Source organism: Trachypithecus francoisi, unplaced genomic scaffold (assembly GCF_009764315.1).
Source record: "Trachypithecus francoisi isolate TF-2019V2 unplaced genomic scaffold, Tfra_2.0 Lachesis_group4, whole genome shotgun sequence".
NCBI classification, from domain to species: domain Eukaryota; kingdom Metazoa; phylum Chordata; class Mammalia; order Primates; family Cercopithecidae; genus Trachypithecus; species Trachypithecus francoisi.
The window spans coordinates 39,573,130-39,645,218 of NW_022681469.1; positions in this window are offsets into that span (position 1 = coordinate 39,573,130).

Below are 72,089 nucleotides of genomic sequence, written 5' to 3' on the forward strand. Positions count from 1 at the left end.
AGGGCTTCAAAGCATTATTTGACTAAGTCTTGTTCAACTTCTCTTTCTTCAGTGCAATTTAGGAAATACTTGGTTTGGATATAAACGTGTCCGTAAAGAAATTATTTACTTACCCTGATTATCATTAACCTTCAATTGCCATTATGTTATTCAGTAGCATGAGCTTAAATTAACATAATATGTCAGTGAATATGGCATTTTATTCTAATTTTAAATTGTAATGCATCAGACTTTGGTATACAGCAGTTTTAAAGAATACCCCAAAATAGAGAATGAATGAAAGTGATTATTTGAGTTTACTTGAGAAAATGTTTGAGATCATCTGGAACCTAAAGAACACTCATGAAAACAAATGAGCTAGGTAATAAATGCTGAAAAATTTGGAAAACAAACAAAAATATTGTTCATTTTTTAAAACCAATGTAACCCTGATATCAGAAATTAACAAATTAAATTAAACACATTTATTAAAAACATATAAAAATGAGGGACAAAAAGAGTAAATTTACAGAAATACATGACATAAAAATATACACACAAAAATTCTTACTATAAAACAGTGATTCAAATTCAATCATATATTTCACATATAATTAACAAAAATGATGTAGATTTATTCTGAGATAAAAAGGACGCTTTATTAATAGGTAATGCCTATGAAATAAACAAAATCAGTCGTTCAAGCAAGAAGATAAATACATTTCAAGGAGAGACTCAGTAAAATTTAATATCAGCTTCCAATTTAAAAGAAACTTTAAAATGGAAATATAATGGTGATTCATAATAAATATATCTCAAGAGAATATTCAATAACGCTTTCTTCTTTAAATTATGAAGAGAAAGATTTTCAGTAACATTATTATAGTTTGGTATTATTGGAAATGGCCAGAATAATTTATAAACAGTAATAGAAGAGTCATAACTACTGAAACAAGAAAGGTTACCATGTTTTACAAGCCACATAATTGCAAATTTTGACTATACAAAACATAAAATGATGCACTTTTTTATTTTCTTAATTTTTACATTATATATTTTATATATATATATAGAGAGAGAGAGAGAGAGAGAGATGGAGTCTCGCTCTGTTGCCCAGGTTGGAGTGCACTAGCACTATCTAGGCTCACTGCAACTTCCACCTCCAGGCATCAAGCGATTCTCCTGACTCAGTCTCCCAAGTAGCTGGGATTACAGGCATATGCCACCATGCCAGGCAAATTTTTTGTATTTTTAGTAGAGACAGGTTTTCGCCACGTTGGCCAGGCTGGTCTTGAACTCCTCGCCTCAAATGATCTGCCCACCTCGGCCTCCCAAAGTGCTGGGATTACAGGCATGAGCCACTGTGCCTGGCTTTATTTTATTTTTAATTGATGAGGAATAATTGCATGTATCTACGGAGTACAATGTGGTGTTTCAATACTTATGTACACTGTGAAATGATAAAATCAGACTAGCATACTATCATCTCAAATATTTATCATTTATTTTGATGAGAACATTTAGAATACTATTCTTTAGCTGTTTTGAAATATATAACATATTGTTACTAATTGAAATCAAATAGCTTTGCAATAGATCATCAGAACTTACTAACTTATCTAACTGAATCTTTGTACTCTTTGACTTATGTCCCTTCTTTCTCCATCCACCCCTCACATCAGCCTCTGGTTACCACCATTTTACTCTCAGCTTCATGACTTCCACTTTTTTAGATTCCACAGATGAATGAGATCACATGGTATTATTATCTCTGTGCCTGGTATATTTCACTTAGCTTGTTTTTTGTTACAACCATTTTGCAAAACAATAAGGAGGTTCATCACAAACCTAAAAACTGAACTACCATATGTTCCAGCAATCCTGCTTCTGGGTATATATCCAAAGGAATTAAATCAGTATGTTGAAGAGTTATTTGTATTCCCATGTTCATTGCAGCCTGTCCACAATAGCCAAGACATGAAAACAATTGAAGTGCCCACCAATGTATTCAGGAATTTAAGAAAATGGTAACATTTTAAAATCTACTTTTTCTAATAATAACTAAGATAAATATATTCAAATAAACTCAAATAGCATATAAGGTAACTACACTAATTTGAGTTTGTCTGCACATATTACAAGTGTCATCATTCACAGTCTACATCTCACTGCTTCTAATAACAGTTCCTCATCCTATGGCTATAGGAATAGAGTAGTGATCTTAGCAGGGCCAACAAAAAATTCCTCCTTGCCTGCTGAAATATAGTTTATAGTCAAAAAGTAAATATCTCCTGATCCAAGGTAAACAAATAGGACTTTCTGTAATATTTTGAATATGGTAACATAAATAACAGTTATATGATGTCAACTTGAACCACCTATGTTCACATGCTCATTATTGGGAAAATGTCCTTCTGCAGTAGAAAAAGCAAGACAGACAGAAAAGTAGAGGGAAATAATGGAGCAGGAGTAGGATTGAAAAAGAAAAAGAGGAGAGAGTGAACAATCTAGCCAGTGGAGTTCAAAATCCCAATTATAAAAAACATGGACTTTGGATATGCTCTGGTGCCTAACGTTTATTTTATCCTGTAACTTAGTTCAAGATTTCCCATTAAATTCTCCTCTGTTTATTTATTTACTTATTTTTGTGTTAATAGCTGACTTGCTTTTATTCCAATTGTTACTGTCGAGTCCTGGAACATTCTACACACAGTGAAATGAGACAGAAAAATAAAGAGAAAGGGAGAGAGAAAGAGATCATAAACAATTATCTTTTTATCGTATACCTGTGTTTTATTGTTAAAAAATGAAAACAAGTTATAAAATACAATGTAGAAAAATGTATATGAATAAAATAGCCATGAGGATGATTCAAAACAATTAAGGTAGAGTTTACATCTAAAGTAGGAAGCAGGAAAATGGATTTGCAAGTTAATATGAACTTTCCGTTTTATATCTTCTTAAGTTATGTGGTGAAAACATGGATGTTTAATGTTATTCTCCAAAGTTATGAAGCTAAATAATTTTTTTGAAAAACCGGAAAAATATACAAAATATTAAAACAGTATTTTAATATACCTAAGAATACATTTGCTAAGAGAAACACCTAAGAAAAATAACCCTGTGAATGACTGGGGTAGGGATTCTGTGATTTGAGTAAACTGTGTGATAGTTCTCAACTTTCAGATATTCTGGACCTGAATGATACAACTTTTAAAGCTTTTTCTGCCCATATATGTGCACAATGCAGGGATTTGAGCTGCTTTTGAATAAAAGCCAAAAGATACCGGAGGGGAGTAAACCACAAAACACACCACAAGATTGTTGGTATTTCCAACTTTTCCTCTCACAAATTTCCTTCTACAATTTTCTTTTCACACCTCTCAGATAGCTCTCCATAAATTCTGCCCAGGAACTTTAGTTGAAGTTATTGACAGAGATAGAACTGGATTTTTTTCCCATTGTAGTGGTTTAAATACGCTATTCTCTGGTGACTGATAGTGATGAACAAAAACTTTGTTTCCTCATCTGTTCATTCACAGTTGAGACCAAACAAGGCATCCATGCTTTGCTTTCTTGTATCAAGTTGCATACACTTGCTATAGACTAGATTTTTAAAAACCATAATGAAGAAAATCCATTCCTTCACCTCCTTTTAGTGACAGTGTCCAAGTCTTATTATGCAGCTGTGTAACTCAATAGACCAACATTAATCTGCTTAAATAGATAAAATTCTTCAAACTCTTAATAAAAGAATGAATGCAAGTATAAAATAGGATTTTGAAAACTTCTACCTAACAGGGAGAGCACCTCTAATCATTATGTATCTGTAAATATCATCATTACATTAGTTAGCATTGATTTATTCATTAATTGTACATATATATGCTAAATGTTAGAAGAGGAAAATAAAGTATCTCATACTTTCTGCTCTGACCGATTTGGAGATATGATGTGAATAAGATTCAAGCAATATATATGTCAGTGTTATCAGAATATAATTATTCAAGTTATTCTTAGTTAATTTTAACTAATTTAGCTTAAAGTGATGATATTTTAAATGATTTTAAAATAAGATACTGCTAAACTTCTAGGACACAGTTATCTACCAATATCATTGATGATATAATAGGTGCACTAGGACTAAGAACATCCAAAGCAGCATTTGGATATTGTTAACAACTTAATTTAATCAAGTAACTAGTTTTTCTGATGCATAGTGGAAAATAATATTTTAGCTAAATTTGTGCCTTTCAACTAGTACTTTGTGTACCATATAGATATATTAAAAATAACATCTCAGAGATCATAACAGGATCTCAGCTAAACCCAATATTAAATTTGATTTACACAAGAAAGATTTATCTAATCCACTAGAAATTTTATGTTTACATGACAACCTTTTTTTTTTCCCCTCTTGGTTCCTGTTCTCATCTACAATGCTTTTCCAGGAGGCTTGAGGATTGTGGGCTATTTTGTGGCATGGCACACTCATTTTCAATGGTATCTTCATGTCAAGAATGGAAGGAAACACAGCTACACAGTGTAAAAACTGTACCTTCTCAGATCCCACTTCCTGAGCCTTTTACAATGTCATATTTGCCTTTCTGCCTCTCAGAAAGCAGAGCATTTTTATTTTCAACTCAACTGCTCATTTTTCAATTTCTACATCCAACTCAGCCAACCAACTTGTGACCCTGTCTGCTGCTGACAGCTGGGTTACACTGTTGAGAATTTATTTCAGGGAGTTTGAAACTTTTCCCTTATCTGATTTGCTGATTTTAGTTAAACATGAAAAGATGTCTTATGAAATCTGATGCCAAATTCTCAGATGCTAGTATTTAAGAATTCACTTTGAACTCCATTGTTATTGATAGCATTGATTTATCACTATGCAGACTTTTTGTGTGTAGAAATTGAAATAAATATGAAAGCATTTTATGTATTATGGTACCTGTAGTCTTTTGCTTTAGGCATAGAAGGATGGGGAACTCCCATGAAAACAGAACTAAAGTTTATACTTTGCACTTTCAAAAGAAGTCAAATGTGATTCAAAATAGTTTGCATATTATATAGTTATTAATAATCATTAAAGGTAAAACATGTTTATATAATACATTTTAGAAGATACAGGAGAATTTAATGTTCATAAATAGCCATTTTTACTCATGTTTTTAGTTTACACATTTTTCATTTCCTACTAGTCAACAATTAAAATCTGATGTAAAAAATAAAATAACATAAAAAATAACATAAAAAATAAAATTCCACATTTCCAGTATAGTTATTTGAGATAAAATAAGGAGGGATGAGGAGAAAGTACCATCACCATAGTAACATCAAAATTTATCAAATAAAGCCATTTTCCAAATTCCCTACTATTTCCTAAAGAGCAAAAACAGAACATGGTTCTTTGTGTACTATAGTCACTTATGCTGACTGTGTCTTATTTTATATTCTATCTTTTTTTTTTTTTTGAGACGGAGTCTCACCTTGTTGCCCAGGCTGGAGTGCAGTGGTGCAATCTCGGCTCACTGCAGCCTCCACCTCCCAGGGTCAAGTGATACTCCTGTCTCAACCTCCCGAGTAGCTGAGACTACAGGCATCTACCACCATATCTGGCTGATTTTTTGTATTTTTAGTAGAGATGGGGTTTCACCATATTGGACAGACTGGTCTTGATCTCCTGACCTCAGGTGATCAACCCGCCTCCATCTACAACTACGATTTCTGTCCATATTATGTTCCAAAAATCTCCTCTGCACAAATTTAATTATTCAATGTAATTTTTTGAATATTCACTGTGTCAGTTACTGATACTAAAACACAAACAATCTAATTCCAGTCCTCAAGGAGCTTATATAACAGAAGTGGATGAAGAAAAATACAATACCACATTTCTATCATTACTATTATTATATAAATGAAAATGAAAGGTGATTTCATAATAAATGGTTGTTTATAGAATAAAAATATTAGGCATACCTAGCAGAATTGGTATGGAAATGAATCTGGATGGAAGAGCAGGTTCAGATTGTGGGGGACTGGTATATCATGCTAAGGAGTTTAAAATATTACCTGTGATGAAGTGAACCCCGATATACTTTTTATAATAAGTAAATAGTATGAAAATAATTTTGAAATTGTTAAAAAGAGTCTACCTAATGACAGAGTGGAAGTCAGATACATGGCTTAAACTTCTGCACTACAAGCAGATATGGTGTTTAGAAGACTGGAATATCATTGCTAGAATCCAGAACATAATGGGTGAAGATGACTTGTGTTTCTTTGGCTTGAACACCGAACTAATGGTGATTTTCAATATGGTAATGGATTTTGAAGATGAGTTAGTATGCAATAAAATGTAATTCATTTGGATATGAGACACCCACAAATAGTTGTTAATGAATTTTGATATGTGGACATTAAATGTAGGGCAGAAGACAAGAATGGAGTTAAGATTAGATGTTATAATTGTAATGTAGCATTTGAGTTGACTGAAGTGAGTATACGTGTGTGTGCGTGTGTGTGTGTATATATAAAATGAGAAGAAAAGAGAAGAATCTAAGAAAGACACCAAGCTTTAAGCTAAAAATAAGAGATAAAGGTCTTTGCAAAAAAGTGAAAAAATAGTGTTCAAGAAAACAAACTAAGAACAAAGGCAAGGAGAATTCTAGAGAGAATGTTAAAGATATTTTAAAGAAAACTGTAGTCACTAATTGGAAATGTTGCAGGGGATATAATTAATGTGACCACTGAACATGTTAATTATTTTTAATAGGAGGCTGTTAATAACTTTTGCGTCTATGATTACAATGTTCTGAGGGCAGAAGCCAAATTCTAGTGCAACTGAAGGACTAATTTTGGGTAAGCGATTAAAAATGCAAATGTAGACTACCCTATATATTCACTTTTTTGAAAGGAAGAGGCTAAGGATGTTAGCTAAATGAAAATACAGTATAAGGAAAGGGTATTTTAGGTTAAAAAAAAACCTGAATGTGTTTGAAAGACGCAGCAAAAAGTCATTTGAAAGAACAAGTTCAGCATTAGTAAAAAAACATTTTTATGAAAAAACATTTTGAAATTTTTATGAGAGTATTGATGATAGGGGAAATAGCACAGTGGTAGGTATTACTGTTTTTGCTTGAAACCTAAAGAAAAAATGTACTTCTCTGAAATTGTAGGAGAGAGGTAAGGTGGAGTTGACCCAGGATCACGTAAGACATTTTGTGTGGGAATATGAAGACCCCAGGACTGGAATTAGATGGTGTTTGTCTTTTAGTATCAGTAACTGACACAGTAAATATTCAAAAAACTAAATTGAATAATTAAATTTTGTACAGAGGAGACTTTTGGAACATAATAAATCTAAATAGTGTATATAAACTATTTTCATATATGTGTGGCTTTCTCCCATATGTCTTAGTAGCCATAAGTGTTGAAGCAGACACAACACACAATAATGCAGTGATAGACTGGAGTGGAGAAAAAGATTATGGAATGATATTATTACTGATGCCTTTAAAAGAATAGTTGAAAATATGCTTTATGGGACTTAGTTTGGATTCATAAGAAAAATGTAGAGGAATAGTGGTTATATACTAGGATTAGAAAACATTTTAGAAACAGGGGTATCATTAAAACGAAAATGAAAAAATACTTTTTATCACTTAGAGGAAGAAGTACGCATGGTTCAGGGTGCACATAATAGATTGTTGGGAGTTTGCAATTGTGTATTTTTAAGCACTTCAAATATGGCCAAGGGTCAAAATGAAGTATTGAAATAGAGTAGCAGAATTAGATGAGAAATGAAAAACATTGGAAGGTAAAATTTCCAAGGACTCCTATCTTTTGTATTTTACTTTATAGTTAGCATGTTTTCTGAAGTTGCTTTGGATTACAATGGTGGTAGAGGTGTAAATATTATGAGGCACATGCAAACGTTTTCAATAACAGGTTGATAGCCTATGGGCAACATCAGATGGTAACAGTCAAACATCAAAAACAAAAATTAAAATACACAAAAAAAGTATTAATTATAAGATCAAAGATGTCATTAGAATTAAATTGGTTTGGCTGTAAACTCCACCTTCACCACTTGATGATTATGAAACCCTAAATGAATAATCCTCTCTGAATCAAAAATATATCTTAACCATCAAGAAAATTTCTACACAAACAAAATTGTGTCTTTTTCCTAAGGGTCATAAATAAAGTATAACAAAGACAAAGAAACTCTCAACTCAAACAATTTTGGATTATAATATCTACTTTAATATAATAGTATGAATATGTATAAAATCTAGGAAAACAATGTCCTTCCTTGTGGAGGTACATTAAATGGCATTCATATTTCTGGAATTACTTATAAAAATTATACATAACTAAAACATTTTGTATATTTTCATTCCTTTTAAGACATTTACAAACCATATAGAAGGAAGAAAATAGAAGAGCAGAAATCAAGAAAAAAATACAGTAATTGGACATTAGAGACAATATTAAAAAGCAGAAGTTTGTTGATTAAGCTGGTTTGTTACATGCAAACAATAATTACAATTCAATATATTTTAAGAGTTGAACAATTAAATGGGCATATAATATGATACAGAACAAACATGATAAAATTCAACATCTAATAATAGGAATAATAATTTGATAAATAATTATAGAAATAAACTTTCTTAAACTGATAAAGATTATCTACAAAAATTTTTGCAAGCATCACAGTTAATCTGAAATATTGCAATATTTACCCTTGAGATAGTGATCAATATAAATAACAATGATCACCATTTCTATTTATCAATATACTGGATATCCTAATAAGAATGATAATAAATGATAAATGGTAATGATTAGATAGAAAAAGGTACAACTGTTACTAATTTATAGACCACATAGTCATGAATCTAACGTATCAAAAATAATTCATATAAAGAACTATTATAGCTAATATGTTAACCTAAAAGGTTTACTGGATATAAGGAAATATCAAAGTAACTAAATTTCTACATATCCAGAACAGATTAATAGAATTTGCCTATACACACATTTCAGACATGCTATGTCAAGAGCATCATCTACCTTTGCCAGGATTGAGTGTAGTTTCACATTACTTAAATGCCTAATAAATCCTTAGAATTAGGTTCTTCCTAAAAACCTTTGCTTTAATTCCTATTTGCCTTTCTTGTTTGACTATAAAGGACTTCACCCAAACAGCATTTTCTTAGTGTGACCTTTTGTGATGATGTGTTACTAACTGTATATACAAAGAACAGAGAGAATTTCAGCTGATCATAAATCTTCCTGAGGACATTTAAGAAATAGGCAATTTGCCTTATACTACAAAGAATTTTCTGTGTCCTGTAGCTTAACATCCTCTGAGAGGCAAACCAGCATAATTAATCGGGGTCAATGAATAACACTTACAGCTGGCAGTTTTTTATACAGTAGCAAAAGAGTAAAGGAATTAATCATAATATTCTCACTACTTGATCGTGTTTTTTTTGATATCCAACTACAGTAGTGTTTTAAAAATTAAATTAAGAATAAAGTAAAATATAAAAGTTCATAGTGTCTTTGGGAGCGGGAATCTTTTCTGCACTTAAATTCCATTTCTGCTTCATTGTGTGATCTCACTTGTGTGGACTTCATTTTTCTCATCTGTAAAATGGTGGGGTGTGGTGATAACCAAGACACAGGGTAGCTGGCTTAAGTTTTCATGTGTGTAAGAAGTGACTTGTGTAGTCACTAATACGTAGTGTGGGATCAGTGCTGAAAAGACAGTCTTTGTGGTAATAGTAGGAGAAGGAGAAATGTTAGTAGTTACTGTGTAGCACATTCATTTCTGCTGGATGACACTGAGGTTTAAGGTCACTCTCCCTTTAATAAATTAAGGAGAAAAAAATCAGTATGCATGGAATCATGTTAATAAAATATCTATGTATTGCTTTTTAATTTTTCTATTTTTGTTTTTTTATTTCTTAGTTGTTTAGACATTATAAAGCAGAGACCAAATGATAATGAAACCATAAAATAAGGACCAATTCACTTCACTATAGATAAATTGGCTTTAAATCTCATTGGGTTTTCCATATGTTATTATAGGAAATGCTGGAAGCTATTACTCTGTAGTTTCACTTAATACTTTTCTCTCAAAGTCTATAGTGCTATTTGTTCATTTAAGATAAACAATTTAAAAGCTGTGATCTCCAATGTCCATTCTATTTCTAAAATTATGTCTGATATCTGTATGGGGGCAGACAATATTTAAGTAACCTCTAACAACTATTTAGAAACTAAGTAAAAATCTTACAGAAGAATATACAAAGAATGATGGAAAGAAATCTGGAATCAAGAATTAAAATGTGTATTTCAGATAAAGAATTTTGCTGGAGTGAGAGAAGACAATGTTTGTAGTGTTGACTTTTGAAAATCTGTTTCCTTTAAGTAACATAAACCTAAGTAGCAAATTAAGTTTTCAAATGAAAGAATTGTAACATAAGATTGCTCAATCAATTTGATTCATGGCTTTAGAGCTATCCATTCTTTTATAAGTCTCTCTATTTAACATTTCACATGGGACATAAAATATTTTACTTATTCTTTTACAGTTATGTAGTTTGTGCTCAGAAGTCTATTACTCAATTTCAGATATTCTTCTATTTGTTGCCACATATGCAAGCATAGACAATTCAACTACTTCACTTCATGTTATTTAATAAAGTAAATATATTTCCTCTGGTAGTAGGAATACACATTTTTAATGAAATGACATTTTTCTGTAGAAATTTTACTTGATCCCTTCACCATAAACTTTCTTTTTCTGAATGAGAACTGGCAAATAGAAAAAACGGAGCTTAACAAATTACTTGAGTCTAGGACTTGATGTAAGAAACTCATAAAACAGGTTTTGATAATTTCCTTTTCTGAAATAACTTCTATGTATTTATTCTCTATTCTTAGTTAATAGGCTGACGTCTTCCTCATTTGTGTCAGATGTAAAATCTTTGAAAAACGTTTCATGTCTTCTCTATACATCTGGTGTGGTATAGTAAGTTGTGAGAGGAAAAATAAACAAAGCTCATTATTTTCATTACTTTAGACTTTTAGATTTTAGTTTTGCATCAAAATACATCATTCATACTGATGTGTCTAGAGAAGCAAAACATGACAATTACATTGCACTATCCACTTAGAGGTACCTAAGTAATTTTGTTCGTTTGGTTTTGAGCAGTTACTAAAGCTGTTGTCTTTCATATAAGCAAGAAACACTAAGGAGATAAGCATATTTTGTTCAGTATTATGGTAAATGATTTTAGTTCAATATTATATGAATAAATGCTTTTTCAATGCCTACAGAACTTTTCTAGAAGTTAAATATACTGCACAAAACACTATATATTACAAATCAACAGTTCATATCTGTAAAATAAACATGATATCTGAGTTCTTATTCTTATCTACTCTTATCTAATCAATCTTTGGAGTGGGTTATAATTTCTCAGTTAAGAAAACTGCACTGCTTACTGTAGTAAACTGCAAATACGGCCACAAATTTCTCCCATCTCTGTATGCATGACCCCTTGCTACGTAGCAGGGTCTTCTTACCTCGACAGTCTCAATCTTCACTGCGATTGTGTTGGTCAGATAACTTGCTTTGAACAATAAAAATACTAAACATTTTACAGAAGGAGGCTTGAACAGAGGTTGTTCATTGGGGCTTGAATTCTTTTTCTGTGCTTCCTGAGACTACCTGTGGTTAGCCTGAGCCAGGTCACTGGAAAATTCAAAGTCACATAGAGGAGAATCATTGCACTATTTCTAACAGCCAAGTGACCACCAAATAGTAAGACCATCCAGACCATCAGCGAAGCACCTGCCTATCTTCCAGGTAACTGCAGACACAAGAGAAGGCCCCATATTAGTTACTCTAACCCAATTCAGAAACCGACTGAAAGGTTTATAGGACAAATACAATGATTATGTTGTTTAAAATCGTTCCATTGCACAGCAAACACTAAGTGATAAATTCACAAACGTAAGCTGGGTGAAAAAAGAGGATCTTATGAATAAGACTGAAACAAAATACTCTAAAAATATGAAACAATTTACAAGTTGGTACCTTTGCCTAACGTTTAAAACAACTAATTTTAAAAAAATGGCATCAGGAAACAATATTCACCTGGTAATACAGAAAATGTTCAAATAGTAGTGGTATACCCGGCTGCAGCATTAAATTTTGTGCAGGACATGATACCAATAGTATTTTACCTGTGATCAGATAGCTGAGATGACGCAATATCAATCAAACCAAACAACAAATTTCATGTTCTTGTGCCAAATAAGCTCATTATGTTGCATGACCAGAGAGTGTAACTTTAAACTAAGCTGGCCATCTGGCAAATTCATATTTTGGTCACAAGAGGAATCATAAAAAATAGTTCAGAATACTTGTCTTTACAAAATGTTCACATTTTAAATATATCTCAGGATAATTATACTTTGTACAATGAATTATACATAATATACCTTCTCCTCTTCTTTCTCCTCTAGCTTATTTCATTGCTTTTAAAAAAATCACTTTATTCCCAAGCTTAAACCAATAATTATAATTTAAGAACCAAAAAATATTTACAACAGTTATAAAATTGCAATTGAGTTGTTACACTAATTTTGTTTAAAATCTTGCTTCTCCCATAATGTTACCTAATTGTTTATTTAATTATCTTAGGCTTAGGGTCTCAACACGTTTGCTGGGAGAAAACACTATTTTTGTATAAACTTCTGTATACACTAAGGGGAAAAACTCCTATATTCAATTTAGAATATGTTAGAAAGATCAATTTTTTCTTTTTATTTTAATTTAACTTCTTGTCCTAGCACAAAATAGGTTAGGTAGAAATATAATGTTTCCTGACAACAACATGCAACTAATGATTTTTCCTATACCATGCTTTAATTAAATTCTACTTTAGTCTATTCTTGAGGCAAGAAAGCCATGCAGGGATTTTTACTTTTTTAAAATTTATATCCCATAGATAAGGGTCAATTTAATTCCATTTCCTGTGAAAATGGAGAAAACAATTGTCCTACTTGCAAACTCATGCAATTTGTAAACTAATTTGCCCACATTTATATTTCATGGGATTAAAATTATGGTTACTTTCAAATTCCCAGATATATAGATTCCATGATTTTGTTTTTCCTTATGTGGGTGGTTAAATATTATGGTTTGTGAGAATAACAGAAAAGCTTAAATAGTTCAAAACACTATTCTTCAGCAAAGTTGAAAATGAAATGAAACCAGATTTCTTTTTTTTTTTTTTACTTTCTGAGAAAATGTTATTTGAAAGTCAATTTTTGAGGGATTATTTACATTTAATTTCAAAGACCGCTAGTAGGGAAGAAAAATTTCCTTTGTCTTTTAATCTGCTAATACCTTTAATACACTTTCTTCTGCAAGCATTCTACCCCTTTTAACACTGTTAATGTCAAAGGGCAGAGAAAGAAAAAGGAAGTCAGTTGGAAAAATTAAAGTCTTAATAACAGGTAAAAGTATAGCTTATGTATAGTAACTGGTGATGTTAATACACAAGCATTGCTTTTCTTATCTTTATAGCCCTTTTTAGTGAGTTGTTCCAGCAACTCTGTCCCTACCCCAAGCCCAACATTCCAACCAGACAGACTTTCCTCTCTATACTATACCTTGATGCAAACATAAAACCCTTTAGCTGAACTGTTACAATTCTCACTCAGCTCTTGACCAAGTTCTATAACTCTAGGTTCTTTTATCCTGAATTAATTCTCTAAGAAAAAGGCAGGCAGCAGTTTCTAAGCTCCACAAATTCCAAGGACATATGCCAGTTTATATTAATAATTCTCTTGCACTTCACTCAAGAAGTTTGAAGTCTATATAAGAGTTTCAGAAGCTCAGAAAGCATTGAGCCAAGGACAATACATGAATTTTCCCTCTTAAAAATTACCTCTCTCACCTCTCAAAGAATTATTTTCATGACACCTCACTTGTTTGGTGGTAGAGGTGAGTGCAGGGAGGGGAAGAAGAGAAATGCTTAGCCTTTTCTATGCATGTAAATGAATAAGCACACCTCCAATTAGTTCTTTAGCCTTCTTTAAAATTAACTTATTAGTTTATGATGATTATTATAATGATCATGGCTTAACCACTTTGGATACATTTTTGCAATTCTTGCATAAATGTGAATAGTAAATCATTGTTAGATCACACACAGAAAGTCCTATTTGATATACTGTTGCCTAAGTAAAATGTCTAGCTCACAGTGTACGTTCAATAAATGTAAATGCAATAATCATATTACACCTGGAGCTAAAAAAATAAAATACTGTGTGAGATAAAAAATTAGAATTTAAATTAAGATACCTGACTTCTACTTTTGGGATCTATCATCAGTTAATATAAACCTTATATAGCCAGTGTATCAGTTTACAGATATAAATACACAAATATCCTAAATAAATTTTGTGGTAAACTTTGAGATCTCTTCAACTTAAAATGACATGTATATCTACCCAGCATATAATCAATAAAATGTAATTGTTGAATTTAATAAGCTATAACTCTATGCTTAAAAATGTTTTAAAGCTCAAATCAGATTTTCATCATCTCCAAGTAGAAGATAATCATCATAGAAAACGCAGATTCAGGGACAGGCTTGATGACTCAGGCCTGTAATCTCAGCACTTTCGGAGGCCGAGGCGGGAGGATTATGAGGTCAGGAATTCAAGACCAGCCTGGCCAATATGGTGAAACCCCGCCTCTACTAAAAATAGAGAAATTAGCCTGATGTAGTGGCACACGCCCGTAGTCCTAGCTACTTGAGAGGCTGAGGCAGAAGAATCACTTGAACCCGGGAGGCGGAGGTTGCAGTGAGCCGAGATAATGCCACTGCACTCCAATCTGGGTAATAAAGCGAGATTGTGTCTCAAAAAAAAAAAGAAAAAAGAAAAAGAAAATGCAGATTCAAATTTTATTAAGATGACAATATACTCTTAAGGGAATTTTACGTACATATATTTATCTCCTTTGGTTGTAGATTTTTTTTGGCATTGTTAACTACTTTAGTCAAACACAAAATAATAATTTACTTAACTTTGACTAGATACCAATTCTCGCAAGTTTTATTCTCCACCTTAATTCTGCTATTAGAGATAACACCACTATAGGGAAGAAGGGTCATGTTAGAAGCAGAGAAATAATAATAATAATAGTTATTATTATAATAATATATAGTAATAATAGAGATGAGATAAGCCATATTGATCCATTTTTGTTTTATTAAAAGAGTTTCATATATCCACTTCCAACATTTCTTACATATTGAACCTTGAGAATAGTTAGGGTTCTATATCCTTTGAAGTCAAATGTAAAGGGGAAAGAGGAAATCCGTAACTTAAACCCCTTGCATTTCTGAAAAGGAGCATAATTAATGTTCAAATAAGATGGGCGACCAAATGGAATCAATTATTGAATCAATTAAGCACTCAGGCCTAAACTATACATAGCTGCATGTTCACTCTCAAAAAGTTGTCAGATTTCATGTTTATAGATCTTGGCTTTCCATGCAACCTAAACTGAAACCCCACATGTCCTTTAAGTGATTCAACAAGTCTCAAAATGCTCATACAATGTCACCTCTGAAAGAATTATTGTCTTCTTACTGTGCATATAAATTTAGAACATTACCAGGAAGTATGATCAAATTCCCTTTAATGTAAAATGAAATACTTTCCAAAAGTAGGACAACATTTCAAATAAAGCCCTAGAAAGAATGCATCTGTGTCCACCTCTTGAAGATATGTATAGCGCTGCATACCATAAAAAAACCTCTGAACCATTTAAATGATCTGTTCAAAGACAAGTGTACCCAACTAAAATCTACAAGAGAGGAATAAAAAACAGGCATTTTATTCTGTTTAACAAAAATTCTCTCAAAACGAAAGTCAAAATACCTTGAGATACACTTCTTAAAACTCAATATAAAATCACAGACAAGCCATTTTTTATTTTTATCCCAAGTGTCATAATGTCATCATAAGAACTGACTTTGAGACACAGCTTGAACATTAAAAAAAAAAAAAAAGTCTCATTTTTCAACAGTCCTAGGAGAAAAGGAGGCCTCTGTGAGTGACCTCATTATTCAGTTGTAAATTTAGCAAAGAAGGAATTGACAAGGTGAGGACTATGGGCACAAGTAGCAGCCATGGAAGGCAAATCCTTTTGGAGAGAACTTACCCTGTCACTGCACTGAAGAGCTCTAAATTGGGGACACCCTCCAGAAACTCAGAGTATTCCAGGGGTTTTGTGTATATATATATATATATTTTTTTTTTTTTGAAATAAAAATGTCCTCAATATTCCTGTTGTTTTACTTAGAATGTCTGATTTTTAAAATTGTATCCAAGTTGAACCTACTGATTTCAATGAAAGGAGAAAAATTTGTTTAAGTAACTAAAAGACACCTTTTAAGACAAAATTGGCATCCAATTTATGTCACTGCTATACCTTTCCTTTTTCATTTGCATTGATGTATTTTTTGAAGAGCAGCATGCAATATATAAGCATGTAATTATATATCTAAATGATAACATAAAATTAATGTAAGACCTTGGTCTTTGTATAAAAATCTAAATTGATATACTGTTTTTATATTTAAGCCTGTCATTTTTTTGCCTTTTGTCTCCAAAAATATTTTAGAAGAGCATGATGCATACCATATCTATTTTATCAAGAAAAATCTAACACAGAGACTTTAAAAAAATTTATTCAAAAATTTATAGGAAAGACTTCAATTACAATCTTCTTGTAGACTGTGCTCACTTTAATAGACATTATAATCTTCTCATGGATATATTAATTATGAAATCAAAGTTAAACGTTTATAGTTACAGATCTGACACAACAGTATAGAATGCATAAAAATTTAGAATTTCTCCTTTCAGAACTTGCATTAAACTTGAAGTTGGTAACCAATTATACCTAATAATTTTAGGGACATAATGGATATTTATTTGAACTTCATAATATTCAATGTATTATGTATATTTAATGGAAAATGCTGCAAATTTATGGAAATTAGATGTTAATTTATCACATTTTGATTTTTGTACTATATTTATGTAGACAAATTAGTTACTTGTCAGTATATCTTCTGTCTGTACACAGCACCATTCTGGAAACATAGTATATGTCTAATAATATCTATGGAGGAAGTAAATATAAATACATAAATAACAAGGTTTTCAAATAAACATGCATTCTAAAGTTTTGTTTGTTTTTCCCTCATACTATTAGTTGAATAACGGGAGAAGAGATAAAAAAAATTCAAGAGATTCTAACCATCCAAATGAGTGGTGGCCAACATCTGAAACATTGTTTACATAAAGGTATCCATAAAAAGGTTAAATAAAAAAATTGTTAAGTCTAGTAGCCAATAAGAATCTTCCATAATGTGAAAAATACATAACATACAAATTTGAGATTCTGTTAAGTGAGAATGACTTTTCTGGGTCACAGGTAACCTTTAAGCTGATTTTTTTCCCAATTAATAAAATCACTGGACTACCCCAACACAAGTCAGACAGACAATATTGCGAAGCAGACTAGAGATAAAAATTAGAGAGCAGGTTGTATTGTAGCATCAATTCTTGTTAAGTAGATGCAGCTCTTGACATTTTGCAAAAGATTTTGAAAGTGAAGTTCTTTAAATTTAGCATTTCCTAGATCTGTAAAATTTGGAAGAACAACATGTATATGTAAAAGGAATTAAAATTACAGAACATTCTTCAGACATGGAAGCAGAATTCCTTGAAAATGGTACTACAAGTCCAAATACAGTGAGTTGACTATCACAACACAGATTTCTCACAATATTCTCAAGTAGAATCAATGAACACCAAAAAACATAAATTTATTTGGCAAGATTCATTCATTCCAAACTGAGGAAAGACTGTAAATTATTACCATATAATGACAGACACAGAAATTACAATGACTAAAAGGGCTTAGGTGACTTTTACAATGTCTGAGGAAGAGCTTAGCAAATCCTGTTTCAAAAGAAAAATGAAAAAAAACTGGACAGAATTATTCAAATATCTATTTAAAGATTGGAAATTGAAGAAATATATATGGTAAATATATATATTAAATATAAAAGCATGTATGCAAAAAAATGTATTGTGCCACAGTAAGAAAAATGGGAGTCTGCAGTGTTTTGTTCTGGAATGACTTCTGCAATTACTCTCCCTAGTACAGAAGTTCTACTAGGCTGGGACAGGCAGAGCAGAGTAGTAAAGCAAGAAGACTTTATTGGAAACAAAGCAAGAAAAATTAGTATATACCCAGAGTTGTCAAAGATTGTATCAGTACCAATGTCAATCAGGAAAGACCAGCATTATAACTAGCCATTATACCAGCTTGGTCAAAAAGTGCAATTGCAGAAAAATCAAACATTTAGAATGTAAATGGAAGGAAAGAGACAAAGTTTATCTTAACATTCTATTTATCTCAGCTTTCTATAAAATCTGTGGACACACAAAGCTAATACCTTAAGAGAGACCAGAAGGGACCTTTGTAAGTTACTCTTCCCTGAATAAACATGTAGCCTTTTGAATAATGAAAGTAATATCTGTGAAACACTTCTAAAGTTTGAATATTTAATAAATTTGCCCACCTAGCCATAATTAAATTGGCTGATGGTGAAAGCCATTGTTGATTAAGCAGTGTTTAACCTCCAAGTGTTAAAGCGCAACTTATAACTAATCATAGGCTAAAAAATAAATTATGCCAATCCAGAAGCATCCCTAAGAAGGCTGGCTAAAATTTAATAACATGACTAAAAAGATAAATAAGCAATAGAGGCAAATTGTGAAGTTCACAGATGTCACACAATTAGGCAAAGCAAGTCACAAACACAAAAATAGCAACAACAAACACCACCATGAAATGGAAAATTAGATTCCAGATGTTTTAGAACATATTACCTTAGATATCCAGTTTTTAACAATAACAATGGAAAAAATGTGCAAAAAATTTATAACCCATGCACAGTGGAAAAAATGAAGTCAAAATAAGTCCCATACATTAGACTTAGCAAGATGTTATAACTGTCTTCAAAACCCAAGGGAAACTATTATTAAATAATCAAAGACATGTCTAATTATGACTCATCAAGTAGAAAATATCAATACAGAGAGTAGAATTAAAAAAAAAAAAAAGAACCAAATGGAAATGCTGGATTTAAAAATGGAATAACTGAAATGTAAATTTACTAGACAGAGTCAATAGAAAATATGGGCTTTAAGAATAAGCAATCGACAAACTTGAAGATCAATAAGGAAAATAAAAGATAGAGCTCCCCAAATTTAATAAAAAATTATTTATCTGTACTTCTAGCAAGCTCAATAAACTTCAAGTGAGATAAACATAAAGATATCACCAACTGGCTGGGTGTGGTGGCTCACGTCTCTAATCCCAGCAGTTTGGGATGCCAAGGCAGACAGATAATGAGGTCAAGAGATTGAGACCATCGTGGCGAACATGGTGAAACCCCGTCTCTACTAAAAATACAAAAGTTCGTCGGGCGTAGTGGTGCATGCCTGTAGTCCCAGCTACTCAAGGGGCTGAGGCAGGAGAATCACTTGAACTCGGGAGGTAGACGTTGCAATAAGCCAAGATCGTGCCACTGCACTCCAGCCTGGTGATAGAGCGAGACTCTGTCTCAAAGAAAAAAAAAAAAAACACCAACTAAACATAAACACATCATAGTTGTGTTATAAGTCAAATAACTTAAAAAAAATTAGAAAAAAAAAATGAAATCAGGAGAAAAGTAAATCTTCACACGCAAGGGAAACATCATAAGATTATCTGCATCCTGGCGTGGTGGCTCACACCTGTAATCCCAGCACTTTGAGAGGCCAAGATGGGCAGATCACAAGGTCAGGAGTTCAAAACCAGTCTGGGCTACATAGTGAAACCCCCATCTCTTCTAAAATACTAAATAAATAAATAAATAAATAAATAAATATTAGCCAGTGTGTTGGTGTGTGCCTGTAATCCCAGCTTCTCAGTAGGCTGAGGCAGGAGAATTGAGTGAACCCAAACCCAGGAGGTGGAGGTGGCAGTGAGCCAAGATCGCACCATTGCATTCTAGGCTGGACAAAAGTGAGAGACTCCATTTCAAAAAAAAAAAAAAAAAGATTATTTGCTAAGCAGAAACAGAAGTAGATGCCAAAAGACAGTGAAATAGAATATTTTAAGTGCTTAAAGAAAAAAATGTTAGCCAAAAATCTATATTGAGCATACTATCCTTTCAAAAGATCAAAAGATCCACAAGGTAAAATAAAGACATCCCAGATAAACACTGATAGCAGCGTGTTTCACAAGAAATATTACAGAAAATCATTTAAAATGTGAGAAAGTGACACTAGATGACAAATCAAGTCCACCCAAAGATCATTGATAAAGGTAATTAATTATATACATAAATATAAAGCAGTGAAATTATTGTTCTCTCTTTTTTGCTATAACTAATTTTTAAAAATTGTATAAACAATAATTATAAAACATTTGTTTACATTCCAAAGGATTAGAATAAGAATTCAGGATCACACTCAACGCAATTTTCAAGAATCTGAAAAAGGGAGAGTGAAGAGCTCCCTCTGTCCTACATCAACACCCAGATTCATTTTATGAGGTTTCCTATAAATAACAGACCCCCCTTAACATGTCAGATAAATCTAGCTGTCACCATATCACTTAAGAATAAGAATTAATGCAAAGAGAAGCTATCAAGTTATTATTTTCTCTATGATACACTGAGAATATGCTCTACTATAAAAGTCTCATGTGCACATTCAAGAAAATATTTAAAATTTTTTTAACATGTTAGAAACATAATAATATATAAATGCCCAATAAGCACATGAAAAGATACTCAACAAATTTAATCAGTAGAAAAATAGAAGCCATAATCAGATATTATTTTACATCCACTAGAATGATTACAATCTAAAATTCCGAGAATGCCAGGTGTTAGTGAAATCAACCCAACCATCCCATAGAACTGATGTTTTGGGTTTCTTTTGAATAAATGTGGAAATTAACCCTTTTGGTCTTGATACTTCAGAAAGTTACATGTGTCTTACCTGACTTCCTTTCTCAGGAAACCAACCATCAGGCCTATCAGGTAGTATCAAGGAACTGAAACCAGATTACCACAACTGAACATTGAGACATCAGAGCCCTGATGTCTCCTTGTCCTGGGATTACAGGTGTGAGCCACTGCGCCAGGATGCAGATAATCTTATGATGTTTCCCTTGCATATGAAGATTTTACTTTTCTCCTGATTTCATTTATCTTTTCTTTTTCTAATTTTTGTTTTTTTAGTTATTTGACTTATAACACAACTATGATGTGTTTATGTTTAGTTGGTGGTATTTTTTTTTCTTTGAGACAGAGTCTTGCTCTATTGCCAGGCTGGAGTGCAGTGGCGCGATCTTGACTTATTGCAACCTCTACCTCCCGAGTTCAAATGATTCTCCTGCCTCCTTGCCCAAGTGACTACTTGCTTCCTGTTGATCAACTTGTCTTCTTTATCCCTCCCTAATTGCTGTTTTCCTGAATATGGTGACACTTCTTCCCTGCTACATAAACCCCTAATTTTAGTCAGTCGGGGAGATGGAGTTGAGACTGATCTCCCATCTCCTTGGCCTCAGAATATAATTAAAGTCATCTTCCCTGTCAATACTTATCTCACTGATTGGCTTTCTCTGCAACATATAACACCTATGGTTTCAGTCACAAGTTTTGATTGTCTTATGAGGAATACTTTGCTCCTGACTTGGCTGCTGTGGATTTAGATTCCTAGAAGTACCTGTAAGGAGTTTCCTTCCCATTTTTGACTTGAGCTGAGTTCCAGTCTTTGGCCCCACTGCTGCCAGTTCCAGCTGTACTCCTGATTACCTACAAACAACAGCCTTTAAAATTTGACATCTACATCTAGATAGGTGAGTGCAGATTTTGGACCCAGATAGCAGGATCTCTCCTCTCAATTTGGGCAATTTTTCCAGAAATTTCCATTTGTATGTTGAACAAGCCCAATTGACTGAGAAAGAGAAGCACCTTGACTATTTTAATTTGGACATTCTTGGTGGCTTGTTTGTAATTGTTGTAAGTGTGTCTGGGCAAGTGGGTATCTTCTGTGGGTTTTAGACAGAGGGATTGGTTCTTCTCAATTTGGGAAATGCCAAACGAATTTTTATTTTCAAGTCAATCAAGCACAACAGATGGAGAAAGGAAGCACTCCAACTGTTTCAGTTTGGACACTCGGGTTTTGTTGGTTGCTGCGGTAGTTGAATTATGTTTTGGGGATCGTTTGTATGTTTGTGTCAATATAGTAATGGGAAATCAGAATTTGATAAACTAGTAATCTATTGTAATGCTGTTTTGTCCCAATATTCTTTGAAGTCTGGAGAAGTTTTGCCTATCCATGGGTCTCATTTTGCTGTTAAATAGGAAGTTGGAATGGATTTCCATGTGTCCAGGATTTTATGCTACTATTCTAAGCAAGGGCTAATCTGGTTAGTATGTGATGTTCTGTGGTACTGTTTGGTCCCATTGTTCTTGGGGAGGTTTGACCTTTAAACATAAGAGCACCATAGAAACTACTATACCAAAAATTTTGGATCACAGCTTTCATTGAAGTACCTCTTGGGGCAAACAAAGTTTGGTCATGTGAACATGTTCACAAACTGGTGAGTTTGTGTTGCTATTTTATAGCTAGAATTCCAAGGTAAAATCCACTGGATCTTTGTATGTGTGTTTATGTGTCTGGATGGTAGGCATTGTGTTCACAGGGTGTACCAAATTGGCTGATAAATAGAAAAGCACTCATAAATAAGTTCAAGCAAGTTTTAAGTTCACATGACTTAAGTAAATATTTAATACACAAGCTGGCTTTAAAATTTTTGGTAAGATAAAAATAGAAAGGTCTTAGAAATGTTATAATACATTTTTGCCTGAGTTTATGTTTATCTCTGCTAGATATTTTGATGTGTCAGGGTTAGGCATAGAAGGTTACAAAACTATAAACCCAGTGAAAATAAAATGATCTTAGTTTGTGTACCTTCTTTGACGAATGAGACTAAATTAATGTTCTTAGGTTAATAAAAACAATGAATCTTCTGAGTTATCAGCAAAAACATCTATGCATTTAACTGTAATGTTTTGACTTAGTTGAGCACTTGGTTAAGAAGAAAATAATTATAAAGGATGACTTGCTGTGCCTAATATTTCTGTTTTCAGAAGTAAACATTTAAAGTCAAAGAATTGGGGGCGGAGCAAGATGGCCGAATAGGAACAGCTCCAGTCTCCAACTCCCAGCACGAGTAACACAGAAGACCGGTGATTTCTGCATTTTCAACTGAGGTACTGGGGTCATCTCTCTAGGGAGTGCCGGACAATCGGTGCTGGTCAGCTGCTGCAGCCTGACCAGCGTGAGCTGAAGCAGGGCGAGGCATCGCCTCACCTGGAAGCGCAAGGGGGAAGGAATCCGTTTTCCTAGCCAGGGGAACTGAGACACATAACACCTGGAAAATCGCGTAACTCCCACCCCAATACTGCGCTTTAAGGAAACAGGCACACCAGGAGAATATATCCCACACCTGGCCGGGAGGGTCCCACGCCCACGGAGCCTCCCTCACTGCTAACACAGCCGTCTGCGGCGATCTATCCGCAAGGCAGCAGCGAGGCTGGGGGAGGGGCGCCCGCCATTGCTGAGGCTTAAGTAGGTAAACAAAGCCGCTGGGAAGCTCGAACTGGGTGGAGCTCACAGCAGCTCAAGGAAACCTGCCTGTCTCTGTAGACTCCACCTCTGGGGACAGCCCACAGCTGAGGTCCAATAGGGAAAGCAGCGGGGGCGGTGCAGAGGCGAACGACTCTGTCTGACAGCTTTGGGGAGAGCCGTGGATCTCCCACGCGGAGGTTGAGATCCGAGAACGGACAGACTGCCTGCTCAGGTGGGTCCCTGACCCCTGAGTAGCCTAGCTGGGAGACATCCCCCACTAGGGGCAGTCTGACACCCCACACCTCACAGGGTGGAGTCATCCCTGAGAGGAAACTTCCAAAGGAAGAATCAGACAGGTACACTCGCTGCTCAGCAATATTCTATCTTTGGCAACCTCTGCTGCTGATACCCAGGCAAACAGGGTCTGGAGTGGACCTCAAGCAATCTCCAACAGACCAACAGACAGTCCTTCTGACTGTCAGACGGAAAACTATCAAACAGGAAGGACACCTATACCAAAACCCCATCAGTACGTCACCATCATCAAAGACCAGAGACAGATAAAACCACAAAGATGGGGAAAAAGCAGGGCAGAAAAGCTGGAAATTCAAAAAATAAGAGCGCATCTCCCCCTGCAAAGGAGCGCAGCCCATCGCCAGCAACGGATCAAAGCTGGTCAGAGAATGACTTTGACGAGATGAGAGAAGAAGGCTTCAGTCCATCAAACCTCTCAGAGCTAAAGGAGGAATTACGTACCCAGCGCAAAGAAACTAAAAATCTTGAAAAAAAAGTGGAAGAATTGACAGCTAGACTAATTAATGCAGAGAAGATCATAAACGAAATGACAGAGATGAAAACCATGACACGAGAAATACGTGACAAATGCACAAGCTTCAGTAACCGACTCGATCAACTGGAAGAAAGAGTATCAGCGATTGAGGATCAAATGAATGAAATGAAGCGAGAAGAGAAACCAAAAGAAAAAAGAAGAAAAAGAAATGAACAAAGCCTGCAAGAAGTATGGGATTATGTAAAAAGACCAAATCTACGTCTGATTGGGGTGCCTGAAAGTGAGGGGGAAAATGGAACCAAGTTGGAAAACACTCTTCAGGATATCATCCAGGAGAACTTCCCCAACCTAGTAGGGCAGGCCAACATTCAAATTCAGGAAATACAGAGAACGCCACAAAGATACTCCTCCAGAAGAGCAACTCCAAGACACATAATTGCCAGATTCACCAAAGTTGAAATGAAGGAAAAAATCTTAAGGGCAGCCAGAGAGAAAGGTCGGGTTACCCACAAAGGGAAGCCCATCAGACTAACAGCAGATCTCTCGGCAGAAACTCTACAAGCCAGAAGAGAGTGGGGGCCAATATTCAACGTTCTTAAAGAAAAGAATTTTCAACCCAGAATTTCATATCCAGCCAAACTAAGTTTCATCAGTGAAGGAGAAATAAAATCCTTTACAGATAAGCAAATGCTTAGAGATTTTGTCACCACCAGGCCTGCCTTACAAGAGACCCTGAAGGAAGCCCTAAACATGGAAAGGAACAACCGGTACCAGCCATTGCAAAAACATGCCAAAATGTAAAGACCATCGAGGCTAGGAAGAAACTGCATCAACTAATGAGCAAAATAACCAGTTAATATCATAATGACAGGATCAAGTTCACACATAACAATATTAACCTTAAATGTAAATGGACTAAATGCTCCAATTAAAAGACACAGACTGGCAAACTGGATAAAGAGTCAAGACCCATCAGTCTGCTGTATTCAGGAGACCCATCTCACATGCAGAGACATACATAGGCTCAAAATAAAGGGATGGAGGAAGATCTACCAAGCAAATGGAGAACAAAAAAAAGCAGGGGTTGCAATCCTAGTCTCTGATAAAACAGACTTTAAACCATCAAAGATCAAAAGAGACAAAGAAGGCCATTACATAATGGTAAAGGGATCAATTCAACAGGAAGAGCTAACTCTCCTAAATATATATGCACCCAATACAGGAGCACCCAGATTCATAAAGCAAGTCCTTAGAGACCTACAAAGAGACTTAGACTCCCATACAATAATAATGGGAGATTTCAACACTCCACTGTCAACATTAGACAGATCAACGAGACAGAAAGTTAACAAGGATATCCAGGAATTGAACTCATCTCTGCACCAAGCGGACCTAATAGACATCTATAGAACTCTCCACCCCAAATCAACAGAATATACATTCTTCTCAGCACCACATCGCACTTATTCCAAAATTGACCACATAATTGGAAGTAAAGCACTCCTCAGCAAATGTAAAAGAACAGAAATTATAACAAACTGTCTCTCAGACCACAGTGCAATCAAACTAGAACTCAGGACTAAGAAACTCAATCAAAACCGCTCAACTACATGGAAACTGAATAACCTGCTCCTGAATGACTACTGGGTACATAACGAAATGAAAGCAGAAATAAAGATGTTCTTTGAAACCAATGAGAACAAAGATACAACATACCAGAATCTCTGGGACACATTTAAAGCAGTGTGTAGAGGGAAATTTATAGCACTAAATGCCCACAAGAGAAAGCAGGAAAGATCTAAACTTGACACTTTAACATCACAATTAAAAGAACTAGAGAGGCAAGAGCAAACACATTCAAAAGCTAGCAGAAGGCAAGAAATAACTAAGATCAGAGCAGAACTGAAGGAGATAGAGTCACAAAAAACCCTCCAAAAAATCAATGAATCCAGGAGTTGGTTTTTTGAAAAGATCAACAAAATTGACAGACCGCTAGCAAGACTAATAAAGAAGAAAAGAGAGAGGAATCAAATAGACGCAATAAAAAATGATAAAGGGGATATCACCACCGACCCCACAGAAATACAAACAACCATCAGAGAATACTATAAATGCCTCTACGCAAATCGACTAGAAAATCTAGAAGAAATGGATAATTTCCTGGACACTTACACTCTCCCAAGACTGAACCAGGAAGAAGTTGAATCCCTGAATAGACCAATAACAGGCTCTGAATTGAGGCAACAATTAATAGCCTACCCACCAAAAAAAGTCCAGGACCAGATGGATTCACAGCTGAATTCTACCAGAGGTACAAGGAGGAGCTGGTACCATTCCTTCTGAAACTATTCCAATCAATAGAAAAAGAGGGAATCCTCCCTAACTCATTTTATGAGGCCAACATCATCCTGATACCAAAGCCTGGCAGAGACACAACAAAAAAAGAGAATTTTAGACCAATATCCCTGATGAACATCGATGCAAAAATTCTCAATAAAATACTGGCAAACCGGATTCAGCAGCACATCAAAAAGCTTATCCACCATGATCAAGTGGGCTTCATCCCTGGGATGCAAGGCTGGTTCAACATTCGCAAATCAATAAACGTAATCCAGCATATAAACAGAACCAAAGACAAGAACCACATGATTATCTCAATAGATGCAGAAAAGGCTTTTGACAAAATTCAACAGCCCTTTATGCTAAAAACGCTCAATAAATTCGGTATTGATGGAACGTACCTCAAAATAATAAGAGCTATTTACGACAAACCCACAGCTAATATCATACTGAATGGGCAAAAACTGGAAAAATTCCCTTTGAAAACTGGCACAAGACAGGGATGCCCTCTCTCACCACTCCTATTCAACATAGTGTTGGAAGTTCTGGCTAGGGCAATCAGGCAAGAGAAAGAAATCAAGGGTATCCAGTTAGGAAAAGAAGAAGTCAAATTGTCCCTGTTTGCAGATGACATGATTGTATATTTAGAAAAACCCATCGTCTCAGCCCAAAATCTCCTTAAGCTGATAAGCAACTTCAGCAAAGTCTCAGGATACAAAATTAATGTGCAAAAATCACAAGCATTCTTATACACCAGTAACAGACAAGCAGAGAGCCAAATCAGGAATGAACTTCCATTCACAATTGCTTCAAAGAGAATAAAATACCTAGGAATCCAACTTACAAGGGATGTAAAGGACCTCTTCAAGGAGAACTACAAACCACTGCTCAGTGAAATCAAAGAGGACACAAACAAATGGAAGAACATACCATGCTCATGGATAGGAAGAATCAATATTGTGAAAATGGCCATACTGCCCAAGGTTATTTATAGATTCAATGCCATCCCCATCAAGCTACCAATGAGTTTCTTCACAGAATTGGAAAAAACTGCTTTAAAGTTCATATGGAACCAAAAAAGAGCCCGCATTGCCAAGACAATCCTAGGTCAAAAGGACAAAGCTGGAGGCGTCACGCTACCTGACTTCAAACTATACTACAAGGCTACAGTAACCAAAACAGCATGGTACTGGTACCACAACAGAGAAATAGACCAATGGAACAGAACAGAGTCCTCAGAAATAATACCACACATCTACAGCCATCTGATCTTTGACAAACCTGAGAAAAACAAGAAATGGGGAAAGGATTCCCTATTTAATAAATGGTGCTGGGAAAATTGGCTAGCCATAAGTAGAAAGCTGAAACTGGATCCTTTCCTTACCCCTTATACGAAAATTAATTCAAGATGGATTAGAGACTTAAATGTTAGACCTAATACCATAAAAACCCTAGAAGAAAATCTAGGTAGTACCATTCAGGACATAGGCATGGGCAAGGACTTCATGTCTAAAACACCAAAAGCAACGGCAGCAAAAGCCAAAATTGACAAATGGGATCTCATTAAACTAAAGAGCTTTTGCACAGCAAAAGAAACTACCATCAGAGTGAACAGGCAACCTACAGAATGGGAGAAAATTTTTGCAACCTACTCATCTGACAAAGGGCTAATATCCAGAATCTACAAAGAACTCAAACAAATATACAAGAAAAAAACAAACAACCCCATCAAAAAGTGGGCAAAGGATATGAACAGACATTTCTCAAAAGAAGACATCCATACAGCCAACAGACACATGAAAAAATGCTCGTCATCACTCGCCATCAGAGAAATGCAAATCAAAACCACAATGAGATACCATCTCACACCAGTTAGAATGGCAATCATTAAGAAGTCAGGAAACAATAGATGTTGGAGAGGATGTGGAGAAATAGGAACACTTTTACACTGTTGGTGGGATTGTAAACTAGTTCAACCATTATGGAAAACAGTATGGCGATTCCTCAAGGATCTAGAACTAGATGTACCATATGACCCAGCCATCCCACTACTGGGTATATACCCAAAGGATTATAAATTACTCTACTACAAAGACACATGCACACGTATGTTTATTGCGGCACTATTCACAATAGCAAAGACTTGGAATCAACCCAAATGTCCATCTGTGACAGACTGGATTAAGAAAATGTGGCACATATACACCATGGAATACTATGCAGCCATCAAAAAGGATGAGTTTGCGTCCTTTGTAGGGACATGGATGCAGCTGGAAACCATCATTCTTAGCAAACTATCACAAGAAGAGAAAACCAAACACCGCATGTTCTCACTCATAGGTGGGAACTGAACAATGAGATCACTTGGACTCGGGAAGGGGAACATCACACACTGGGGCCTATCATGGGGAGGGGGAGGAGGAGGGATTGCATTGGGGAGTTATACATGATATAAACGTTATGCACATGTACCCTAGAACTTAAAGTATAATAAAAAATAAAAAAAGAAAAAAAAAAGAAAAAAAAGAAAAAAAAAAATTAAAATAGAAAAAAATAAAAAATAAAAAAAATAAAGTCAAAGAATTGAGTGCATACAATGTTTTGATGTTTATTGGATGCCTGGGTCATTGCCAATTAAGAAAGGATACAATATGGAAAAATATTTTTCTAAAAATTATGGAATTATTTTCATTGATAAAATATTAATATCTGGTAGACAGTTTCAAATTACTTGCTTCCTAGTTTTCATTAAAATTTAGTTATTAAGAATAAGAATTATAGTTAATATATAATTATATATATAAGATGCACCAAAGAGGATGTGTCCTTATTGATGAAAATAACAATTTTATCTAATTCAGAAATTATCTAAAAGTGAATTCAAATCACGGAACAGGTTATTTATAAAATAAGGTAGAAATGAAACCACTAATTAGAGGAGAAAGATGTGAAGAAAGTTATGTATATGAAGATGTGTTTTTGGTAAGGAAGGTTATAAAGAAAATAAAATAATATTGTATGAGAAAGGATTTTGTATGGTAAATGCTTGTCCTAAAGTCAAATGACTGTTTTTTTTTTTAATAAAAAGAAAATTTATGACAAAATAGAAAGTCCAAGCATGTCATAGATGGACTGTGTAAGTCATATGTAGTTTGTTTTTCTGTTTCTGTATATGTATATCTTTGTGCAACAGAGAAAATAAAAACTTGACTCAATTTAAATATCAAAATATTCTTTAAAACCTGATAGGAAATTGGAAGAATTTGCCTAATTAACATTGTTAATAGTTAAAGCTCTTAGGCTTGATGAAGGCAAAATAAAAAATATTGTAAAGAAATACATCAACAATTTGGCAATTCTTTTTTTAATACAGTTAAATATGAAGCCAGATTTAGTATGGAGCCAAATTTAACATACATGCTTGCATGGATTCACACTGTATTTGCTATTCTAGATAGATAGAATTAGCACTAAAGTATTTACTTGTCATGTACTAAAGGGAATTTCTTAACTTCACAAAATGTATACTGGTGTTAGTAAACTTAAAGACATCAATTTGTATATCAGGAACAAAATATTTATCATATGTGTTTCTTAGGAACTAGGTAACATTGCAGCCTCCAAGGTAAACTGAGTAAGAGAAAAATTGGGTTTAGATTCCCATTTAATTGTTAATGCTTATAATTTGTATTTGTTTGTTATTTGTTCCCCTCTGAGTTTTTCATATTTATATATTATATGATATATATTATTTATATATAATATATTATTTGTGTATTATATATTATATATTATAATATATATTATAGATAGAAGGCTTAGTTTCAAAACCAAAGGGTAAATATTTTGTTTTATCAGTTGAGCTAAATAAACAATTATTTTATAGTGACTTGTGATCCTCTTTTGTGATTTCACCTGTCTTAAAACTTTGATATTTGACAAGATTTCCAAGAGCAAATATTCAAGTTCTAAAATCAGCCTTTTTGACCTCAAACTAACTTTTTTTGGATACTGAATTCCCTGAAGTTCAGGAAAGATATTTTGGGTTTATTAGCATGTTAGAGTTACAAAGGAAGCATTGTCAAACCAGAGGTGGTGTTTAACTTCCTTTGGGCTATATTTATATAGATATGTTATTAGCATATGTTTCAGGATTGTATGAGTTTCCTAAAATTCTGATAGTTTGTAAGGTACATTGTCAGCAATAATTATGATTATAATGTAAAATTGTTATATGCTACAGAAATAACCAGATTTTCTTGTCAATTGTGTCTTTAACTACATCTATCCCAAGACATTTTTCATCCATAATTGTTGTGTTGCTTTGATCCTTCTCAAAAAGTAACATAATCTTGAATACAGGTGTATGATAACTTCGGAGTTTGTACCATTGGATTAAAGATAAAACTTTTAGGGTGCTTATTGAAAGGCTGATTTGTTCATAAAGATTACCAACTCAATATGAAGTAGAGTAGGAATTTATTTCATGGACTAAAATAATGGAGGACTAAAATACATTTTTATGGCTTTTTTGTTTAAAACATTACTGATTCTTCAGAATCTGGAGAATTTTTTTGCCTTTGGAGCTATTTATAGCCTTTAAAAATTGAGTAGAGTATATCCTTGTAAACAATTTGAGGCATATTTCTCTCTCACTGCCTAATTTATGCAGAATTCTTAAACTATTTGTGAATGTTTTTAATTCATGGCAATGTGGTTGGTTATATATGTTCAATAAGAATCTTTTCTTTTAAAAAGGGACACATTTGGAAGAACTTATTATTTTATTAGGACTTTGACTGAAATGGCCTTGTGAGAGATTTTAGCAAACCCAATTTTGGAGAGCCTGTACGAACAATGAATCTTTCTATATTTTGTATGGGTAAACAGGCCAAGTATATGGGACCGAAGCTTATTTTTAGATAGGTTGGTCCTACTGTGATTTGTGTTTGATCGACATAGGGGACTGGAAAGAGAAAAAAAAGTGTTTCAGAAGAAAACTATAGCGTTTGATTAGCCTTTGACCCCTGGGTAGTCATGTGGTCACTGATGTATGGAGCTGCCCATAATGCCCCTCCTCAGCATGAAGTAGCCAGGAAGATTGATAAACAGATTCCCCATGATTGAGAATTGATAAATGAAAATGGGGGAGAGTACTGAAACTGACCAAATTTTCTCATATAACTGATGTTTTGAGTTTCTTTTGAATAAGCATAGAAATTGACCCTTCCAATCTTGAAACCTTAGAAAGGTACATGTGTCTTATCTTAGTTTATTTCTCAGGAAACCAACCATCAGGCCTCCCATATTACCACATCTGGACAATGAGCAATCCAGACCCCTCACCCATCATGTTTGCCTAAGTGACCACTTCCTTTCTGTTGAGCAACTTTTCTTCCTTACCCCTTCCTAAATCCTGTTTTGCTGAATGCAGTTACACTTCTTCCCTGCTATATAAACCCATAATTTTAGTCAATCATGGAGATGGATTTGAGACTGATCTCTCATTTCCTTGGCTACAGCACACAATTAAAGCCTTTTCCCCTGGAAATACTCACTGTCTCAGTGATTGGCCTTTTTCTGTTCAGTGAGCAGCAGACCTAGACTGAACTCCTGTAGTTTCAGTAATATTAGTGATGATTTGGAGAAAATGGAGTCATCATATTGATTGCTATGCTATTACATAATAGCTATGTAAAACACTGTAGGCATTTAAAAAAAGATTTTTAAACAATTTAATATTATATTATTATATAAAATATTAATATTGTCATACAACCTAGTAATCTCTACTCCTAAGATCCTACATGATTAAATTCAAGACATATTACTGTACAATAATGTGTATGCCTCCAGAATTAGAACAGGAACAGAGACGTATATTATGCAAGAAACCCAGGGCCAGACAATACTCTTGAATTCTATCTCTGTTCCACCACTATTTGGTTGTTAGTGTTGCCAGATTTATAAATTTCATTAATGTAAGAGCACTGGAGTCCAGAAGATCTTTCTAAATAACCACATTTATTGAACATTAGTTATTTCATTAAAATATCATTTTAAAATTTGTGTAAATTTGTTTAAATTATTAAATAACTTCATAAGAAACATGTATTTTAATACTTTAAGAATTTGGTATTAACCACTCCTGAAATTTGGATTCCTGATTAGTATATTTTAAATACTAATTATTGTATAAGTTAACAATAGTATAAGCATGTATCATACACTTTGTATAAAGTATTTTGTAGTAAATTATTACACAGAAGCATGTAATTGTATGCACTATGAAAGTATCCCATATTTATAAATTGATATGTAATTACATTTAATTTGATAATTCAGGGACCAAAGTAAAACATCCTATGCATCTTCATTTTCCCCCAGAACAAGCTGTCTTAATGACCTTGTACTTGACTTTGGTGAAATTATGGCCTTGAACACTCTTTAAAATGGTTTATAGAATGGATCTGAAATATAAGAGTGAGAGTCTGGAGTTCAGGGAGAGAATGATAAGCACTTCAAATTCAGCACTGCTATCAATAATCCATATTCTCTCTCTCTCCTCTGAACAATTTCTCACAAATATCCCCAACCCCTCCCCCTCCACACACAGAGTATCTCATTACATGGTCAAAGGATTACTAAAATGAGGTTTCTACTCCATGTTTACAAGTTTAATTTTTAGATTGTAGCTTATAAATCATATTATCTCCCTGATCCACAAGGAAATGTTTTAAATGTGAAAATAATTACTACTACAGTATGTTGTAAGCAAAAGCTTGAAATAAGACAGTATTTAAAAGTCTAAGATATACAGTTGTGAGTTATTTTTATATATATATGTATATGTGTGTGTGTATGCATGACTAGACTTACATTTGCCAAACAACAATTTAAAGTACAAGGCCATCACTTGATAAAACTAAAATATTATATTTTTGAAAAAGTGCTGTCCCAGTACGTCCAATAATTTTGTCCAGCCTATTTTTAACTGAAAATTGGAAATCATAATATTAGCTGTTCAAATCAGGAATTGCATAAAATGCTTGTTTGTTTTGCTATGAAAATATTTAAAATCATGAAAAATGTTTGAAACAAGTTCAATTGTGTTTATTCATTATTCTTCTGAGTCTGTTGGGCTCACAAGTGATTTTGAACAGTAGTTGTGGGGATATTTCAAGATCAGGTTTGTTCTTTGATGATTGTGCCTTTGTACATATCCCACTTCCTAAAGAAGAAGTTTATATTAGTAGACCAGATGAAATTAAAGTAACACAGTAAAAGATGAGCTGTTTTGAGGGGAGATTGAAAGAAAACTCTGAGCTTAATTAAAATCTTCTCAGAAATAAACAATAAAGAAGGGAAAAGGTTTTAATAGCTATATCATATTGATTTGCAAATCATTATACAAAATTTATAACAGATATTTAATGATACAAAAATTAATATTTATATAAAAATAAGTATAAATTTCAGCTGAAAAGAGACCTGTTAACTACTAATTAAAAAAAAAAAAAAACAGGTCATGAGAGAGAAGGTTCAAAATGGCCTGTTAGAGACTTTGGAAACCAGTTCTTTTAAAAAAAATGAACCAAAATTACAAAATAGATGATCATAACTTGAAATAGAATATCAAGAAGAGAATACTAAAACTCAGCAGAAAACTCCTGGGCAAAAACAAAGGCACAGTAAAAGAAGTAAGTAAGACGCAAAATCAGCTGACAAATTGGCTAGGAAACCAGAGGGACTTGGCATTGTGTGGAAAAGGTAAGTGGGAGTGTTTTGGCTCCCCACATCCCTGCTGCAGACTTCTAGTGTCCAAACTGTGAGATAGCCTCCTCTGCCATTTTGAATCCTGACTCTAGTGTGGGTTGTGATTTGGAAACTTCTTGAGGGCATTACAAACAGATTGCAAACACATGGTGGGTTGCTCACCCTCCCCCCAGCTGCAGGCAGCTGCAGTAGGGCACTATTGGAGGGTGCAAAAATTGGGGGACTATATTATTCTTAGGGAACATCAATCCTTCTGTTTACAAATATCAGGATCACCCACTGATATCTCCTACTACCCACTCTGAGGATTGTGTTGGCACAGTGCTAGTTAGTTCCAAAGGAGCTGCAGCATTCCTAGTAACGTGGCCCTCAGGGAGTACTACCCCTATTGAAGGGAAACTACAGTAAACCAACGGATAGACCCTGAAACAAAGGAAACCAAGGCACATGCTTTCCAGTGCAAAATAACTCCCTATTTGTTGCTGTGAGAGGTGACTCTGCATCCAACAGGGACAAAAACTCTGTGCTTGGGTATAAAGGAGAGGCATGAAATCCCATCCCACCAACCTCTGTGCTAAAGCCCAGGCATGTAGAGAAGAACATTTACACTTCCTCCACACACTGCTGCAAATACAGCCACTACTGCTGTCACAAGAAATTGGCACAAGTGATTCAGAGATCATCCTATCTGGAGCTGTGAATTATGACTGTAACCCCACTCTAGGGGTGTTGCCTCTGGGCCTGTACTTATGCAAAGGGTGGGGCTCTCCCCATTTCTGCACAGAGCTGCAATGTTTTTGCCAAAGACAGCTAGAGAGCAATGTTGTTTGGGGAAATGGGGACAGACTCCATGCTGAAGCCACTACCAGGTGACACAGAGGTTTGGTGCTGAGTTGCAGAGCTGGTGTCCCCTATGACTCTTAGCTACATTGCATCCTAGAAGTAAACACTAATGTCTAACTGAACTGAATGTCCTGAATGCTGACCCATTGCATGGGACACCAGAGGGTTTACCTTGGTAAATAAAGATCAAATATTAACCCTGGTGCTAACACAACAATCAGCTCTTACAAGCAAATGCCACCTACTGGCCTGGAGGTCAACCTATATAATCTAATATAAAATTTGTTGACAGAAATGCACAGCCCTGGGGACAAGATAAGTTTCTCATGACTTATCCCCTCAGCTTTTCAGAAGGTCATAAGCCTACTCACTTGCTCAGTCCACTACTACTACAATCAGCACTTGAGAAAAGCACCACACTAAGCCCATCTATAACCAAGGGAATTGTACAGACTCTATGCCAGTGAACAAACTCAGAAGCAAATCAAAGTAGCCCTTCTCAACATACATTATAGTCACATTCTATAGATGCAAGGAAAAAAAGTCTTATTGAAATGAAATTAAATTCCATATACAAAGAAACTATCGTAGCAATACTGGAAGTATGCAAAAGCAGATTGATATGACAGCCCTCAAAAATTTCACTAACTATTAACAATGAATTCTATAAATAGGAAATTTGTAAAATGCCAGATAAAGAATTAAAAAAATATTATTAATAATTTTAAAGAAGCTCAATGAAATCCAAGAGAAATCTGAAAACCAATTCATAGACTTTAGAAAATCAAATCAAGATATGAGTGATAAATTTACCAAGGAAATAGATATCTTAAAGTAAAACCAACAGAAATTTTGGAAATAAAATATTCATTGAAGGAATTACGGAATACAGTTGAAAGCTTCAAAAATAGATCAAGCAGAAGAGAACCTCAGAACTTGAAGGCAGGTCTTTTGAATTAATTCAGTCAAACACAAATAAAGTAAAAAGAATTTAAAAGAATAAAGAAAGCTTTTGAGTAGTGTGGGACTACATAAAACATCTAAACTTTTAAGTGATTGCTATTCCTGAGGGTGAAGAAAAAGCAAAGAGTTTAGAAAGTTATTTAAGTAAATAGTTTATGATAAATGTTTCTATTCTTTCAAGAAATTTAGATATTCAGATACAAGAGGCTCAACAAACAGTAGCAAAATACATTTCAAGAAGGATTTCACCATGACATATATTCACCAGACTGTCTAAAGTCAATGTGAAGAAAAATATCCTAATATTAGCAAGAGAAAAGGGTCTAGTCACACTTAAAGAAATACCCATCAGATTTACAGTTTCTTAACAGAAACTTTAAAGCCCAACAAAAATGGGGTCCTATTTTATGAGTTCTTATGGAAACTGTCAATCATGAATTTCATGTCCTGCAACAGTAAGCTTTATAAGTGGAGAAATAGAATCTTTTCCAGATAAGTAAATACTGATTGAATTTTTCACCACTAGACTGGAAGTACAAGAAATACTCAAAAGATCTGAGCATTTCTGATAGTTCTAGAAATAAACAGCAATGTCTAACTGAACTAAATGTCCTGAATACTGACCCATTGCCCGAGACACCAGAGAGCTTCTCCTGGTAAACAAAGATCAAGTGTAAACCCTAGTGCTACCACCACAATCAGCTCTTACATACAAGTGCCACCTACTGACCTGGAGGTCAACCTATTCAATCTAATACAAAATTTGATGACAAAAATGCACAGGGCTTGGGAACAAGGTAAGTATCTCATGACTTCTACCACTTCAGTTTCTTGGAAGGCCATATGCCTGCTCACCTGCTCAGTCAACTGTTACTACAATCAGCGTTTGAGAAAAGCACCATACTATATCTGTCTAACCCAGGGATACATACAGATACTTTGCCAGTGAACAAACCCAGAAGAAAAGCCAAATGGCCCTTCTCAACATACATTATAGTCACATCCTCAAGAGGAAAAGAAAAAAAGGTAAGTCTCATCAAAATGAAATTAAACTCCAGATACAAATAGATTAGCATAACAATGCTGGAAGTATGCAATATATCAATGAAAGTTTAATATTCATCATCATAAAAACACAAATAAGTATAAAACTCATCAGTCTTGGAAAACAGTTACACTAAGGAGGAAGAGAAACAAATCAAATGGAAACATGACAGAACTTCATCAAACCCCAAAGACAGAAGGAAAAGAAAGCATCAAAGAACCCACACAACTAGATAACATATAACATTCAAATAGGAATGAAAACTTATGTATCAATATTAACCTTGTGCATAAATGGATTAAATTTTCCAACTAAAGTATATAGATTAGTGGAATGGATTAAAAAAAAAAACAAAAAAAAAAATCATGAACCAACTCTATGCTGCTTAAAAAACTCACCCTACTGGTTAAGGTATAGACTGAAAGTAAAGCGAGAGGAAAAGATAGTTCATGCAAACAGAAATCAAATGCAAGCAGGGGTAACTATAATGATATCAAACAGACTTCAAATAAAAAATAATAAAAAATCAGGAATGATACCATGTAATAATGAAAGAATCAATTCAACAAGAGGATATAACAATCCTAAATGTATGTGCACCCAACATTGGAGCACAAAGATTCGTAAAACAAATATTACTGGATGTAAAGCCTGGGAACATCAAAATTCCACTAATACCAATATATATTTACACTTCCTCCACACACTGCTGCAAATACAGCCACTACTGCTGTCACAAGAAATTGGCACAAGTGATTCAGAGATCATCCTATCTGGAGCTGTGAATTATGACTGTAACCCCACTCTAGGGGTGTTGCCTCTGGGCCTGTACTTATGCAAAGGGTGGGGCTCTCCCCATTTCTGCACAGAGCTGCAATGTTTTTGCCAAAGACAGCTAGAGAGCAATGTTGTTTGGGGAAATGGGGACAGACTCCATGCTGAAGCCACTACCAGGTGACACAGAGGTTTGGTGCTGAGCTGCAGAGCTGGTGTCCCCTATGACTCTTAGCTACATTGCATCCTAGAAGTAAACACTAATGTCTAACTGAACTGAATGTCCTGAATGCTGACCCATTGCATGGGACACCAGAGGGTTTACCTTGGTAAATAAAGATCAAATATTAACCCTGGTGCTAACACAACAATCAGCTCTTACAAGCAAATGCCACCTACTGGCCTGGAGGTCAACCTATATAATCTAATATAAAATTTGTTGACAGAAATGCACAGCCCTTGGGGACAAGATAAGTTTCTCATGACTTATCCCCTCAGCTTTTCAGAAGGTCATAAGCCTACTCACTTGCTCAGTCCACTACTACTACAATCAGCACTTGAGAAAAGCACCACACTAAGCCCATCTATAACCAAGGGAATTGTACAGACTCTATGCCAGTGAACAAACTCAGAAGCAAATCAAAGTAGCCCTTCTCAACATACATTATAGTCACATTCTATAGATGCAAGGAAAAAAAGTCTTATTGAAATGAAATTAAATTCCAGATACAAAGAAACCAATATACAGATTATTGAAATAGAAAGTCAACAACAAGAATAACAGCAACAACCACACAAACCTTAATCTTCAATTGGACTTAAGGTCAAATGTAGTTAACATAATTACAGAAGATATTACCCATAATCTCAGAATACACATTCTTCTCATCATCACATAAAACATTCTCCAAGATAGACAATATATTAGGCCACAAAATAAGTCTCAAAGCATTTTTAAAAATCTCAAATAACATCAAGCATCTTTACAGACCACAGTACAATAAAGTTATAAATCAATATCAACAGGAACTCTTGAAACTACACAAATACCTGAAAATAACACCATATATTCCTGATAAATCTTTGGGTCAATGAAAAACATTAAGATGGAAGTAACACAGTTTATGAAAAAAAAAAGATGAAGATTGAGATACAGCATATCAAAACATCTGGGATACAGTAAAAGCAGTGCTGAGAGGGAATTTTATATTGTTAAATGCCTACATCAAAAAAAAAATAGAAAGGTCACAAAATTTATCTTCAAATTTTGCACCTCACAGAAATAGAAAAATAAGAAAAAAAAAAAAAAGAACAGACACACAGCTGAGAAGAAAATAATTAACAAGGGCCGGTCACTGTGGCTCACGCCTCTAACCCCAGCCATTTTGGGAGGCCAAGGCGGGTGGATCACGAGGTCAGGAGATCCAGCCCATCCTGGCTAACACTGTGAAACTCCATCTCTACGAAAAATAGAAAAAAATTAGCCGGATGTGGTGGTGGGAACTGTAGTCCCAGCTACTCAGGAGGCTGAGGCAGGAGAAGGATGGGAATGCGGGACATGGAGCTTGCAGTGAGCCAAGATTGCACCACTGCACTCCAGCCTGGACGACAGAGCAAGACTCTGTCTTGAAAATAAATAACAACAACAACAATAATAATAATAATAATAATAACAATAATAATTAACAAAGACTAGAGCATAACTAAATGAAAGTGTAAAAAGATACAAAGAATTAAGGAAACAAAAAGTTAGTGTTTTGGGAAGACAAACAAAATTGATAAATCACTAGCTATACTTAGCAAGAAGAAGAAAGAGAAGATTCAAATAAACATTATCAGAAATGAAAAAGATGATATTACAACAACTGATACCACAGAAATACAAAAGATCTTCAGATATCTCTATGAACAGCTACAACAATAAGCTACAAAACCTATAGGATATGATTACATTCCTGGAAACATACAACCTCTCAAGATTAAATCAGGAAGAAATAGAAATCCTGAACAGACCAATAATGAGTAGTGAGATTGAATCAGTAATACAAAATCTCACAGGTGGGAAAAAAATCCCAGAACCAGATAAATTTGCAGCTATATTCTACCAAACCTACAAAGAAGAACTGGCATCAGTTCTTTTTTTCTAGACTGCTTTGGCTGTTCTAGATCTTTTGTGCTTTCACACAAATTTTAGGATTGTATTTTTTTATTTCTGAAGTAATGTCATTGGAATACCAAGAGATTGTAATAAATCTATAGATGACTTTAAGTGGTATGGATGTTTTAGCAATATTAATTCTTCCCCTCCAGGAGAACTGATATTTTCCCATTTATTTATATATTTTTTCCATTTCCTTTACTAATAATTAATGGAGTTTAGAGTATTGTTTTTTTTTACCTCTTTTGTTAAATTTATTCTTTTTTTTTCTATTTTGTAGCTATTGTAAATGGGATTATTTTCTTGATTTTTTTCAGATAATTTGCTCTTAGTATATATAAGTGCTACTGATTTTTGTATGTTGATTTTGAATCCTGCAACTATTCTAAATTTGCTTACTGTTTTTAACAGTTTTGTTGTTTAGTCATAAGGGTTTTCTACATATAAGAGTCTGTCATCTACAATTAGGGACAATTGAACTGCTTTCCCAATTGCACACTTTTTATTTACTTTTTCTGTCCTAATTGTTCTAAGTAGGACTTGCAGTACCCAGTTGAATAGAAGAATGGAAAGTACACTTTTATGTTTTGTGCCTGATCTTAGAAGAAAAGCTTTCAACTTTTCCTCATTGAGTGTAATAATATTATCTATGGGTTTAGCATATATTGCCTTTTTTATATTGAGGTACTTTCCTTTTATACCTAATTTGTTTGGAATTTTTATCATGAAGATATGCTGAATTTTATCAAATGCTTTCGCTGTATCTACTCAGATAATTATGTGGTTATGTTCCTCATTCCCTTAATGTAGTGTATTACATTTAGTGATTTGTATATAGAGAAAGCCATCAGGCCCTAGGCATTTCTTTGATGGGTGACTTTTTATTACGAATTCAATCTTTTTCTTCACAGTTATTGATATGTTCGGATTTTCTTTTTCTTCAAAATTAAATCTTGGTAAGTTGTATTTCTGTAGGAACTTATGCATTTCTTCAAGGTTGTCCAATTTTTGGCATATAATTATTCATAATAATCTCTTATGTTCCTTTTTATTGCTGTTGTATTGGTTGTAATGTTTTTCATTTCATTTCTGATTTCTAAATTTGACTTTCATTTTTTTTCAGTCCAGATAAAGGTTTGTAGACTTTATCTTAAAATAAACTCAGTGACATTGGTCTTTTCTATTTTTTAAAAATTTCCATGTCATTTATTTCTGCTCAGATCTTTATTATTTCCTTTCTTGTACTAAATTTGTGATGAGTGTAATATTAGGCTATTTAAGTGAAATCTTTTTTGAAGTACACTCTTACTACTGTAAACTTTCCTGTTAGAACCGTTTTTGCTGCATCCCTTAAGATTTGGCATGTTGTGTGTTTATGTTTGTGTGTTTGAAGATATTTTTAAATTTCCCTTTTAATTTCTTCTTACCCATTTGTTGTTCAGGAGCATGTTTTTTAAATTTCCATGTATTTGTGAATTTTCCAAAATTCATCCTGGTAATGATTAGTAGTTTCATTCCATTGTTGTTGGAAACAATACTTGATATGATTTCCATTTTTACAAATCTATTTAGACATGTTTTGTAGACCAGCAGGTGTTCTAACCTGGAGAATGTTCCATGTGCACTTGAGGAGAATATTAGTCTGCTGCTATTGGTGTGGATGTTGTGTATATGTCTTTTAGGTTCTAATGGTATCAAGTGTAGTTTAAGTTTAATGTTTTCTCAATCATTTTCTGACTGGACAATCTGTCTATTGCTGAAAGTGGGTTATTGAATACTCTATTATTATTGCATTATACTCTAGATCTTCCTTCTTATCTGTTAATGTTTACTTTATATATTTATGTGTTCCAATGTTGGGTGCATATATAGTTAGAAGTGATACACTCTCTTGATGAATTTGCTCTTATATCATTATATATTTTTTCTCTTTAAGTTTTAAAATTAAAGTATTTTTAATCTGATATAAATATAGCTGAGGGGACGAAGATGCTGATTAGAAGTAACTGTGGTCTGTAGCATTCATGAAGAGGAACGAAAGGGGTGAGTTAATACAGCATCTGCAACTGAAGTATCTTGGTACATACATTGGGACAGATAAGGAAAACAACTGAATCCACAGAGATTGAAGAAAAGTAGGATGGGGTGATGGCCCACCGGGGAGCCACCTAGAGTCAAGGGAACCCCAACCCCCAGCTAAGGGAAGCGGTGAGTCATTGTGTCACCTCAGGTATCCATGCTTTTCCCACAGATCTTTGCACCTATGGATCAGGAGATAAATTTGTGAGTCCATGCCACCGGGGCCTTAGGTCCAACACACAGAGCTGTGTAGAGTTTTGACAGAGCTGTTGCTTAGGCACACATAGAGACCCAGGAGCTTTACATACTTTGGCCTAGGGATCCCCAACAAACGTGTCTGCAACTCAGGCAAGGTGAGAGGTCCACACATACCAGTAGGAAGGGGGCTGAATCCAGGGAGCCAAGAAGCATCTTTCTGAGAGCCCCACTTGCACAGCACCTGACAAGATGAGACCTACTGGCTTGGAATTCCAACCATCCATCAGCAACAACAGGTTGGAGCCTGCCTGAGATGGGATGGAACCCCTGGGTCAGGGGTTGGGCCACCATCTCTGCTGCAGGACTCCCTATTGCCTGTGTTCTACAGATAGAGCTCTAATCTCTTCCTGTGATACAGTGCCCAGGAGAGGGAAGGACCACCACCTTGGTTGATCGAATGACTTATCCATTCCAATCTGTGGGTTTTAGGGAGTCCTGGCTGACAGGGGCAAAGGTGGTTCTTCAGCACAACATGGCTGTCTTATCAAGGTGTGGCCAGACTGTTTCTTTAAGTGAGACACAGATCCACTCCTCATGGGGCAGTTTCTCCCAGCAAGGGCTTCAAGCCACCCTTGTCAATATTCTATGGCCTACAGAGCTCTAATTTCTACCTGGGATGGATTTTCCGGGGAGGGGGGGGTGTTGGGGGGAAGGGCAGCTGTCACTTGGCTGCTCTGGCTTCTCAGCCAGTCTGTGGGCCTTGGAGAGCCCAAACAGATTGGCGGCAGAAGAGATCCCCAACACAGTAGAGCTACTCTACCAAAAAGCAGCCAAACTGCTTCTCTAAGTGAATCCCTAATATTGCTCCTTCTGAATGGGTGAGATCTCCCAATCACGGTTTCAAGCCACCTCCTATAGGTGCACTGGTCCCAGCAACAAATCAGTACCACCCTGGGATGAAGCATCCAGAGGAAGGGGTGAACTTCCATCTTTGCTGTTTCACAGGCTTCACTGCTGATATCTCCAGGTACAGGAAAAACTGAGGCAACTAGGGTCTAGAGCAAGCCCCCAGCAAACAGCAGCAGCTTTACAGAAGTGGGGCCGGACTGTTAAAAGAAAAACAGATAAACAAAAAACAACAACAGCATCAACAAAACAATCCAACAAAAACCCATTCAAAGGTCAGCAACATCAAAGATTGAAGGGAGATAAGCCCTCAAAGATGAGAAAGAATCAATGGAAAAATGCTGAAAACTGAAAAAGCCAGAGTGCCCCTTTTTTTTTCTCCAAATGATTGCAACAGTTCTCCAGCAAGAGCTCAGAACTGAGCTGAGGCTGAGATGGCTGAAATAACATAAGTAGGCTTTAGAATGTGGATAAAAACGAACTTAGCTGAGCTAAAGGAACATTTTGTAACTGAAGGCAAAGAAGCTAAGAATCATGATATAACAATACAGAAACTGAGAGCCAAAATTGTTAATTTAGAGAAACAAAACCAACCAACTTGATAGAGCTGAGAAACACATTATAAGGACTTCACTATGCAATCACAAGTATTAACAGCATAATAGGCCAATTGGGGGAAAGATTCTCAGAGCTTGAAGACTGTCTTTATGAAATAAGACAGACGTACAAGAATAGAGAAAAAATAATTAAAAGAAATGAACAAAAGCTCTAAGAAATATGGAATTTTGTAAAGAAACAGAGCCTATGACTAATTGGAGTACCTGAAAAGGATGGGGAGAGTGGAAACAATTTGATAAATATAATTCAGGATATAATCCAGGAGAACTTCTTCAACCTAACAAGAAAGGCCAGGAAATGCAGAGAACCCCAGTAAGATACTCCACGAGAAGATCTTTCACAAGACAAATAGTCATCAGATTCTCCAAGGTCGAAATGAAAGACAAAATGTTAAGGGAAGCCAGAGAGAAAGGCCAGGACACCTACAAAGGAAAGCCCATCAGACTAAGAGTGAACATCTCAGCAAAACTCAACAAATCAGAAGAGAATGGGGGTCAGTATTCAACATTCTTAAGGAAAAGAATTTTCAACCCAGATTTTCATATCTTGCCAAACTAAGCTTAATATGTGAAGGAGAAATAAGATCCTTTCCAGACAAACAAATGCTGAGGGAATTAATTATCACCAGACCTGCCATGAAAGAGTTCCTGGAAGAAGCACTAAATATTGGAGGAGAAATACCATTACCAACCACTACAAAAAACACACTGAAGTACACGGACCAGTATCATTATAAAGCAGCTACATAAACAAGTCTGCAAAATAGCCAGCTAACATCATGATGGCAGGATCAAATACACAGTTAACAATACTAACCTTAAATGTAAATTGGCTAAATGTCCCAATTAAAAGGCACAGAATGACAAGTGGGATAAAGAACCAAGACCTATTGCTATACTGTCTGCAAGAGACCCATCTCACATGCCAAGAAACATATAGGCTCAAAATAAATGGATGGAGGAAATTTACCAAGCAAATGGAAAACAGAAGAAAGCAGGGGTTGCAATCCCTGTTTCTGAAAAAACAGACTTCAAGCCAGCAAAGATCAAAGAAAGATAAATATATAATGGTAAAGTATTCAATTCAACAATAACAGCTAACTATCCTAAATATATATGCACCCAATACAGGAGCATGCAGATTCATAAATCAAATTCTTAGAGACCTTCAAAGAAAATTAGTCTCCCACAAAATAATAGTGGGAGACTTTTACACTCTGCTGACAATATTAGACAAATCATGGTGAAAGAAAATTAACAATGATATTCAGGACCTGAACTCAGCTCCAGATCAAGTGGACCTGACAGATATATACAGGGTTCTCCACCCCCAAGCAAAATGATATACATTATTTTCTTTCCCTCATGGCACTTACTCTAAAATTGATCACATCATTGGAAAGTAAAACACTACTCAGCAAATGCAAAATAACTGAAATAATAACAGTTTCTTAGACCACAGCACAATCAGATTAGAACTCAAGATTAAGACATTCACTTAAAATCATAAAACTGCGTGGAAATTGAACAATCTACTACTGAAAGACATTTGCATAAATAATGAAATTAAGGCAGATATCAAGAAGTTATTTGAAACTAATGAGAACAAACATACAATATACCAGAATCTCTGGGACATAGCTAAAGCAGTATTAAGAGGGAAATTTATAACACTAAATGTCCACATCCAAAAACTAGAAAGATCTCAAATAGACAACCTAAGATCACAACTAAAAGAACTGGAGAACCAAGAGCAAACAAACCCCAAAGCTAACAGAAGACAAGAAATAACCAAAATTAGACCTAAATTGAAGGAGACAGAAACACAAAAAAACCATCAAAACAGAAACAAATTCAGGAGGTTGTTTTTCAAAAAATTTGTAAAAGACCAGTAGCCAGACGAATAAAGAAGAAAAGAGGGAAGAATCAAATAAACACAATCAGAAATGATAAGGGAGCATTACCACTCACCCTACAGAAATACAAACAACCATCAGAAAACACTATAAACACCTCTGTGCACACAAACTAGAAAATATAAAAGAAATGGATAAATTCCTGGACACATACACCCTCCCAAGACTGAACTAGGAAGAAATGGAATCCCTGAATAAACTGATACTGAGTTCCGATAATGAGGCTGTAAAATAGCCTAACAACCAAAAAAAACCTTAGGCCCAGAAAGAGTCACAGCTGAATTCTACCAGAGGTACAAATAAGAACTCATGCCATTTCTACTGAAACTATTTCAAAACAAATGAAAAGGAGGGACTTCTCCTTAACTCATTCTATGAGTCTAGCATCATCCTGATGAAGAAAAAACCTGCCAGAGATAAAAGAAAAAAAAGAAAACTTTAGGCCAATACCTTTGGTTAACATCGATGCAAAAACACTCAACAAAATACTAACAAATTGAATCCAGCAGCACATCAAAAAGCTTATCCACCAGGATCAAGTAGGCTTCATCTCCAGGATGCAAGGTTGGTTCAACATATGTAAATCAATAAATGTGATTAATCACATAAACAGAACTAAAGAGAAAACCACATGATTATTTCAATGGATGCAGTGGTGGATTTTATAAAATTCAACATCCCTTCATGTTAAAAGCTTTCAATAAACTAGGTATTGAAAGAAAATACTTCAAAATAATGAGAGCCATATATAAAAACCCCATAGCTAATATCATACAGACTGGGCAAAAGCTGAAAGTATTCTCCTTGGAAACCTGCACAAGAAAAGGATGCCCTCTCTCACCACTCTTACTCAACATGATGTTGAAAGTTCTGGCAAGACCAATCAGACAGGAGAAGAAAATAAATTCAAATAGAAAGAGAGGAAGTCAACTATCTTTGTTTGCTGATGACATATTATAGCTAGAAAATCCCATCATCTCAGGCCAAAAATTTCTTAAACTGGTAAATGACTTCAGCATTCTCAAGATACAAAATCAATGTGCAAAAATTGCTAGCATTGGCTGGGCATGGTGGCTTATGCCTGTAATCCCAGCACTTTGGGAGGCCGAGGTGGGTGAATTACCTGAGGTCAGGAGTTTGAGACCAGCCTGGCTAACATGATGAAACCCCATCTCTACTAAAAAAATTACAAAAATTAGCTGGGTGTGGTGGCACACGCCTGTAATGCCAGCTACTCAGGAGACTGAGGGAGGAGAATTGCTTGAGCCCAGGAGGCGGAGGTTGCAGTGAGCCAAGATTGTGCCACTGCACTCCAGCCTGGCTGAGAGAGTGAGACTCTGTCTCAAAAAAAAAAAAAAAAAAATTGGCTGAGTACGGTGGCTCATGCTTGTAATCCCAGGTCCTTGAGAGGCTGAGACGGGCAGATCACAAGGTCAGGAGATCGAGACCACCCTGGCTAACACAGTGAAATCCCGTCTCTACCAAAAATACAAAAAATTAGCCGGGAGTGGTGGTAGGCTCCTGTAATCCCAGCTACTTGGGAGGCTGAGGCTGGAGAATGGCATGAACCCAGGAGGTGGAGCTTGCAGTGAGCCGAGATCACCCACTGCACTCCAGCCTGGGCAGCAGAGCCAGACTCCATCTCAAAAAAAAAAAAAAATTACTAGCATTTCTATACACCAACAACAGGCAAGCAGAGAGCCAAAGCATGAATGAACTATCATTCACAATTGCCACCACACACACACACACACACACACACACACACACACAAATACCAAGGAATACAGCTAAGGAGGGAAGTGAGGAACTTCTACAAGGAGAATAACAAACAACTGCTAAAATAAATTAGAGATGACACAAGCAAATGGGAAAACATTCCATGCTCATGAATAAGAAGAATCAATGTTGTGAAAAGACCATACTGCCCAAAGCAATTTAGAGATTTAACGCTATTTGCATTAAACTACCATTGACATTCTTCACAGAATTAGAAGAACCTATTTTAAAATTTATAAGGAACCAAAAAAGAGCCTGAATAGCCAAGACAATCCTAAGCAAAAAGAACAAAGCTAACACCAGCCATTTCCTAACTATACTACAGGGCTGCAGTAACCAAAACAATTAATACTGGTACAAGAACAGACAATAGACCAATGGAACAAAACGGAAAACCCAGAAATAAGATCACACACCCACAATAATCTGATCTTCAAAAATCTCGAAAAAAACAAACAATAGGGAAAGGATTCCCTGCTAAATAAATAGTACTGGGAGAACTGGCTAGCCATTGGAAAAAAATTGAAACAGGAACCCTTCTTTACACCATATACAAATATCAACTCAAGATGGATTAAAAACTTAAATGTAAAACCCAAAAGTATAAAAAACCTAGAGAAAATCTACACAATACCATTCAGTACATAGTCACAGGCAAAGATGATAAATTATGAGAAAATTGCCAAAAGCAACGGAAACCAAAGCAAAATTGACAAAGAGAATCTAATTAAATTAAAGAACTTCTGCACACCAAAAGTAACTGCCAATAGAGTTAACAGACAACCCAGAGAATGAGAGAAAATTTTAGCAATCTATCCATCCAACAAAGGTCTAATATCCAGCATGTATAAGGAACTTAAACAAATTTACAAGAAAAAAAAAAAACCATTAAAAAGTGGGAACAGAAAATGAACAGACACTTTTCAAAAGAAGACATATATGTGACCAGCAACATATGAAAGAAAAAAAAATGAAACATATGAAAAAAAGTCACTGATCTTTAGAGAAATGCAAATTAAAACCAAAATCAGATACCATCTCACATCACTTACAATGGCTACGACAAAAAGTCAAAAAACAACAGACATTGGCAAGGTTGTCGGGAACAAGCAAACAAACAACTTTTAAACTGTTAGTGGGAGTGTAAATTAGTTCAACCATTGTGGAAGACAGTGTGGCAGTTCCTCAAGGACGTAGAGGCAGAAGTATCATTTTACCAGCAATCCCAATACTGATTATATACCCAAAGGAATATAAATTATTCTATTTTAAAGATACATGCACACGTATGTTCATTGCAGTACTATTTACAATAGGAAAGACATAGAATCAACCTAAATCCCCATCATGATAGACTGGATGAAGAAAATTTTGTACATACACAGTATGCAATACTATACAGCAGTGAAAAGGACCAAGGTTATGTTTCTTGCAGAGACATGGATGCAGCTAGAAGCCATTATCCTCAACACACTAACACAGAAACAGAAAAACAAATAACACGAGTTAGCGCTTATAAGTGGGAGATGAATGATGAGAACAGATGGACACATAAGGGGTGTTTTCATACTGATATAAAGATACTATTTGAGATTGGGTAATTTATAAAGAAAGAAGGTTTGACTCACAGTTCTGCATAGCTGAGAGGCTTCAGGAGACTTACAATCGTGGTGGAAGGTGAAGGAGAAGCATGGCACGTCTGACCATATTGCCAGGAAGGAGAAAGAGTGCATGGGAAATGCCAGACCCCTATCAAACAACTAGGTCTTGTGAGAACTCTCTAGCTATGATGAGGAGAGCATGGCGGGGAATGCCTCTATGACACAGTTACCTCCCACCATGTCTCTTTGTTCACACGTGGGGTTACAATTCAAGATGCGATGAGATTCGGGTAGGGACACACAGCCAAACCATATCATTCTGCCTCTGGCCTCTCCCATATCTCGGTGTTTTGTTTTTGTTTGTTTTGTTGTTTTGTTTTGTTTTGTTTTCTGAGACAGAGTCTCGCTCGCTCAGTCGCCCAGGCTGGAGTGCAGTGGCGCGATCTCGGCTCACTGCAAGCTCCGCCTTCCGGGTTCATTCCATTCTCCTTCCTCAGCCTCCCGAATAGCTGGGACTACAGGCACCCACCACCACGCCTGACTAATTTTTTGTATTTTTAGTAGAGAGGGGGGTTCACTATGTTAGCCAGGATGGTCTCGATCTCCTGACCTCATGATCTAACCGCCTCAGCCTCCCAAAGTGCTGGGATTACAGGCTTGAGCCACTGAGCCCGGCTATGTGTTTGTTTTTAACATTTCAAAACCTATTATGACTTCCCAACAGTTCCCCAGATTCTTAACTCATTCCAGCATTAACTGATATTTGATATGAGTCCAAGTTTAAAGTATCATCTGAGACAAGGCGTGTCATTTTCCGCTATGATCCTGTAAAATCAAAAGCAAGTTAGTTACTTCCAAGATACAATGGAGCTATAGGCATTGGGTAAATGTTCCTGATCTGAATGGGAGAAGTTGGCCAAAAAGAGGAATAACAGGCCCTATGCAAGTCTGAAACCTGACTGGGTAGTCATTGTAACTTAAAGCTCCAAAATCTCCTTTGACCTCTTGTCTCACATTCAGGGCATGCTGATTCAAGGAAGGAGCTCCCACAGCCTTGGGAAGCTCCACCCATGTGACTCTGCAGAGTAAAGCCCCACTGGCTGTTTTCAGGGGCTGGTGTTGAGTTCCTATGGCTTTTTCAGGTGCTCAGGGCATGCTGTAGATGAATCTACTATTCTGAGATCTGGAGGATGGTGGCCGTCTTCTCACAGCTCCGCTACGCAGTGTCCCAGTGAGAACTCTGTGTGGGGGCTCCAACCCCATATTTTCCTTCTGCACTTCCCTAACAGAGGTTCTCTATGAGGGCTCTGACCCTGCAACAGATTTCTACCTGGACATCCAGTCATTTCCATACATCCTGTGACATCGAGGCAGAGGCTATCAAAGCTCACCTCTTGTCTTCTGAGCACCCACAGTCCCAACATCGCATGGAAGCCATCAAGAGTTGAGGCTTGCACCCTCTGAAGCAATGGCCTGAACTGTACCGTGGGCCTTTTTAGCCAAGGCTAGAGCTTGATCAGCCGGATGCAGGGCAACAAGTCCTGAAGCTACATGGAGAATTGGGGCCCTGAGTCCAGTCCACAAAGCCATTTTTCCTTTGTAGGCCTCCAGGCCTGTGATGGGAGGGACTGCCATGAAGGTCTCTGATATGCCCTGGAGATATTTCCCCCACCATCTTGGCTAGTATCATTCAGCTCCTCATTTCTTATGTGAATTTCTGCAGCTGGCTTAAATTTCTCCCCAGAACATGGGTTTTTCTTTTCTACCACATGGTCAGCCTGCAAATTTTCCCATCTTTTATGCTCTGCTTCTTTTTAAATATAAGTTCCAATTTTAAACCATCTCTTTGTGAATGCATATAACTGAACACTTTTAGAATAAGTCAGGTCACATCTTGCAAGCTTCGCTGCTTAGAAATGTCTTTCATCAGATAACTCAAATTATCTCTCTCAAGTTTAAAGTTTCACAGATCTATAGAGTGGGGGTAAAATGCTAAAGCCTAGAATAAGTGGCCTTTTCTTTAGTTCCCAGTAAGTTCCTCATCTTCATCTGAGACCACCTCAGCCAGGACTTCATTGTCCCTATTACTAACAGCATTTTGGTTACAATCATTCAAGAAATTTCTAGGATGCTCCAAAGTTTCAAACATTTTCCTATCTTCTTCTAAGTCCTCCAAACTGTTCCAACCTCTTTACATTACCAAGTTCTTAAGTCACTTCCACATATTCATGTTATCTTTATAGCTGTACCCCACTCTTGGTACCAGTTCTCTGTATTAGTCTGCTTTCATTCTGCCTTAAAGATACTGCCTGAGACTGGGTAATTTATAAAAAAAGAAAATTTTATTAACTCACAGTTTCAAATGGCTGGGAGGCCTCAGGAAACTTACAGTCATGGCAGAAGGCAAAGAGGAAGCAAGGCATATCTTACATGGTGGCAGGAGAGAGAGAGTAGCTGAAGGGGAAATGTGAAACAGTAATCCAACAACTGGGTCTCATGAGAACACATGAGAACGCCCTCACTCTCATGAGAGCAGCATGGGGAAAGCTGCTCCTATGATCTAATCACCTCCCACCAGGTCCCACCCTTGACAGGTGTGGATTACAATTTGGGATGAGATTTGGGTGGGGACACAGAGCCAAACTTTATTGGGAGGAAACAACACACAATCTGGGGCCTGTCGTAGATGGGGTGCTGGAGGAGGGAGAGCATCAGGAAGAATAGCTAATGGATGCTGGGCTTACCGCTAGGTGATGGAACGATGTGTGCAGCAAACCACTGTGGTACAGCTTTACCTGTGTAACAAACCTGCACATCCTACACATGTATCCCTGAAATTAAAATAAAAGTTGAAAATATATAAAAAATATAGCTACTCTTACTGTCTTTGCTTTCATTTGCATAAAATATCTCTTTTTCGTTCTTTCACTTTCATTCTTCATGTGTCCTAAATGTAAAGTGAGTCTCTTAGGAACAGCATATCTTTCAGCCTTCTTTTTTAATTATCTTTTTTTTTATTTTAAAAAGACGTTTTTATAAAAAGTGTTGAAATTAAGTCCCTATTACAACAACAACAAAAACTTTTGTATTGTATTTCTATTTAGGTTTGAATTACATTCATGAAGTACTAAGAAAAATTATGCTCACAAAATCAACTAAGTAAATAAATATGCAAATTAAATAAATAAACATACCAAATAGATATAATGATTAAAACAATGGGAATGCACAGTGATTCCTCTCTCCTACAATTTTACAAACATGATTTTGAGGTGGGAAGATGAAGCTGGCTTATCTAAGAGGTTTCTCACTGCAATCGCATGCATCCTCATAAAAGCAAAGCACAGGCAGAATTGAACACACATGGAGGAGAAGTTAATGCAAAGACAGAACATAGAGAGATTTGAAGATCCTGGCCTGGAAGATTAGCATGAAGCCAAAGAATGCCTGTGGACACCAGAAACTGGAAAAACCATGCAATGAATTTCTCTCATAAATCATCAGAAAGATGACAGTCCTGCTGTGCATTGCTCTTAGAAAAACATATGTGATTACAAAGATTTTACAATATAAGGTAACATTCTTGGTTCCAGGTAGAAGTATGCAAGATATCTTTACTGAAGTCATTTTTTACCCTACCACACAGTTCATAATATTCAGAGTAGTGTCACCTTTCTTGCTGTTAGTGGTAATCCAAAATTACACATATTAGTAAAAATGTTTTGTCTTTCTTACTGTTCAGACAAAGAAACTATAAATATAATACAAATATATTATTTTCACATCACGGTTGATCATTCTGTGTGCACTTTGAAAGTTTTGCAGACTGGCTTATCTTTAAATGAGGGGATAGGGAAGAGTTATATAATGCAAATGTAATACTAATGTCTCTTAATAGTTTTCTCTTAAATTTGTATGTGGTCACAAGGAAGAAGATATGAGCACAATATTCCCTATTATAGAAAGCATTCTAAAAAATGATACATTTATTTTAAAAATTATGAGAATGAATGCATCTTTACAAATTTTGCATTTTATTTTCTGCTCTTTAATCTCCATGCCACGCAAAATAAAATAATGTTACGTTATATCTTACTCAAATCCATTCTTTTTTCAGTTGAATTTTTAATTCTCAGTGATTAATATTTATTCTCCTTGGCTGCTATATTTGATCTTTAAAATTGTATTTGAATACATTTCAGTTACTTTTGAAGTTAGTATTCAGAAGAAGAACAAAAGCCAATGAAAAAGTTTTTCTCATTGGTTGCAAAGCACCAAATCCAGTAACTCTTTACCTTTTCATTTCTGTAGGGTTCAATCTAGGACATAGACGGGAGGAAAAGGCTCTTTCACTTTGTCAGTCTAAGTTAAGGCTTATCTGTTGTTGAGTAAACTCTATGAACTATGTTCTAGGCTGAAATAACCCTAGAGTGCTATTTCTTGATGCATGTTTAGCCATTGGAATGAGAAAAATTCCCCGGGGTGTGCTAATGCAGCGTATTTGTTTTTTATTTTCCTTAATTTTTTTTTGTGGTTTGTTTATACCTAAAAGTTTTGTGCTCACAAAAGACACAATTTTTTTACATTTTAAAAGTCTGTATCTTTTAGGAATGTAAAATGGGAGTTAATACAATTTCCTAAACCCATTTGACATAGTGATCAATTGATTAATAAATGTTTGAAGCAGGTTTAATATAGAAGTTCCCCCAAATAAATAAACTCTTTTATGGCATAAGGCTGTACCTCTAACAATGGGTCATGATACTGACCTAGAAAAGACTGAAGAATATAAATTATTCCATGAATACTGCTTATCTTTCTTTGAAAAAGAAAAATTGCAGTGATGTATCATCCTCACCTTCAAATATGGCAAAACAAACAAACAAACAAACAAAAAACAATTGCTCCTAAGTATAGCCAAGTATAGCATTATTGTGAAAGATTTACTTATTGAAGATCACAATAAAATGAGTGAATTCATATATAAGACCTAAAATTTCTAGAGTTCTATGATTAATAGTAATATATTTAAGCAAATAAGTGATAATTTGATAGAGAAAATCCATAAGCTTTAGAGTGATATATTTTTTCAAATTATAATAATTTGATATTCCTTCACACTATTTAATCCATCTGCAACTTTTCTCATCTCAGTTCATGGTAACTCAAGCCATACAGATGCTCAGGCTGATAAACACAGAATTATTCTTGATGTCCTTTCACAATACATTAAAATGCTGCCTGCAATCTATGTGCAATCTGACCATGTTCCACCACCTCACCTGATCAAAGTCAAACAAATGCTTTTGTTTTTAGCCAAAGTCTTGATTTTTCTATATTTGCCTTTTTGTCCACTGTACATCAGTAGACTAATCCATTTAAATGTCAGTTTGATAATTTCTATTCTCTGTTGAAACCTTATAGTGGATCCCCTTTCTCAATAAAAATGAAGTCCTTAAAATAACAAAATTATCTACTTATCTGGCTTCCTGAAAACTCTGAGATAATATATCCTACTGCTCTCCCAGTTGAACACAACTCTTAAGCCACATAACTTCTATAGACTTTCTCCAACATGTCGGACAAGTGTCACCCTTATTCTAATTGTACTCTGTCAGGAATGCAATTCTCCAAAATAAATGCTAAACCATCTATCCCATAGCTTTCAATTTTACTTTGTTATTTTATTAATACATTCACCAGGGAGGCTTATGCTGAGCAGCCTATTTGAAGCTAAACCTGACTCCTGCTTCAATCTTCCAGCTGAGAAGTAAATATTGAAGTATGAACCAGTATCTTATTATTTTTAAAGGCTAAAGAATATACCATGCAGTTACATATAATGTTTTTATCCATTCATCAGTTGATAGACATTTGGTTTGTTTTCATCTTTTGGCTATTGTGAACATTGGTTGTGGAAGTTGTATATACATGTATTTGCTTGAGTATGTGTTTTCAATTTGGGGAGTTGTATATGTCAAAGTGGAATTGCTGCATCATATGTAATTATCTGTTCACCTTTTTTTTAAAAAAAAACTCCTTTTTGCTTTTCTTAATTGCTAAACAATTTTACATTCCCAACAGTAATGTACAAAGTTTGTAATTTCTCTGCATCCTTGCCAACACTTGTTAAATTCTGGGCTTTTGTATATTTATTTATATTTTATTAATTTTGATGATGCTAGTGGGTGTAGAGTGGTATCTAAATGTAGTTTTGATTTGCATTTCTTTAATGATTAATAACCATAAGCATCTTTTCAAATGTTTGTTGATTACTTGTTGTGTTAGTCCATTTTCCCACTACTATAAAGAAATACATGAGATGGAGTAATTTATAAAAGAAAGAGGTTTAATTTATTCACAGTTCCATATGGCTGGGGAGGCTTCAGGAAACTTAGAATCATGGCAGAAGGCAAAGGGGAAGCAAGGACCTTCTTCCTATGGTGGCAAGAGAGAGAAGTGCAAACAGGGGAAATGCCAGACACTTATAAAACCATCAGATCTCATGAGAACTCACTCACTATCATGAGAACAACATGGGGGAACCACTCCACCATCCAATTGTCTCCCACCAGAATCCCCCCTAGACACATGGGGATTACGGGGATTACAATTCAAAATGAGATTTTGATGAGGACACACCCAAACCATATCACTTGTGTATCTTATTTGGAGAAATGGATATATCGTGGATATTAGACCTTTAAACATTTGAAATATTTTCTCCTATCCTGTAGGTTGTCTTTTCATTTTCTTGATAATGCCCTTCAGTGCCTACAGCTTTTTTATTTTTATTAGTTCTATTTCTCTCTCTCTCTCTCTCTCTGTCTTTTGTGTTTTTTTGTCTCATATCTAAATATCCACTGCACGGTCCAAGGTCTGATTATTTACCCCTTGGTTTTCCTACATGGTTTTTTTTTTGTTTTTTTTTTACAGTTTTAGGTCTAACATATATATATATATAGTATGTATATATTATATATATTAATAAAATGTAAATGAACCTACAAAAGCCCAGAATTTAACAAGCGTTGGCAAGGATGCAGAGAAATTACAAACTTTGTACATTACTTTTGGAAATGTAAAATTGTTTAGCCATTAAGAAAACCACCATTTGAGGTGTTTTGTGTGTGTGTGTGTGTGTGTGTGTGTGTGTGTGTGTTTATGATATCAGGTAGTGGTCCAAAGTTATTCATTTTTTTACATGCAGATTCCTTTTTAGTTCCAGCACAATTTGCTAATGAGAATATGTCTTCTCCATTGAATGGTCTTGGCATCCTGTGGAAAACTGACCATAGATGCACTATTTTATTTCCAGGCTATTGCTTCTATTCATTCATCTATCTATAATTATGCGAGTACCGCAATTGATGACTGTAGGTTTGTAGCAAGTTTTGAAATAAGGAAGTATAAGTATTCCAAATTGGTCATTCATTTTCTAGGTTGTTTTAGTTGTTTGGGGGCCTTGAATTCCATATGAATTTGAGGATTGTTTTTTCCATTTTTACCCAAAATAAGCTGTTGAAGTTTTGCTAGGAATTTATTGGTCTGTAAAATTTTATGGGCACAACCTTTTTAACAATGCTAAGTCTTTCACTTCATAGGCTGTCTCTTCATTTATTTAGGTATTTACTTTCTTTCAGGCATGTTTTGTGGGTTTTAGTGTACAATTCTTTTACCTTCCTACATCTATTTATCCATAGGTATTTTGTTCTTTTTATGCTATTGTTAATGGAATTGCTTTCTTAATTTCTTTTTTGGATTTTTCATTGCAGGTATATAGAAACATTGTTGATTTTTGTGTATTGATCTTATTCCATGCTACATTGCTGATGTTGAATTTGTTTATTATCCCTAGTGGCTCTCTTGTATGTTAATTTGAATTTTCTATTTATAGAAATGTGCCGTCTATGAACAGAATAGTTTTATATCTTCCTTTTCAGTTTGTAGGACTTTTATTTATTTTTCTTTTGAAAATGCTGTGGCTAGAAATTTCAGTACAATGTTAAATAGCAAAGGTGTAAGGAGACATCCCTCTGTTGTTTCAAATAACTTTTTCTTTGTTTTAAGAAACAAGGTTTGCCCACTCTGTCACGCAGGCTGGAGTGCAGTGGCACAATTACAGTTTACTGTAGCCTCAAACCCCTGGGCTCAAGCAATATTCCCATTTAAGCCTCCTGAGTAGCTGAGACTACAAGCAGGCATCACCATGCCTAGGTAATATTTTAAAATACTTTTTGTAGACACAGGGTCTCACTATGTTGCCCAGGATGGTTTTAAACTCCTGGACTCAAGTGATGACCCCACCTTGGCCCCAGCACTGGGATAACAGGCATGAGCCATTGTGCTAGGTCTTCAAATAGCTTACTATTTAACATTTTATTTCATATTTCTTCAATTAATTTATATTTTCTCATTTATTAACAGTTATATTTGTGATAAAATTTACTTTAATTTTACATTATATACTTATTTTTAATCTGAATTATGTTTTAGTTTAACTGGACCATACTTGAAGTGCCATTCTAGAATCCTCTAACATCATGCTATTTGTATTGTTGGTTTTTCACTCGGGCAACATTCTCAGACAAAAATGAAAACATTATCAGAATGGCCCTATTATTTCTTAAATATTGGATTTGAGTTAAAGACCTTTCACAAAGAAACAGAGACAAGCAGAACCAATTGTAAAATCCACTGAATACTGGAGAAAAAAAAAAAAAACGTGATGAAATTCTATGCCACATCCTCCAGAAAATAGAATAGATTGAAATACCTCTCAAATTACTGTGTATATCAGTATTGCAATAGTACCAAAAGCAGACAAATGTATTACAAGACAAGGAAACAAATACATAATATTCCCCAGAAAAAGTATGAACAGATTCTTAACAGATTCTTAACAAAATTCAGGAGATCAATTACAACAAAATATAAAACATGAAGTTTATGCCAGAAATGCAAGTTGGTTTAGCATTTAAAGATAAGTCAATTTAATACAACATATTAATAGAACAGAAGTGAAAAAAACATTATATTTTCTCAATAGAAGCAGGAAAACCATGTGAAAATACCAGCATATATTCCTGGTAATAAACGTCACCAAATTAGAAAGAGTTGGGAATTCCCTCATGTTGATCAATGCCATTCGGAGAAACTTAATAGTGACAATTTTTAATGGTGCAGATATTAATGCATCTCCTTCCACCCGTCTAAGGGTAGGGAAAAAACAAGGCTGACTCTCTCATCACTTCTCCTTAATATTGTCTAGTCTGTTTGTATGTTTTGCTTTTTTCAAATTTTATTTTAGGTTTAGGGAGTTAAATGTGCAGGTTTGTTACATGGGTAGATTGCGTGTTGCCAGGATTTGATACGCAAATCATTGTGTCGCCCAGGTAATAAGTATAGTATTCAATAACTAGTTGTTTTAACTCCCACCTCCTCTCAACCTCCCCACTCAAGTAGGCCCTAGTTTCTGTTGTTTCCGTCTTTATGTCCATGTGTACGCAACACTTAGCTCCCATTTATAAGTGAGAGCATGTAGTATTTGATTTTCTGTCTCTGTGTTAATTCACTTAGGATAATGGCCTGCAGAGCTATCCATGTGGCTGCAAATTACATGATTTTATTTCATTTTTTTAAATTGCTGAGTAGTATACCATGGTGTATATGTACTACACTTCCTTTATCCAGTCCATCATTGACGGGCATCTAAATTGACTCCATGATTTGTGCTGCAATGAATATAATGAGTGTACATGCCTTTTTGGGTAGAATGATTTATATTCCTTTGGATATATACCCAGTAATGGGATTTCTGAGTCAAATGGTATTTCCATTTTAAGTTCTTTGACAAATCTACAAATTACTCTTCACAGTGACTGAACTAATTTACATTCATATTAGCAGTGTATAAGCATTCCTTTTTCTCCATAACCTCCCTAACATCTGATTTGTTTTGTTTCTTTACTTTTTAATAATAGACATTATGACTGGTATGAGATGGTATCTCATTGTGGTTTTTATTTACGTCTCTCTAATTATTAATGGTCTTGAGTATTTTTTTTTCATATGCTTGTTGGCCATGTGTATGTATTTTTTGAGAAGTGTCTGTTCATATCCTTGCCCTTTTTTCAACAGGTTCTTTTAATTTTTGCTTGCTAATTTGTTCAAGTTTCTTAGAGATTCTGGATATTAGACTTCTTTAAGATGCATCATTTGTAAATATTTTCTATTTTCTGTGCATGTTTTTCTCTTTCTTTCTTTCTCTCTCTCTTTCTCTTTCTGTCTTTCTTTTGAGACAGAGTCTTGCTCTGTCACCCAGACCGGAGTGCAGCACCACCATGCCCAGCTAATTTTTTTGTATATTTAGTAGAGATGGGGCTTCACCATGTTAGCCAGGTTGGTCTCGAACTCCTGACCTCAGGTGATCCACTCACCTCGGCTTCCCAAAATGCTAGGATTGCAGGCATCATTTTCTTTGATATTTTCCTTTTCTGTGCAGAAGCTCTTTGGATTAATTGGGTCCCACTTGTCTATTTTTGTTTTTGTTGCACCTGTTTTTGGGGACTTCATTGTAAAATCTTTGTCAATGCTTATGTTCAGAATGATATTTCCTAGATTTTCCTCTAGTGTTTTAACAGATTTAGGTCTTACATTTAAGTCATTATTCCATTTTAATTTTTGTAAAAGGTGAAAGGAAGGGATCTAGTTAAAATCTTCTGCATGTAGCTAGCCTATTTTTTTTCAGCACCATTTGTTGAATAGAGAGTCCTCTTTTCAATGTTGTCACTCTCATTGTAGAGATCTTTCAAATCACTGTTTATTTGTATTCCCACATATTTAGGTTTGTATAAAAGTAATTGCAATTTTGGAATATGAATTTTAAATAATTATATCTAGGTTCAAGCATATCTTTATTAATCAAAATCATATGCAAATACTAAAATGGAATAATGACTTCAATGTAAGACCTAATTGTGTTAAAACTCTAGAGGAAAACCTAGGAAATTCCATTCTGGATATAGGCCTTGACAAAGATTTCACAATGAAGTCCCCGAAAACAATTGCAGCAAAAATGAAAATAGACAAATGGGATCCAATTAAACCAATAAGTTTCTATACAGAAAAAGGAAATATCAACAGAGTACACAGAAAGTACAGAGGATGGGAGAAGATATTTACAAATGATACATCTGAAAGAAGTCAAATATCCAGAATCTATAAGAAACTGAACAAACTGCAATGCCTGTGGTCAGCACTGGTCAACAGAAAAGGCCCAATTCTTCTCCATGACAATGCCCAACCACACATCACACAACCAACACTTCAAAATTTCAACTAATAGGGCCAGAAAATTTGCCTCATTCACCACATTCACAGGACCTCTTGCCAACTGACTGCTACTCATTCAACCATCTTGACAGCGTTCTGCAGGGATTTGCTTCCACAACCAGCAGGAAGCAAAACATGCTTTTCAAGAGTTCATCTAATCCTGAAGCATGGATTTTTACACTACAAGAATAAACAAACTTATTTTTCATTGGCAAAAATGTGTTGATGGTAATGGTCCCTCAGCTCAGCTCATGAGACACCCTCTTATTGGGCTTTTTTAACTTTCCAATTTTCTTCAAATTTGAATGACCATAGAATGGTCAACATTGACCATTGAATTCTTCGGCATCTTCTCTTGTAGTTGTAGAAGTATCAGCTTCCATGATTGCTCTCAATTTGTCACTGTCAATTTCTGGTAGCTGGCCACTAAGCTTCACATCTTCAAGCCTCTCATCTCCTTTGCAAAACTTCTTGAACCACCACTGCATTGTATGTTTGTGAGCAGTTCCTGGGCCAAATGCGTTGGTGATGTTGCGAGTTGTTTCCACTGCTTTACAGTCCATTTTGCATTTGAATAAAAAAATCACTCAAATTTGCTTTTTGTCTAACATCATTTCTATAGTCTAAAATAAACATAAACTAAACAGCAAGTGATATGTCATTAGAAAACAAAAACCCATAAAGTGAGAAATACCCATTAAAATGATGTATAACTTAACCACATTTATTTAAGAATGTATTCAAATATCAAACATCAAATTCCAACAATGCAAAACTTGCAATTACTTTTGCACTCACCTAGTATTTAATTCTCCTTGTGGCTATTGCAAATGAGATTGTGTTCTTGGTTAGGCTCTCCGCTTGCATGTAATTGGTGTATAGAAATGTTACTGATATTTTTACATTGATTTTGTATCCTGAAACTTTACTGAAATCATTTCTGTTATAGAACCCTTAAGACAGAAGCTATGGGTTTATCGAAATATAGAATCATATAGACTGCAGTGAGAGATATTTTTACTTCTCTTCCTATTTGGATGCCATTTATTTATGTTTATTGCCTTGTTTCATTGACTAGGACTTCCAGTACTATGTGGAAGAGCAGTGGAGAGAATAGGCATTATTATCTTGTTATGGTTCTCAAGGGAAACGTTTACAGCTTTTGCTCATTCAGTATGATGTTGGCTATGGGTATGTCATAGACAGCTCTTAGTATTTTAAGGTGTGTATTTAGATGTCTAGTTTGCTGAGAGTTTTTAACATAAAGCGATGTTCAGTTTTATTGAAAGCCTTTTGTGTGTCTATTGAGATGATCATGTGGTCTTTTTTTAAGTTCCACTTATGTGATGAATCACATGTATTGATTGGCATATGATGAACCAAAGGATTCAGTTTGATAGAATTTTATTGAGGATATTTTTCATCTTTTTTCATCAGAAATATTGGCCTGAAGTTTTATTAATTGATTGATTGACTGATTGTCTCTTCTAGGTTTTGGCATCAAAACGATGCTGGCCTCATAAAACAAGTTAGGGAGAAGTCCCTTCTCCGAATTTTTTTGTAGTAATTTCAGTAGGATTAGTCCTAAATCTTCTGTCTATGTCTGATATAATTGAGCTGTTAATCTGTCTGGTCCTGGGCTTAATTTGGTTGGTAGTATTTTTTATTATTAGTATTACTGATTAAATTTTGTAACTCATTATTTGTCTGTTCATGGTTTCAATTTCTTCCTAGTACAATTTTGGGAGGTTGTATGTTTTCAGAAATTTATCCATTTCTTGTAGGTTTTCTAGTTGGTGTGAATAGAGGTGTTTGTAATAGTCTCTGAGTGTTTTATTGTATTTCTGTTGTTATTTCTAATTTTGTTTATTGGGATCATCACTCTTTTTTCTTTATTAATCTATCTAGCAGTCTATCAAAGTTATCTTCTTTCAGATAACTATCTTTAAGTTTTCTTTATCTTTTGTATAGTTTTTTCATGTCTCAATTTCATGTCTTTCAGCTCTGATTTTACGGTTATTTCTTTTCTTCTGCTAGCTTTGAGTCTGGTTTGCTCTTGTTTTTCTAATTCTTCTCAATATGATGTCAGGTTGTTAACTTGGTATCTATCCAACTTGATGTAGGTATTTCATGCTTTAAACTTGCCTCTTAAGTTTGCTTTAGCTGTGTCTCAGAGATTCTGGAATGTTACGTCTTTGTTTTCATTAGTTTCAAAGTTTTTTTTTTATTTCTGCCTTAGTTTCATATTTAAACCAAACATCATTCAGAAGCAGATTGTTTAATTTTTGTATAATTACATGGTTTTGAGACATCTTCTTGGTATTGACTTTTAGTTTTATTGTGCTGTGGTCCTACACTGTAGTTGGCATGTTTTTTTTTTTTTTTTTATTTTTGTGAATTGTTTTATGGATGAGTGTGTGCTCAATCTTAAAGTATGTGCTCTGTGAAGATGAGAATAATATATATTCTATGGTCATTGTGTGGAATATTTTGTTGATCTCTGTTAGTCCCATTTGGTCAAGCATCGATTTTCAGTCCTGAATAACTTTGTTAGTTTTCTGACTCAATGTGTCTAACATTGGCAATGGGATGCTGAAGTCTCCTATTATTATTTTGTGGGTAAATATCTTTGTAGCTATCCAAGAACTTATTTTAGGAATCTGGGTGCTCAACATTGGTGCATACATATTTAGAATATTTAGAATAGTAAAATATTCTTGTTGAATTGAACCTGTTTTCATTATGTAATGTCCTTCTTTATCTTCTTTGGCCATTGGTGGTTTAATGTCTATTTCATCTGAAATAAGAACAGCAATTTCTGCTCTTTTTTGTTTTCCACTTGCTTGAGAGATCCTTCTCCATTCTTGCAGTTTGAACCTATGGGTGTAATTGCATGTGAGATGGGTCTCTTACAGCAGACACTTTGGTCTTGCTTCTTCTTCCAGTCTTTCACTTTGTGTCTTTTAAGTAAGATGCTTAGCCCAATGAAAAGTCAGTATTAATATGTGAGGATTTGATCCTGTTATTATGTTGTTAACTGGTTATTATGCGGACTTGATTGCATAGTTGTTTCATAATGTCAATGGGCTATGTACTTAAGTGTGTTTTGTGGTGGTATATATTAATCTTTTGTTTCTATACATAGCACTCCCTTAAAGACCTCTTGTAAGGCAGGTCTGGTGGTAATAAGTTCTCTTCATATTTGCTTGTCTTGAAAGGATTTTATTTCTCCTTCATTTATCAAAGTCACTTTGACAGGATATGAAATTCGTGGTTGTAATTTCTTTTCTTTTAAGATACTAAATATAGGCCCCCAATCTCTTCTGACTTGTAGAGTTTCTGCTAAAGGGTCTGCTGTTAACCTAATGGAGCTTCCATTGTAATTTACCTGCCCCTTCTTTCTAGCTCCTTTAAGGTTTTTTCTTTTGCATTGAACTTGGAGAATCCGATGACTATGTGTCTTGGGAATGGTCACCTTGTGTAGTTGTAGTATCTCACAGAGGTTCTCTGAATTTCCTGATTTTACCTGTCAACCTCTCTAGTGAGGTTGGGGAAATTTTCATAGACAATATCCTCAATTATGTTTTCCGGGTTGCTTGCTCCCTCCTCGTTTTTTTTTTTTGTTTTTTGTTTTTTTTTGTTTTTTTTTTTGTTTTGTTTTTTCAGTAATGTCAATGAGTCGTAAGTTTGGTCTCTTTACATGATTTTTATTTTTCAGAGGTTTTGTTCATTTTCTAAAATTCTTCGTTCTTTAATTTTGTTTGTCTGAATTGATTTGGAGGAATAGTCTTGAGCTCTGTGATTCTTTTCTTAGCTTGCCCTATTCTGTTATTATTGCTTCGAATTGTATTAAGAAATGCAGGTTTGTTTTTTTTCCAGATGTTCAGCTTAGTTCTTTCTGAAAATGGGTATGTCATCATTCCACACTTGGATTCTTTCATTGTTTTCTTTGAATTTTATTTCTACCTTCTTCTATATCTCATTGAGCTTCCTTGCCATCCAGGTTCTGAATTCTATACCATTATATCAGCTATTTGTATCTGATTATTAACCATTGCTGGGGACCTAGTGTGATCATTTGGAGGTAAGAAAAGACATTTTGGCTTTTAGAATTCCGAGAAATCTTGCACTGTTTTTTGTTTGTTTGTTTGTTTTCTCATCTGTGTGGGTGATGATCCCTTATTCTCTGAAGTTGCTGTCCCTTGGATAAGGCTTTTTTTCCTTTTATACTCTTTGATGCCCTTGAGGTTCTGATTGTGGTATAAGTTGGATTTAGTCAATTGACTTCATTCCTGGATGTCTTCAAAAACTGAGCTCAGCACTCCTGGGCTATGTGCTCTAATCCTGCAGTCCTGAAACCAAGTCCATGACTCTTTTCTCTGGCCCCTTGAGGTGAAGGAGCTGCTATTTTGGAGGGGCTGAGGTGCTCTCAGTCCACTGGAAACAACACTGTTGGATGCCGCCAGCAAAAGCAGCCTGATGAAGTAATGAATGGGCAGTGGGTGTGTGTGCATCAGCGGAGGGCCAGTGCAGCCATAGGTCCTGCAAAAGCAGCCTGATGAAGTAGTGAATGGGAATGGCAGTAGTGAATGGGAATGGGCATGGCAGTAGTGAAGGGGCCAGGAGCAACTGCACACCAATGGGGGTTGTAGGGGAGCCAAAGGCATGTGCACTGTGATGGGGTGCTATTGGGTTTATGCATGCCTGCATTCCAGCCAGATGGCAGAGGAAAACTGCAGACAAGTGTATGCTGGTGGGGTAAGCTACGGATAGTACTCACCAGTGGCAGTCCGTCTGTGAAACTAACTTGACAGGAAGGCAGGGGCTGTCGACAAAAGAGTTAAGGCACTGATCACTGTCGAGTGCTTTAGTACGGCGGCTGAGGCTGTGCTGTAACCTGGTGTGGCCAGGCAGAGACCCTGGGAGGGGCCAGCATATGGGGAACATTTAGATTTGACTGGCCCTGTCCTGCGGGCAAGATAGCCATGCTCATTCTACGTCTGGCAGTTAACAAAGTCTAACACCGCCTGAAGGAATATGGAGAGCCTTAGTGAATGGGTACTGATGACCGTGCTCCACTGCAGTCATCCCCATGCCAAACCATCTGGGCTCCACACAGAATAGAGTTCTGTCTCTGCCAACTCCCTGGAGAGTTCTCCCTATCAACTCAGATATCTGTGGTGGTAGTGGACATCTCTCACTTCTAGGATTCCAGAGTTCTGTTGACAGTGGGCTGCTGCACATCCATATCACTCACCCCTTCGCTAGGAGTCACTTGAGGCCAGGAGCGAATCCTGGTTCTTGACAACCCCATCCAGAGCTCTTAGTCTATTTTCTCTTCAGCCCCAGGGTCTGCAACTTTCCTCTATCAACTTTCAATGTCTTCTTTCCAAAGATCAGCTTACGGTGTTCCAGTCTACTTGATATTCTGGTCTCTGTCAATGGGAGAAGTTCTTCCTGGCTGTGTCTAGTCAGCCATCTTGACATTTTCTCTACTCAGTATTGTACAAGAGGTTCTTGATATTGTAATGTCATAAATAAATAACATCTATATTGAAAATAAATAAATAAAATACATCTTTATTCATGGTTGATATAGTCATTGATGAAGAAAATTCTATGGAATTGACAAAAAAATACTAGTATTACTAAATGAGTTCAATAAGATTACAGGATAAAAACAACTATATAATAAAATATTACCATGAAAAATCAATTATATTTCTACATAGTAGCAATAAGCAGTCAGAAAATTAATTTCTGATAACATGAATAAATTAAGAGTGGCCGGGCATGGTGACTCACACCTGTAATCCCAGTACTTTGGGAGGACGAGATGGCTAACATGGTGAAACCCCCATCTTTACTAAAAATACAAAAAAAATTAGCTGGGCATGGTGGCACGCGCCTCTAGTCCCAGCTACTTGGGAGGCTGAGGCAGGAGAATTACTTGAACCCAGGAGGCGAAAGTTGCAGTGAGTCAAGATCACACCACTGAACTCCAGCGTGGGTGACAGAGCAAGATTCCACCCAAAAACAAAAAAAAAGACTAACCAAACCAAGAGTTGACAAGGATGTGGAGCAACACGGACTCTCTTTGCACTGGTGATGGAAACGTATTATGGTACAACTAATTTAGGAGATAGCTGTTAGTTTTGTTTGTCAGTGTACACTTAACATACAAACCAGGAACTCCAAGAGAAATAAAACTTGTGTCCATGCAAATACTTATATACAAATTACCATTCCTGACTTTCTTTTTAGCAGCTTAACATTGGAAACAATACAAATATCCATTAACAAGTGAAGGGATAAAGAAATTGTAGTGTCATATACTACTCAGGACTAAAATGTAAGGGCTATTTGGAAAAATGTAAATGAATTTCAAAATAATTATGCTGAGTTAAAGAAGTCGGGTAAAAAAGACCATATACTATATATGATTAATGCATTTCTAGAAAATGCACAAATTCATAGTGAAAGAGAACAGATCTGTGCTTACCTAGTTGAGGAAATAGAGAAGAGGTGAGAGTGAAGGATTACAAGGGACACACGGAAAATTTTTGAAATGATGATTATGTTTATTACCTTGATGTGGTGCTGATGTTATAGATGTATACACATGTCAAAATTATCCAATAATACATTTTAAATATAGGCAGTTTTATGTGTCTCAAAAATAATTTAATACTATATATATGTTAAAAATAAAGGACAAGCAAAGACTTTGCATTCAATATTGTATGTGCTGACGTGTGTGTGTGTGTTTGTGTATTGTACTATTAATGTGTTTCAGGAATTGAAAGAATATCATTAGGTTTTGTTCAGAGCAGCTGTTACATTTTTTTCCTCTGCTAACTTTGTTATATGTTAAATATGGTAGAAAGCAACTCTTAAGAGTTTTTCTTTTTTCTTTTCTTTTCCTCAAATCAACTTAATGCGAGTATTTCTGTAGTGGGAATAGCATAATTGAGCACAATTACTCATAAGACAAATATGAATTATGCTTCCTCATACTAGTGATTCCATTGAAATAATACATTGTAATTCTAGAGCTATACCCTTAATATTAGTCATCAGGGATGTAACTTGTATCCTAAATTCAAAGTTACTTTATTACAATTTATGAAATGTTATTAGCTTTAATTATGAATTGTTTGCCAGAGATATAGGGTGATAATAATGCTAATAAATTCAATTATTATTTGCTTAAAGTTTTATTCTTTAAAACTTGACTACTTAATTATATCTTTATTATAAAAAGACCACACATTTGTGAAAGCAAACTTGCAGAGTAAGATTTTTAATGGTTATTGAATCTGTTCTTGTTTGGAATGCATGTTTGATGGATGGAGCTTATATATGTATATGTATATGTATAGAAAACATCATTTGTGATTCATCAAAATATTAAAGACACATTTAAAATCTCAATTTATTTCCAAAGGTACCAGAAAAGTGCAGAGCTAAATTTGCAGCCCTATTTTAGGATGCCGTAATGTCTGCCCTCCTAATATTTTCTATCTTATGTATACTTCCTCTGCACCCATTATGTATTTGCATTGTTCAACTTCATTACCTATATTCAAATAATTTTGTAAATCATCTCTATTCTGATGTAATATGGGAGTTTATATATAAAAGAGGAAACATAAAATGTTTAGCACAAGAAAATGAGAAAATAAATGAAGTATTTACTGAGTTATCTGGAAAGATTTCTTAGATGTTTTGAAGGGATATTGATAGATAATGGTGATGCTTAGGCTATCTGCTTTCACTAAAAAATCAATTGGTTTTGTTACCTAGACACATGTATATCACAAAGAGTATTATAAACATATTAGTTTTGATTAGGCTTATTTTGACTTAGATGTAGCTCAGATTCAATGAACAGATGATTCAAATGAGCAGATGATTATTGAAAATGAGCAGATAATTCAAATGAGCAGATGATTATTCTGATATCACAGCACCATGGTTGGAAAAAAAGAATCTGCAGTGCTGAACATGTGTGCCCTGAAGGTGGACATACTGGGCCAAACCAGAGAGTGCAAAAGGAGAGGAGGAGATCTTTGTGAGGATGCCCTGATGAGGAAGTGGCAGTACTGGGCAGGTTTGAAATTTTACTGTGTCTTCATCAGATCATCTACTTTTAACTGAAAAGTCCTGATTGTGGTACAGAATATCAATAGACCTGATTGGGGAGGCAGATAAAAGATGTACAAGAGGCAACAAATGTGGCCCTTTCATTAGTAAAACTTCAGTCTGGCAATCAGAACTTGGGGTGTGTAAAAACATGGCAAGATGTATTGATTTCTTAAAATGTTTTAGTCATAAAATCTTGCTGAGCTTCAGATGACAAACCCATTATTCACTTTTGTGTGATTTTTTTGTTGATGTTTTTTGTTTTACTTTGTTTCAGCAATGATATTTTGCCATTTGATACAATACAGAAAATCCAAACACTTCAAATTTACAACAAATAAATATGTTGTTTTTAAAATATCTTATTATTGCCTTTAATATATAAAATTGCATGACTGAAGTGAAAACATCTACTAAATATTTCCGTCCTCTCTGAAGCATGGTCTAAATTATCAGAAGTAAATATTAAGTTCATCAGTTTGTAGATTGTCAACAGTTTCTATTTTAAAAAGTAATTGCAGAGATCATTGTGATTCTTGTCTACTTGTTTCCTCTCTGACTTTTGCTGCTGACATATCATAGCATGTATGCATTACCTTCCAGACAAATCATGAATGAAGTAATATGCTTTCATCTTCCTGGGGGAGGAATAAGTGCCTGAGCCAAAGATAATAATTTGAAAGGATAAAATAAAAAGTATGTGACAAATCAAAATTATTAAAATGTGGTATTTTCCCTTCAAATGTATTTAGCTGAAGTTTCATAGTACTCCAAACTATGGGGGACAGTACTGTGTGAATTTTTATAAGGCCAATCCTTGCATTCTTCAGTCTCAATAGATAAGAAGCTATTGAAAGATGTAGAGATGAATAGAAAGGGAGAAGATAACATTAGCACACATTTTTCTGTACACAAAAGAGATCTCAAATATTGGTTAATTTGTGCTCTTTCTAAAATTTTAAAGTATGTGCTCAGCTAAATTGTCTAATGATTCTTATTTGTCATAGATATTAGGGGTTATTTACTTTGCAGGTTATTTTACTTATTTCATAAAAGCAAAAGTAATAAGCTGGTCCTTTTTAATAAATAGTGGATAGATATCAATACAGTATAAAACAGTGCATATTTTTAACCTAAAGCTTCTAGAGAGCACAGATATATATATGTGTGTATATATATATGCACATTTATATATTTATATATACATTTATATATTTATATTTACATGTTATATGTATATAACACATAATATATAGTATATAATATATAAATGTAAATATATATATAAACATATATAAACATACACACATATATTTATACACAAATATATACATTACATATAAAGTATGCATATTTATACATATATGTATAAATGTATGTATATATGCATTTTTAATGGCAAGAACATATACCAGAATAATAAACTGCTGCCCTAAAATAAAGGGTTTTTTAATCCATTATACTAGAACCTCGCACATAGAATCCTCCTCCATACCTCTATGACATGGTAATGTGCAAGGCTACTACCATGAAACCATAGCATATTTTTACTGCTACTTCCACCACTCAAATGTCATTCCTAAAGTTCATTCCTAAAGGAGATACCATCATAGCCTTGAGGTCATTTTTTAAAATCAGTGATTATATGTTTAGTGTTATCACTATTTAAACACTAGACAGAATACACAGGACTACTAAAGCCTACTTGAGGCCCACTCACTCAGATATTCTTGGATCAAGGTATCACAGTGCACATTGAAAAAGAAGGTCTTTAGATAATTTAAAATTACTGAGAAACCCCTAGAGTTGGTAATACACCCAGGAAGGGAAATAAGATCTAAAGTTTCAATAAGGGATGGAGATTGGATAGCTAATAAAGCAGAACAGGCACCTAAGGAGAGTGATGCTTGTCTACTTGCTTCCTGTCTGGGTTTTGCTGCTGACATTTCATGGTATGTATGCAATAGCTTCCAGACAAATGGTGAATGAAGTAATATGCTTTCTTCTTCCTGTGGGAATGCATAAAAATAAAATAATGTAGAAATAAAAGAAAAAATATCAAATAAAAATGAAAGTACATGGCATAAAGTACCTGGATTACAAGATCAGAGGTAAATCTAATGAAAAAAAAATCACACAGAATTTAAATCTTAAGTTTGGCAAAGCATTTTAGAGCAAAGCTTCTTGAGGTTAAGACTCAGATCTGCTTTCAACTCTTTAACTACCATAATGTTCCAATCAATAAATATTTCCTGGATGAACTCATGATAACTAGTAAAGCCTGACTAAATTCACCCAGAGGTGGAGAAAGCACTGGTTACACTTGCTTCATGGTTCCAGGTACATGGCAAAGCCCATCTGCTGCAGCAGATGCCTGGGGGTTGATCGGACACCAAATGTTTGTGAAGAAAAAGGCATCTCTTTCTGAGAAGGCTACCAAGAAAGAGGACCAGGCAACTGTGCCAGGACTGCTCTTAACCTCCATCAACACCCTCACCATCATATTGATCTTCCTAATTTAACCAAAAAGCTTCTACAAATTTGTAGAGAGATGATTGGACTACATTTTACAGTTTAAAATAAAAAGCCCCATAACATTTTTGATAAAAGTTAATTTGCATTATGTTCTTTATGCTAACACTCTGTGTTTGCTATGCCTTCCTTTAAACACACTAACACATCGATAGTTTCTGGAAATATTTCAGTATGCAATATTTCTGCATTAACCCTTAAATTTTCATGTTGTTAATATGAGTAATCTATACATTCTCCTAAGTTTAAATTTATTTATTTTAGCTATAATTATAATTATATAGACATAGAGATTGGAGAATAAAAATTTCATGATTTATTTCCTATTTCAGTTTTCCCATCTCTGATTTACCTTTGATTCCAGGATTCTAGAAAAAAATTTCAAACAGCTGTAATAGCTTTAGCTTTATTTTCCTTGAAAGAGGAGGTCAACAACACTGAAACTTAGACTTCGGTGGTAGAGAAACTTGATTTTTAATGAAAGAAAC